General features: G+C 45.9%; 1 protein-coding gene across 11 annotated transcripts; it reads left to right on the top strand.

Annotated features, from left to right (window-relative positions):
• Positions 1-17,467: 17,467 nt before the first annotated feature.
• Positions 17,468-51,898, top strand: P4HA2 (prolyl 4-hydroxylase subunit alpha 2). 11 transcript variants are annotated; one of them, XM_059417525.1, is made up of 16 exons: positions 17,485-17,574; positions 18,126-18,259; positions 26,022-26,145; positions 26,768-26,864; positions 27,219-27,370; positions 30,200-30,337; positions 33,829-34,068; positions 35,339-35,532; positions 36,323-36,499; positions 40,249-40,319; positions 40,582-40,681; positions 46,518-46,571; positions 47,113-47,178; positions 48,951-49,019; positions 49,371-49,467; positions 51,420-51,898. In XM_059417525.1, the coding sequence occupies exons 3-16, from the start codon at positions 26,064-26,066 to the stop codon at positions 51,488-51,490; spliced, it is 1,608 nt and encodes a 535-aa protein (XP_059273508.1). In that variant the 5' UTR covers positions 17,485-17,574; positions 18,126-18,259; positions 26,022-26,063; the 3' UTR covers positions 51,491-51,898. The 11 variants fall into 11 exon arrangements, with proteins under 11 accessions (XP_059273505.1, XP_059273508.1, XP_059273506.1 ...); XM_059417530.1 differs by lacking the exon at positions 18,126-18,259 and adding an exon at positions 47,004-47,063 and having other exon boundaries at positions 17,487-17,574; XM_059417526.1 differs by having other exon boundaries at positions 17,492-17,574; positions 18,123-18,259.
• The last annotated feature ends 19,060 nt before the right edge of the window (positions 51,899-70,958 follow it).

Here is a 70,958-nt window from a genome sequence, read left to right as displayed (position 1 = left end):
GGGGGTGGGGGTGGGATGAAGCTAATGGAGCAGACCATGAGGATACCCTCCTGTGAGGTGCTGGAGGTTAGCTGGAGAGCTCAGACCTGGACCTGCCCCATCCTGGCCCAGTGGCCACAGGTCTCTGGGTGGAGCCTGCCCCATTCAGGCTCAACTCCTCAGGCCAATACCTCCCTTTCTGCAGGCTCAGCTTCCTTCCCCAGTCAATAGCCTGGATTCCAAGGGGATTTAAATCCTTGATGGGGCATCCCTTCTTCATGAGATACCCAGTCCACAGTACTGACTACTGCAGGGCCCCAGAGGACAGCCAAAGAAGAACTTGAGAAGCTCCCATTTTAGGATGGCCTGTTTGGCCTGGCTCCCAGTTCTGTAGCTTCTGGTCACCCAGGGGTCTGCTCTCCACAAGGCTTGCATGTCAAGGTTAGAAGTCTTGGAGTCTGCAGGATGGAAAGAACAGCAATCTGTGGCAAGCCTGGAGGAGGAGGGGCTGTGCGGGCCTTCTGTAGAGCTAGGACTTGGTCCCCCACTTATAGGGAGCCAAGGTGGGTCCTAGGCAGGGTTTGAGGGGATCTGAAAGGAACAGAGGCATCCAGGAGCATGGGCACCAGGCAATATCTAAAAGGAAACCTGGGGTCTTGTGGCCTATGGGGTGCGTGGAGGCTGATGCACCACACATCCTGGGTGGACAGGACTTCGTCAGAGAGGTAACAAAGCTGGCCTTTGAGATGTGTTTGTGCCACAGAACACACAGGGGAGGGCGTGCCTGTGACCAAGGGAGTTTCCCAGCTCCAGTTTTGTGCCATTCGATCCCTCAACAAACACGGAGTACCTGCTGTGTGTGTGTAGCCTAGACCTGATTAACAGGACTTGGAGGTGTGGTGGGGACTTCCCACCCTGCCGCATCTCCCCTGGGGCCCTGAGAGGCTAGGGGCTCCCAGGGTGGGGCAGGCGGGGGGTGGGCGGGCCATCTTTGTGGGCCCAAAGGGAGACGAAGCTGATTTTGACAATTGAAGCCTAGTTTCTGGCTCTGAGCCAGGTTCCAGGACAGGCGCAAAAGCAAAACCAGTTCCTGTCAGGAGGGTGTGTGACCGACCCAAGCTCATCTATCTTCTAAGCAATTGATGTGGGGCTTTGACCCTCCCATGGTGGCTTTAGGCCATGCCCCTTGCAGCAGGGACGGGACATGTCTTTGTTAGACCTGCAGCCCCCAGCAGCTCCCCTGTCAGATGTGCTTTGTGTCCACTTTCACGGAGAAAACCTGTCTGCTCTGGGTCCCAACAAAGGGGCTGCCAGGCAGCAGGGTGGGGGCGGTTTACCCAGCTGGGCCCAGGGAGGCCTGGGCCCTGAGGCTTGGGAGTGGAGGGTGTTGGGAGGAGTGCCCTCTCACACAAGGGGGAGGCAGTAGACAATGGGAGAGCCAGAGGTAGCTCCACTAGCTCAGGCAAGGAAGTGACAGAAGAGGCTGGCAGCAGTGGTGGTGGTGAGATTGAGTAGGACTGAGTGTTGTGCCCCTGGGGCCTCACGAAGACAGCTTCTAAAGGCACCATGGTCTTGCCCAGTCACAAGGATTCTCCCGTCCTTACCTTCCATCCTACTTCTTATTCAGGCCAGAAGGTGCAGGCAGATTGCCCTAGATCACCCAGCCTTCCATGGCACCAGATGTCTCAATTCTACCTGTATCCTCCAAATAGAAGCCCAACCCAGGGGTTTTCAGGTTTCCAGCTTCCCCTGACAGGTGGGGGCTGCTATCAGTCAGCCAGTCTGGGCCTTGTGCTGGAAGGTACCTCCTTGTATAAATCAGCTCCTCTGGGTGGAGCAGCAGAAGAATCGGGGAGCAACTGGACTCTGTGCTCATTCTGCTCCTTGGACACTCTTGCCCTTGGCCTGATCATCACCATGCTTTGGCACAAGCAGGGGTGCAGGACCCTTCTCCTCCTCAGCCTAGGGAGGGAGACATGGCTCTCAGATGGGGGTAAGTTTCCACCAAAAGCAAAGGAACAACCAAGAGGAAACAAGCATGGGCCTCATGGAATCCAGTTACCGAGGGTCCTCATGCACACACTGCTCATCCATCAGCCTGGGACTCACTGCCTGGGCCTGGACTGCAGCCCTGTCCCGGTCTGCCCATCCACAGACACATTCAGCAGGGCTGGGCTAGGGCACTCTTGTCTCTTGGATGAGGACCCTCCTCCCCTTCCTTACTTCTAGAGCTAAGATCCAGGGCCCCTCAGAGAGCTAGAGAGGTGCAGGCCACTTCCATAGTTCTAGGCTCCCAGAAAAATAAAAATGGAAATAATGTAAAAATAATGTTCTTTTTTTTTTTTTAAGATTTTGTTTATTTGTCAGAGAGAGAGAAAACAAGCAGGGGGAGAGGTAGGACTCCCCATTGAGTCCTGAGCAGGGAACTCAGTGCGGGACTCAATCCCAGGACCCTGGGATCATGACCAGAGCCGAAGGCAGATGCTTAACTGACTGAGCCACCCAGGCAGCCCATAAAAATTGTGTTTTAAGGATTATGTTGTTTATGCTTTGCTCATTTATTCCACAAAGCATTATATTCAGTTTTACTCCATAAAATATTCAAATAGCTTTGAGAGTCTTTTGTGTGTCAGGCACTGTTTTAGTGTCTCAACAATTAAGTGTCTGTAACCCACATATATAATGTAGAACATCATTTGGAGATAATTTCAAAGATTTAAATTCTAGGTTTCCTGGCTCTTCCTTTCTCAGGCTGGACCTCCACAGTCCCCCCCCCATCCCCCCGCCCCATGATTTTCCTTTTTTCTTTCTTTACTTAAGGAATCTCTACACCCAACATGGGGCTCAAAGTCATGATCCCAAGTTCAAGAGTCACAGGCTGTATCAACTAAGGCAGGCAGACACTCCCCATGATTTTCTCATTGGTATGGGTTAGGCTCTGTCCCCTAATCCAAGGGGTCCTGTGGCTCACAGGGAGATTCGTGGAGGCAGTGGAGGCTTCACTGGGAGTCCAGCCACCCTAGACCTACCTCTAGTCTGTCTTCCCAGCCATGTCCTTTCTATACCTTCTGCCTTCTCCTATGCAGCACCAGCTCCTTTAGTCACTGATTGGTCTTGGTGAAGGGTCCTGCCCAGTGGTGCACAGCACTGCCAAATGGTGCCCATGGTTCCCCTCATGGCTGAGTCACAGGCTGGAATGTTCAGACTGACCTCACCTCCAGGCCTGGCTTTGGGACACCCCAGCTGTGGCCACCTGGTATGAGCCTGGCTGCCTGTGTTGCTGGGGGAGTGGGGCAGAGCTGTGCCACCAGCATGCAGCAGCTGCTGGCTGGCCCTGGAGTCTGGGAATCCAGGTGCAGGAAGCCACGGGGATTAGAGCAAGAAGAGCCAGATCTGGGCCAGCAAGGGTGAAACTGGGCTGAGGCTGCTTTAGGCCCATGGTGAGAATGGACTGGAATAGGACCCATGAAGCAGTCTCATGTTCTGGGTGGCTGTTTTCTTGGCTCCCAAGAATCTTCAAAATCCTTTTCCACTTATTTTCCCTTCCAAGTTTAGGTGGATAGCTGTGCAGAGCCAGGCTCAGCAGTGGGGAATGAGTGGTGGAGCCCGCAGGGCTGGGGGCCACACTCACACCCCACATCTCTCATACCAACCCACAAGGGTAGAAGCAAACATCTGACTGGCGCCCCCACTAAGAGGACTCCTGATCAGGTTGTTTGCTGCCTGTGAGATCAGCGAATCTGTGGGAATGCAGACTTGCCTAAGCATCAGGGAGGGGACATGCCTCTCCCACGTGAGAAGCCAGAATAGTTTCAAAAGAATGTGTAATGACAACTTCTATGGGCTGAGAATTAAACAAGAGCTGTCTCATCTCAGGGAAGAGAAAGAGAAAATGGCAGGTCTGGACTAGGGATGCACTGAGTGTTGGAATGGGTGCTGCCCAGAACCCTGGAACCAGTAGGTCCTGAGAAGTAGCTGTGTCCAGGATTAAGACCAGCTGGCCACAAAGAGTTGTGACATTGGGCATTCAAGCATGAAGCATTTTTGGCCCAGAGATGGAGCACAAACATTCTCCCTCACAGAACCGCAATGTTCTAGAGCCAGGGACAGTTGAAGAGCTTCCATAATCCTTGTGAGATCTATTTATTATTCTAACACCAAGATCGCCCCTGCAAGAAAATGACAGATCCATCAAGTTTGTGAATATAACAAATTCACTTCCATAGTATGTTAAAATAGTTACCAACTTGGAGATTTTCTTGGATTACAAGGTTAATTTAATATTAGGAAATCCACTGACTAATAGGAAATGAAAAAAAGAAACCCTGTGATTATCTCGAAAAGCATTTGATAAAATTTACCAGTCATTCACAGTAAAAAGTTGGAAGACCCTGAAGAGAAAGAAATGTTCTTGGCAGTTTATTATTTTTTTTTTAAAGAATTTTTTCTCCTATTTATTTAAGAGAGTGCATGGGCAGGGAGGAGGGCAGGGGCAGGGCAAAAGGAGAAGCAGACTCCCTGCTGAGCAGCCAGAGAACCTGGCTTGAACTACAGAACACTCAAGAAAGATATTGAAGAAGAAACAAAAAGAGGGACGATCATTCCACGCTCTTGGATCGGAAGAATAAACAATGTTAAAATGTCTATACTGCCTAGAGCAATCTATACTTTTAATGCCATTCCGATCAAAATTCTACCAGTATTTTTCAAAGAGCTGGAGCAAATAATCCTAAAATTTGTTTGGAATCAGAAGAGATCCCAAATTGCTTAGGAAATGTTGAAAAACAAAAATAAAACTGGCGGCATCACGTTACCTGATTTCAAGCTTTACTACAAAGCTGTGATCACCAAGACAGCATGGTACTGGCATAAAAACAGACACATAGACCAGTGGAACAGAGTAGAGAGCCCGGATATGGACCCTCAACTCTATGGTCAAATAATCTTCGACAAAACAGGAAAAAATATACAGTGGAAAAAAGACAGCCTCTTCAATAAATGGTGCTGGGAAAACTGGACAGCTATATGTAGAAGAATGAAACCCAACCATTCTCTTACACCATACACAGAGATAAACTCAAAATGGATAAAAGACCTCAATGTGAGACAGGAATCCATCAGAATCCTAGAGGAGAACATAGGCAGTAACCTCTTTGATATCAGCCACAGCAACTTCTTTCAAGGTATGTCTCCAAAGGCAGAGGAAACAAAAGCGAACATGAACTTTTGGGACTTCATCAAGATCAAAAGCTTCTGCACAGCAAAGAAAACAGTCAACAAAACAAAGAGGCAACCCATGGAATGGGAGAAGATATTTGCAAATGACAGTACAGACAAAAGGTTGATACCCAGGATCTATAAAGAACTCCTCAAACTCAACACACACAGAACAGATAATCATATAAAAAAAATTGGCAGAAGATATGAACAGACACTTCTCCAATGAAGACATACAAATGGCTATCAGACACATGAAAAAATGTTCATCATTACTAGCCATCAGGGAGATTCAAATTAAAACCACACTGAGATACCACCTTATACCAGTTAGAATGGCCAAAATTAGCTTGACAGGAAACAACAGTGTGTTGGAGAGGATGTGGAGAAAGGGGAACCCTCTTACACTGTTGGTGGGAATGCAAGATGGTGCAGCCACTTTGGAGAACAGTGTGGAGATTCCTCAACAAATTAAAAATAGAGCTTCCTTATGACCCTGCAATTGCACTACTGGATATTTACCCCAAAGATACAGATGTAGTAAAAAGAAGGGCCATCTGTATCCCAATGTTTATAGCAGCAATGGCCGCGGTCGCCAAACTGTGGAAAGAACCAAGATGCCCTTCAACGGACGAATGGATAAGGAAGCTGTGGTCCATATACACTATGGAGTATTATGCCTCTATCAGAAAGGATGAATACCCAACTTTTGTAGCAACATGGACGGGACTGGAGGAGATTATGCTGAGTGAAATAAGTCAAGCAGAGAGAGTCAATTATCATATGGTTTCACTTATTTGTGGAGCATAACAAATAACATGGAGCACATGGGGAGATGGAGAGGAGAAGGGAGTTGAGGGAAATTGGAAGGGGAGGTGAACCATGAGAGACTATGGATTCTGAAAAACAACCTGAGGGTCTTTAAGGGGTTGGGGGTGGGAGGTTGGGGGAACAAGGTGGTCGGTATTAGGGAAGGCACTATTGCATGGAGCACTGGGTGTGGTGCAAAAACAATGAATACTGTTATGCTGAAAAGAAAAAAAAAAAAACAAACCTTGAAATTTCCCGCGATCTGGCAGTAAGCATGTCTTTTGTTATGTTAATGAAGGCGACTTTTGGTCTTCACCCAAGGATTGAGGGGAGGGCAGGCTGCCTGGGCGACCAGCCAGGTGATTAGAAAATTGGAACCTTACATCCCACCTCCTCTCCTCCAGCTTTGGTAGCAGGGAATGACAGGTTTAAGTTGCCAATGTTCAGTGACTTATTTAATCATGACTATGCAATGAAGCCTCCATAAAAAGCCAAAAGGATGTGTGGTTCTGAGAGCTTCTGGGTTGGTAGGGAACACAGGGAGGTGGGGGACTGCAGAGGGCCCGAAGGCTCTGAGCGCTTTCCCATACCTTGCCCTATTTATCTCTGCATCTGGCTGCCAATTCATATCATTTATCATATCCTTTAATAAACTGATACATGTTAAGTAAGTGTTTCCCTGAGTTCTATGAACTCCTCTAGGAAATTAAAAGCACTGAAGGAGGATGTTGATAGAACTGCCACAATCTATAGCCAGTAGGTCAGAAACACAGGTAACAGTCTGGGCTCACGACTCGGTATCTGAAGTATGGGGTGGAGGGCCTGAAGTAGGACCGAGCCCTTAACCTGTGGAATCTCATGCAATCTCTGAGTAGGTAATGTCAGAATCAAGTTAAATTCTTGGACACCCTGCTGGTGTCTGAGAATCACTTGGTGGTGTGTTGGGGGATCCTTCCACATTGGAATTGGGTTTGGCAACACAAAAGATGAAAAACCAGAAATTGGGTAAAAAGACTGATAAGGTAAGATTTGCCCTTATAGGCATCCAGCGTGTGATAAAGCTAAAGTAAAGTAATTGAAGAATGTGGTGGCTCCATAGCAGGGGGAAAAATACATCAGTGGAGCAAAAGAGAGTTCACAGTAAATGATATAGGAAGCATCTTAATTTAGAGGATAAAGAGTAGTTTATTAAATCAGGTTGAGGCCATTTATTATCTACACACACATAAAACAGTTAAAATCCTACATACTATGTACTGCTCCACACTATAAAATGAATCACAAATTGGTTCACTGTGGGTGCCTAGGTGGCTCAGTTGGTTAAGTGTCTGCCTTTGGCTCAGGTCATGATCCCAGAGTCTTGGATGGAGACCCACATTGGGCTCTCTGCTCAGCAGGGAGTCTGCGTCTCTGCCCCTCCCCTGGCTGGTCCTTTCTCTCTCTCTTTTGCTTGCTCACTCTGGGTCTCTCTCAAATAAACAAATAACATCTTTAAAAATTTTTTGATTCACCATCTTTCCAATGTGTATATTTTCATAAACTATTTATATACTTAAACACAAGGGCTGGTAAAAAATACAGATAAATATTTTTATAATGAATGTCTTTTTCATCAAGGTTAACATTTTTCTTTTTTTGTTTTTAAAAAAGATTTTCTTTATTCATTTGAGATAGAGCAAGTCAGGGTGGGGTGGGGAAAGGAAGAAGCAGACTCCCCACTGAGCAGGGAGCCCACTCCCACAACCTCAGGATCATGACTTGAGCTGAAGGCAGATGCTTAACCAACTGAGCCACCCAGGAGCCCCAAGGTAAACATTTTAAATGTTTTTCTATTACATAGAGATAAAAAGTATTAGAAATACAGTGTACACTACTGATAGTTGTTATTGTTGACAATAGCACTTTGGGACATTTACCATTTTCTAAGTTACATATTAGACTAGTTTTAATTTAACAGAAATTTGTTATAGTTTTAACTAGAAAAACGATAACAACTTGAAAAATAAAGGCAAAGAATAAAGGATAGATACTGCTTCTTATATAATGTAAGAATCTTGCCGTAACATACTTGCTTTTACTCCCTCTATGTTAGCATCCTTGTACATTTACTTCTACAAATGTCATCAACTAGTGCATCGTACATAGTTACTATTTTCGCTTTCAACAGTCAGTTGTCTTAAATAATTTAAGAAACAAGAAAACATTTTATATTTACTTATTATATTTACTGACAGTCTTTGTTCTTTTTATAGAGCCAAATTTCTATCAGGTATCGCTTCTTTTCAGGCTTAAAATTTTCCTTTCATGTTTCTGGTAGTGCAGGTCCAGTGGGGATGAATTCTCTTAGCTTTTATTTATTTTTTAAAATTAATCCCAAAATATCTTTATTTCTCATCCCCTTTTAAAAGATAATTCCTCTGGATATAGAATTCTATGGTTTTTTTTTTCTTCATAGTGTATGTAATATATAATTCTATGTTTCCATGTTTTTCGGCTTGCTTAACTTCTGACGAGAGGTAAATAGTAATTCTTATCATTGTTCCTCTTAATGTCATCGATTTGTGTTTTTTCATTGTTTTTAAGGTGTTATCTTTGGTTTTAAGATATTTGACTATGATGCACCTAGGTGTGGTTTCCTCTGCTTTTATCCCACTTTATCCTACACTTCTGACAGTAGTAAGTTAATAATTTTTACAACCATATTTAGGAATTTAGCCACTTCTTTTTTCTTTTAGTTTTTGCTTCAATCTCTTTCTCCTTTCTTTTTCTGGGACTCCAATTTTATGTACATTAGATGGCTTGATACTGTCATTTCACTGAGGTTCTGTTCTTTTTTGTTTTTGTTTCATTTCTTTTTCTTTCTATTGTACATGTTTCTATGTTTTCATTTAGATCATTTCTATTGGCTTGATGTCAGGTTCACTGGACTGGTTTTCTTCAGTGTCCCCTCTCCTCTTAAGCCTACCTAGTAAAATTTAATTTTGATACTATATTTTCCAATTCTACAATTTCCATTTAGTTCCTTTTTAGTTTCCTTTTTTCTGCTGAGATGACTCATCTGTTTATTATATCCATCTTACCATTTAAAATTCTTGGATATATTACAATAGCTGTTGTAAAGTCTTTATCTGCTAATTCCAATATCTCTATTATCTCTGGATCTATTTTTATTCATTATTTTTTTCCCCTGGTTATGGAATTATATTGCCCTACTTCTTCATGTGCCTGGTAATATTTGATCCCATGCTGGGAACTGTAGATGGTGCATTGTTGAGAGTCTGGATTATGCTGTTTTCTTTACAGAGTGCTAAGTTTGTTATGGTAGGCAGTAAATTTACCTGAGGCTCGATATGATCCTGTTGAGGCTTGATTTTAGACTTGATTGTTTGGCTGAGTACAAAGCAGTGCATACAAAATAGCTAGAGTAGTTCCTATTCCTAAGGCATGGACTTTCTGTGATTTTAATTAAATGCTCAGCATGTCCAGCAAGGTCTTTCCACTCTGGTTGGCCAGAACAGTTCTCAGCACTGTGTAACCTCTGGAATCCCCATTTAGTTTGCAGACCCAGAAGTTGTGGTTTTGTTTTGATTTGTTTTGTTTAAGTAGTCTCCATACCCAACATCAGGCTGGAACTCAGGACCCCAAGATCAAGAGTAGCATGGTCCACTGACAGCCATGCACCCCACAGAGCCAGAGTTTTTAAACCACCAGTCCTCATAGGTCCTTTCTGTGCTCACATGCAACTTAGATGAAATCTCAAGACAACCTCTGTGCATAGTTCTAGAGCTCCTTGTACATGTGGTTCCCTCTTCTTTGATGCCCTGCTCCTCAAATTCAGCCAACTCTTCATCTTTTTTTTTTTTAAATTTTGTTTATTTATTTGACAGACAGAGATCACAAGTAGGCAGAGAGGCAGTCAGAGAGAGGAGGAAGCAGGCTCCCCGCTGAGCAGAGAGCCCGATGCGGGGCTCAATCCCAGGAACCTGGAACCACGACCTGAGCCGAAGGCAGAGGCTTTAACCCACTGAGCCACCCAGGTGCCCCCAACTCTTCATCTTTTATCTCTGATATCTGTATCTTCACGAAATGAGACCATTGCACCATTTGGGTTCCCCTTCCCTCTGTCGTGGTTTGGAAAATGCCCCGGGGAAAACTTTGGTGAATGTGGAATTCACCTTTTGTTTCCCTTCTTGAAGATAAAAGCCAAGCCGTTTGATGTCCAATGCCTGTAATCAGTTGCTATAAATGTTTTATCTAGTTTTATAGTTGTTTACAGTAGGGAAGTAAGTTTATTACCAATTACTCAGTCATGTTTGGAATCCAATAAAAGTTTAAAAGAAGAAAGGAAAGAAAAGGAAAATAGGGAGCCCTAATTCAGGATGTGGATGTGATGTCACACATGTCTAGGAATCGGATTTAGCTGAAAGCAGCTGGGCTAGTAGGGGCTACTCATCTCAGTTCTCTCTAATCTGGCATCAGAATGGTGCTGAATAACACCTCATTTCTGGCGATGATGGTAAGTTGTATCAGACTAATCCCCCTACCAAGAAAAACCCTATAAAAATTGAATAAGATATATAAAAGAACAATTTGAGGACATTGGAGCACAACCAATACAGGTAAGAACTGAAGGATTGTGGTCCTTGAGAAAATGAAATAATATGTGCTGAGTTCCACATTTACCCTGGCTTTTTCCCTGGGGGCATTTCCTACATTGTTGCATGAGAGGGAGGAGGGAGAGACCCAGCAGAAAGCATTAGACTTACCAGACAGGGGATGGGGTGGTGGATGGGTTTGGAGTTCAGGAATGCCAAAGAGGCTAGAACTTAGGGACAGAGACTGTGGAAAGGAGGAATTATCAGAGAAGGAGCCCAGTGAACAAATTTCTCTGAATTTATGGGTGAGTGAGGGTGTAGTGGGCTTCTGAGGCCTCAGGCTGAGTGACCTAGTGTGGAAGCCCTTCTAGAACAGATGAGTCTGGCTGTTCCTTAGCATGGCCAGGGCATCTCAAAGACAATCCTGAGGCAACACAGGTCACTGAGCCAGGCCCACAAGTGCAGGTTGCAGGCAACCTCCCCCAAATCCATTTCCTCCCTCTGACTGATGTTTCTTTGTTATTCCCCATTGGTTGGACGCAATTAGACGTCACAGAGCGGGAGAACTGGGTTGATGTCATCCACACAGGTCAGCATCCGGGGGCACAGAGCAGGGGCAAAGGTGGGAGAGGAGGACAGATCTAAAGAGACTAGCAGAGATTGTCCAAGTCCATCAAGTGTTATTTACACCTGGTACAGGGAAAGTGCTCCATATGTTAACTGCCCAATCACAGAAACAGCTTAGAGTATTGGAAGAACGCACATAAGGACTGCTTGTTCCTGCTCCTTTGGCCCCTCTCTTCCAGGGGCTCATTTCAACAGGAGCCAGAATATTCTAGATATGTCCAGAATCCTGTCAGTTGCCTCCCATATCTCCTTCCCTAACTTCAGTGTGCTACTAGCCTTTGTTTTTTTTTCCGTAGGCCTACTGGCTCCTATGCCCTGAGCCTCCTGTAAAGCTGTAAGTTAGCTTAACTGGCTGTGAAAGACCCTGGTCACCCATGGCTGAGTAAGGGTTTTGGGATCCTCCCCACATCTTCCCTGTCTTCCCCGCCACTAGAGGTCGCAGCATTGATCATTGTCTATGAAAACATCTCTATCGGCCCCAGTTGCTCAAGCTTAGGTAGCTCTCAGCAAGGGTTCTGACTAAACATTGTCAGGTGGTAAAGGCAGGGCATTGGATCAGGCCCCCCGGGGGGGGGGGGCTTTTTGAAGGAGACAGGGACTGCTTCTTTAACTGGGTGTCCCATGGTGGGCTCCAGGCACCCTCTGCTGGCCGTCCTAATTTTTGCAGATGCAGCTCTCTAGGCAGGACCAGAATTTCCACCAAGGGTTCTCAGGCCCCCTGTATCTTTGCCTGGGGACACAGATAACTGCTGGTGTCCCGGGATGGAGCAAGAGAAAATCCCAGGTCTTGCTGAGGGTAGGGGAACATCCTGGCCTGGAGCTTTTGGGGTGGGAGAGCATGGCTTGCCTCTAAGACTACTGAAACTCCAGAGTGTCTCATGGCCCAGCCGTTGTGGGAAAGCTGTCTCTCCACCTTCACCGGCTGTATTACTTACTCTTCAGCAGGGAGAATCCTTGTCCTAGGCATTCCTACTCGCCGTTGGGCTCTGATTTTTGTAGAAGATGGAGGTGGACATCTTCCTGATCCCAAGTCTTATCTGGCTGGCTCAGGATCAGGGATCAATCAGGTCAGATTCTGGTTAAGTCAACATCAAGTTCTGAGTATGAGTCAAGTTTAAGGGCAGAGCCAGAGTACAGAGCAGAGGGCTTCTTCCTCCTCATGGGGGAGGCCAAGTTCCACAAGCATGTGCATGCTTGGACCTTCCTCTGTGCATGTTTGTGTGTGCCTGTATGTCTAGTGCTAAAGAACCCTTCCACCAAAAGCTGGGGCCAAGTTGTTGTGTCTTTCAGGCGCCAGAGGCACAGGGATCATCAGCCATCTCATAGGTTCACACAGGTGCTGGGGATAGGAAAAAAATGCACAAAACTATGAAAAGAAAGTATAAATACTAAATGCTCGCAAATGTAGCATTATGTCATGGAAACTAGTCCCTCCTGGCTCAGCCATGTTCTTGTTGGACAAGGATAAAATGTACTTCTGTGGGATATTGGTGCATTAGAATATGTTTGATGTGGTGTCAGGTGGTCAGGGCCTCTAGAGGAGTGAGTGCTCTGGCCTTCCTGTGGTGGGTATGTTGGAGTCCCAGGCAGTGTCCCACAGGGGCAGAGGACAGGGCTCACCAGGTTTGGATGACAGTGTCTACACCAGGGACTGGGGAAGAGTCCAAGCCACAACCAGACCAGATACAGGCCGGAAAGTGGAGTGCAGTAGAGAGCCCACAGGAGAGGTTGAAGTCTTTGAGGCAGGTGTAAGCGGGCCTCAGTCACATGGGTGACACAGGCTCCTTGGACGTGGATCTACATAAGCATATGGTGATTTTGTACCAATTAGTAGAGGATACCCACTTTTCAACTCACTTTCTTTTTGATCTGCTGGAAAGCTGTTGTAATGAATATGTAAATCCATAATATCTGTGATACAAATGGAGCTTCCCCAATTACACAGTACAGAATTTGCACAAATTAGACTGGGCTAGGGGGACTCACAGATGGCCTGACACCCATCTCACTCCAAAAGGGATATAAGGTACCTTACAAACCGGTATCACCATAGCAAAATGAAATGTATTCACTGAAAAATAGGAGGGGATATGAGGCACAAGGAGAGGAAGGGTAACATTAGTGAGTTAGTGTTGAAACCATCATTAAATGGGTGGTTACCTCCTGGAGGAAGGAGTCTGGTGATTAAGGAGATCAGACATTGTGATTAAGATTCCTTGTCAGTCTGAAACCTCGAAGGCTGCTGGTGTGTTCTCTGTGCGTAGTCAACTGGCTCCTCATTCTTGTGCTGTACGGGGGCTGCCACTGATTCCCTTCAGCAGGACCTACTCTGGGAGCAGAGCAGAGGGAGCCAAGGGTAAAAAACCCTCATTGTGGATGAGAAGTAGGTTCTCATCCCTGAAAATGAGCTCAGAATAGGGCAAAGGAACATTTAATAAATGTTTGTGGTATCTTTTTGGTAAGATTTTATTTATTCACTTATTTGAGAGAGAGAGAGAATGAGAGGGAGAGGGAGACAGAATCTGAAGTAGACTGCACTAAGTGTAAAGCCTGGCGTGGGGCTCAGTCCCATGAAATCCAGAGTTGGGCGTTCAACTGACTGAGTCATCCAGACGCCCCTACGTGTTTGTTGAATAAACCAATGAGTGAATGAACACAGCCCTTCCTATTTTAATTCTTTGTGATTTTCAAGTCTATCCACTTTTCCTTCTATGCATTGCCATTTCTCAGTTCGGGTCACCATCATCTGTCATGTAGACTCTGTACCAGTTCCCTCCCTATCACCTCCAGGCTCTGCTCCTCCTCCTCCTCTCTCCTTGGGGTGCTTTTACTAAACTCCCATGTCATCTGCCCCTGGGACCTCTGCAGCCTTACCTCTCATTTCTCCCCTACCTTCTTCTCTGTTGGCTGCCTGATGTTTTGACAAGGCCTAAAAACAAAACAAAACAAAACAAAAACCCAAAAATAGTAAAGTCACTGCACTTTCAGCCATTTAGAAAGTAGCTAAGTCAGATGTCCAATAGCTATCCCAACTCTCCCCTCATTCTTGCTCATACATAATCCCCACCTAATCTTAATTTGGGCACAAGGATCTGGGAGAATGAATGAAGGGCTTCTGTGTTAGGATAATAATGACTTTTAAAACTGTGATTTATCTGTATATATCAAAATATCAGGATTTGTAAGCATCATACCCAGCTAACTTCTGGTCCTCTGGGCATTTGCACCAGCTGATGCTTCTTGCCACGGATGGAAGGGAGTCGTGAGCAGTGAGGAGGGAAGCTAAAATCTAAGCCCACTATCTTTATCACGAGGGCTTGCCCTGGACCTGCTGGGTAATTACAGCTCCAAGGCCCTGGGACTCCTCTCTCCACCCTTTAATGACAGCCCAGCTTGTGGTGATTCCGCTGTTTTGGGCTGCAGAGGTCCAGCGGGGAGGCAGCTGGGAAGGGACATTCCATGGGGCCTGTCTTATTTTTTGTATGAGCCACATGGGCTCGGGATTTGGGGTGCACTTTCTGGGTACCTACTTGTCTCTGTCCAGGGCTGGCCCCAGAGATCTGGAAATTCTGCCAGATTCTCTTTCCTTTCTCCAGGGTCACGCACCAAGCTGGTCCTGGACCAGAGTACCTGGGAGGCCCTATTTCTGAATCAGTAGGGCCACCACTAGGTGGCCCTACTCCAACTGCACCTCGCTACCCTCTGTTGCCAGCCTGGCCCTCAATTAAAGGGCAAGTATCCTTATGAGACAGAAGATTCAGTCACTAAAGAATGACTGCGGTACAGGACTCTGAGGGCCTGTGGAAGACTTAGCCATGCCTTTGAATACTGGTGTGTGGTGGAGTAAGGGATTAAAGAGAAACCCATCCCTTCATGTAGTCAGCAAGTATTTATTGAGCCCAGTTCTGTGATCAGAGCAGCAGATATGATCATGGGCAAAAATATACAGTTAATGTACTCTTGGAGGTCCCAGGCAGGTGGAGGAGGCAGACATTAATCAAATAATCATTCAACTCTATCAACTGTGGCAAGTGTTACAAAGCACATAGGCTCTGAGAGGCTGTTAAAGAAGGTTTTGACCCGCCCGGGGACATAAGAAAAATCCCTCTAAGGGGACATGAAGGATTTAATTGGGGAAGAGGGAAGATTTTCTAGGCAAAAAGAAAAGGATGTGCGGGGCGCCTGGGTGGCTCAGTTGGTTGAGCGACTGCCTTCGGCTCAGGTCATGATCCCAGACTTCTAGGATCGAGTCCCGCATCGGGCTCCCGGCTCTTTGGGGAGTCTGCTTCTCCCTCTGACCTTCTCCTCTCTCATGCTCTCTCTCACTCATTCTCTCATGAATAAATAAATAAATAAAGCTTTAAAAAAAAAAAAAAAGAAAAGGATGTGCAAGGGGAGGGAGAATCGTCCGTTAGAGGGATGGGAAGAAGGTCAAGCATGACCAAAGAAGTGAGCAGGGCCCAAATTATGTGGGGCCTTACAGATCACCTTTAGGATTTTTTCCAAGAACAGTGCTGTTTACTAAGCTTGGAGTGTTGGGTTCAGACTTGAACTTTGAGAAGAGGACTGAACTTTACTGCATAAGGAGGAGAAGGGGAGGGGAGGATGTACTGGGAGGGAAGAAGCTGGGGCAAGTGGTGAGAGGGCGATGGAAACCAAGGAAAATGAGAGTTCTAGGGTGAAAATGCTGTTTGGGGCCTTCAGCAGAGGAGAACTGAAGAGAGGCTATTGGGTTTTTGAGGCTCCGAAGTTATAGAGAGTTAACAGAGCTTATTTCGTGTTGTGAGTACACCAGAAAGCTCCCTTAGGAGCCTGAGGGGTGGGAGAAGTGAGGACAAGGATTGACAGACTGTTCTGTCTTGGGCTTTTGCTGGGGTGGAAAAGAGACATTGCAGTAGTGTTGGTGGAGTTAATGAGGGTTTTGTTTCCACACTAGAGGCTTAAATATATTTCTAGATCAAGGGAAGGATCCACTTGAGAACGGCAGGTTGAAACTTCAGGAGAGAGAAGGTTTGATCCACAGGGCAAGCTCCTGAGATGGGGGAGAGGACAGGGAAATCTGGGCAGGCAGAGGGAGGCTCCTGTGTCCCAACAGGATATAGCAGATGCAGGAAGGTTTCTGTTTGGTTTTAGTGGAGCTCTGGCTGGTGGCTGACGCAGGCCAGAACAGTGACTTGTTCCTTATTTTATGTGTGCAGTTGTAGTTCTATGTGTGTGCTCCTGCCTTCTCAACGGCTGGGCCGCCAGCCTGGACAGAGTGCCACAGGGAATATCCCCACAGAGCCCAGTGGAGGCAGGGCACCTCCCACTCTGGGCTAGCTCCCTGATGAGATTCTCAGACCATGTTTCCCCTCATTCATGACCAGGAAGGTTCACAGAGCAGGCGTGGGAAACTGCTTGGCCGCCAGGGCCTCCTCCAAATCGGGCTGAGATTTTTGTTACCTCCCAGCCTTCACTCCCTCACATACCGGCCTAGGCAAATGAGGTGTCCACTGTTTTTGGCTCCTGTTGAATGAAAAGGTTTGGGCAAACCAAGAGTTGGCCCCAATATGCCACCTTCCTGCTCAGTCTTTGATTGGTCCCCTTCTCATCAACCCATCACCCACACATTCGTCACCAGGCCGAGTGCCTGACACAGGAGCTGGGGACAGGCAGAATTCCTTCGGGAGCTTGGTCCTGTGGCTGGACCCCGGGTCTCTCGTTGCTTTCAAGGTCTTCTCCACTGGTTTACCCACTTCACTGATACTCGGGCCCCTGGCCCGGATGCCCCCCCCCTCCGCGCCCCTGTAATCCAGAGGTGGTGATGATGCTGAGGGTCAGTAGGAGCGCGTGTGCCCAGCAGGACCCCTGAAGAGATGGGCAGGAGCGGAAGCCAGGGGAGTCCACACGCGGACAGGGGCGCTCCCCACCGCACCCGCGCCAGGATCGGGTGGCGGGCCCTTTAGCAGCAGCCCGGCTTGCTGAGAAGGAGGGAGGGCCGAGCCCCGCAGGTGGAGCAGGGCGAGGGGAGGCGAGCGCGGCGTACGTGCGGCGAGCAGCCGGCGGCATGAAGGGCGTGGATAGCGGCCCCCGCCCGCTCCCGGCGCCCGGCGCCGGGCTCCGGCGCGCATTGCACCCGGGACATTCCCTGGGGTCGCAGGCGGGGACGACCCCCGGCCGAGGCTGTCAGGGCGCGGAGCCAAGGCGAGGGCCGGCCGGCAGGGGGGCAGGAGGTGGGGACGTGGCGACGGCTCAAGCGGGCGGGGCCCGGCCGCGGCGGGAGGCGGAGCCGCCCGGGGAGGAGGCGCAGAGCGGGCAGGGCGCCGCCGCGGGAGGTTCTGGAAAGCCGGGAGCCGCGCGTGTTCAGGTGAGCGCCCCGCCCGCTCGGCGGTCGGGGTCGCCGCTGGGCTCGTGCATGGGCCTGGGGCTGCGGGCCGCGCCTGCTGCTCGCGCGGACCCGGGAGTTGGGAGAGGGGGTCGCGCAGTCCCGGCCGCGGCGCCAAGCCCTCCGCCCTGTTTCTCCTCGCGTCTGGGTTCCTGTCCCGCCGCTTGCGTGCCCTCCCCGAGCTCGGGCTGGTGAGGTCAGCGGCGCCCTTCCTGCCGGTCCCTAGGCGTCCGCTCCCGGCCGAGCGGGGCGGGGAACTTGGCCGCCCAGCCTCGTCAGGCTCCGCGGGAACGGGAACGGGCGGCCTGGCCCTGAGGACGGCCAGAGGTTAGAGGCGGAGGCGGGGCGGTCGGCCGGGTCCCCAGGGGCCACTTAATGTTAGCAAGGTCCGCCTTCCTTCCTCCAAAAGGCTGGGAGTCTCTGGCCTTGGCCCGGCGGGGTCCTGCTTGGTGCTTGTGAAACGGGCTATTGGTTGAGAAAGTTTTTACCCCCTCTAGACATCTCTTTCCAACGTGCTTGTTTTTCCTCAGCAGCTGCGCAGACCTGTGGTAAATAGTTAACTAATTCACCAGACGGACCCTTCTCTGTGTCAGAAACTGCAAGGAGTTGCTAGCCCAGTGAGGCAGACGGATTGAAGATTGGGAAAGTCCAGGTCCAGAACAGTGTGGTGAGTGCTGTGCTCAGAGGGAGTACCAGGCTGTGGCTCCTTGGTAGGAGACACAGGAGACACTTGGTAGGACAGGATGTTTCAGGCCAGAGGGCTTCCTGGAGGAGGTGATCTGTGAACTGGAATGGTCAGAGGAAAGCTGAGTAAGACAGAGGAACAGTGCGTGTGAGTGGGAGCAGACCTGGGCGCTCCAGTTGAGGCAAGGTGATGAGAAAGGAACATTTAATGGGATAGCTGCCCATGGACCCAATCCACAAGTTTCAAGTGAGAGGGCAGTGCCTCGTACTGTGTCCAGCATGTGGATGCTGCTCAGCCTGAGCATGGATCAGGGCACTTACTACTACATCAGGACACTTGGGCCCTTGGCCTTTTATTCTAATGTGACATCTTTAGGATGGTGTAGAATTTTCGTGTGCCTCCCAAGTCTGAGGCTGGTGTCTTCTGCTGTGGAGGAACACCTAAGGCTTGTGCTTCTTTATGTGAACTGTCTGAGGCCTGACAGCCTCAGCCCCCTTGCAACAGATCCTGGTTCTGAGAACAAGGGTTGGGGGACATGATTTTGTAGCAGAGGGCATTCTCACACGTCCCAGATTTTGCCAAGATCTGCTGTCCACCTAAAAATTTGTAGAATGTTTTTGCAAGCTGCTGCTGCTGCTTCTCACCCTATATCACATCTGGAACAACAGGTTCTGTGATTTAGTTCTCTGTTAAATGAACTGAGATTTCCTTTGGCTTGTGCTTAAATTTCCCCTGAAGTGTCTAGGGTACAGTCTCTCACTGTGGTTCAGGGGCTCAGAGCCCAGGTTCTTCTGTTCACTTCAACACACTCACGGGAGTGTCCTTTGAATCCTTTTTTTCTAGGACTTTCTTATTCTCAGATGGCCAAGTATGTCCATGTGCGGCCCAGCCAAGGAGGCCACGTAGCAAGGATGGAGTGAGTTGGCTGGGGGCCTCATCCCAGGGAGGCTGTCATGTTGGGCCACCCTCATTCTCTGAGAGCTCAGCAGTCAGACATGATGACAACTAGGCATTGCCTGGGACTTGTGATAGGCACTTTTATTTAGAAGGAGGGAGGAGGAAGGAGGCTCTGAAACAGGGTGCCTGGGAGAGTATTACTTAGCCACTGCTATAGCTTATGCATAGCTGATCTCTGATCATTCCCTGAGTACCTCCCTGGTGCCTGCCTTCTGCTTGGAGTGTGCCTCAGGGTGGAATTAGGAGGGAGAGAAAGAGGGGAAGGAGGGGGTGGTGACACCCTCCTTGCCCATAGGTATCTCCCCAAGATTGCTGCTTCAGCCTGGCAGCTGGCCGTATGGCAGAGGAGAAGCTCAGAGTGTGACTGCTCCTCAGAAAGAGATGGTGTGGGTGCAGCCCTGAGGAATGACTTCGGTGAGGGAATCTGGGTAGTACTCATTTCCTGACAGAGCCTCACTTTTTACTCTGCCCTCCCACGTCCATGGGAGGTTCTGAGGCTGGATGCAAGACCTTGGCTGATTTGTGGCCACGCTGGCTGATAGTGTACATTGGGCTGGTGGGTGTGTCCCTGGCTCTTGGTATCTGTCAAGAGTTTAATTTTATGCAGATGGTCATTGGCAGGAAATGCTCTGATGTAGGCACGTGCAAGCCTAGACAGAATGCTAGAGCGAGAGTTAAACCGAGATTGCTTGAATCTAGCAGTTTGGATGTGCCCCAAAGTGGAACATCAGCCTGTTTTAGAGTGAAAGGGCTAGTGGCTCCTGTGGTCTCTGGGGTTTTTGCTGGGGATGTGGACTGAAGGATATGGTTTTTATTCTCAGAAGGGGTGGAGGAGAATGAAAAGTATGGACTAGACTTCTTAGACCCCAGAAGAGAGTTTTTGTTCAAGTGGTGTCGTTGCCAGGCAGAGGATTAACTATTTGGGTAGTGAGTTCTCCACTCAGATTGGATCTCTCTGAGCCTGTTCACAGACCAGTACGTGTTCTAGACCTTTCAGGAAGAGCTTGCTAAGAGTATTGCCCGCTTTGTACCTGGTACTCCCAAGGACCCGTTGTGTGGCCACTATCCTGAGACTTGGTACTTGTGGAAGCTCAGAACCAGTAGGTCAGAGGTAAGGAAATACAAGATATCTGAGAGTATTAGTCCAGTCCCATGCCTTTTGTCAGAGAGCTCTCTTTCCTTGATGAGCTTTAGAGCTACTGTTTGACCTGTTCGAGGATTATTCCCTGATGGTCAGTGTGCTGCATTACTTCTGATTCTGCTCTCTCAAGTATGTTTCATTTCTTTTGGCCCTTGTGGGATGTGGAGATTGCCTGGTATCTGCTTTGTTTTCATCTTGTCTGTCCCTTAGACTGGACTCTTCTTTGCCAGGCGTTAGCTAGGCAGCTGGCCTCTTAAGGTCTACTGATGTTCTTCCAATACCATGGGTGCTGATGTCTGGTATACGCTGTGCTGGATAGTTGGCTGCCCACTGATAATCGCCATCTCCTTCAGTCTTCGCAACAACCCTGTGAGATACAGGTCCTCATCACCATGATATAGATGGGAAACAGGTTCAGAGAGATCTGGAACTCGTGTGAAGTCACAAAGCCAGGTAGTGATGGTGGAGTTGAGATTGAAGTTGGGGTTTTCTGACTCCTGACTAGACGGTGCTGCCTTGCCTGGAGCTGGGTGGTCATTGCTGAGTGCCATGATGTCTGAGGCGGGAGTGACTGCTCACCTGAACTTGAGGCCCCATGGTGCTGTCCACCTTTTGGTGGAATCCAGCCTGTAATGTCATGCCGCTGATTGGTGAACCTTGATAAAGTCCTTCACCTGGGCAGGCCTGCTGTGCTAGGTCAGAGTGCCTCCTCCGGGCTGTAAGGCAGTAGATGTTACTGAGTGGGACTGAATGGTTGCAGTATCTGATGGAAAGTGTGCTCTGGGTTTGAGTCTCAGCTCTGCCCCTGATGTGTGGTAGCAGGTTAGGTATGCGGGAAACTCTTGCTCAGCCTCACTTTTCTAGCTTCTGTATCTGAAATGGAGATGATTGTTTAGTTTACATGTTTTGGTGAGGATTAGATGGTAGAAATGAGAGATTTTTGGAGATACAAATCATGGTTCCCAAAAAAGCAGAGCCTGAGGCAGTGCTTCTGCCTTATTGGAAGGTGCAGAGCAGCAAAGGTAAGGGGAAAGAAACCTGAGAGAGAGAAGGCTGGAAGGCACAGGGTAGTGCTTTAGTCAGCTGGCCAGTAGCTGCCATGCAGGATATCTCTGGGGGAGCTCTGCAGAAACTCCATGCCTGCAGAACAGTTTGTCAGCGGAGGCCTTGTGAGGGAATTTATCTGCTGACCTCCTCCTGTCTTCTGTCTTCATTGGTCAGAGTTGCCTCATGGGAGTTAGCTCCCTCTTGCTCCTTGGTTGCATTATCCGAGTTCCCCAGCAGCCACAGAGGAGTCCAGTACAGTATTTCTCTGGAGTTTGGAAGTACAGGAAGAGCCAGAGATCGGGGACCTGCACATATTTCCCCACTGACTCTGAGGCCTGGCAAGAGACCCAGGGCCCGGGAGACTGGTGAGGCCAAGAGGCTGTGAAGTGGGACATCGGAGGCATCCTATATATTGCTTTGTGGATTGTGTTCTCATTTGTAGTCTCTTCTTAAGAGTTGGTCACACTTAGATTGCCAAGCTTCTGCCAAGCCCCTGACTGAAAGTCCAGTTTGGACTTTGCATGTTGATTTTTACAGCCTTCTCTGCTCCTTCATTGCCTAGCTACTGAAGCAGGAGATGCTGTGGTTTTGATGGTGCCCAAGTGGGAGGTACAAATCAACATGTTCGTATACCTGATAGAGAAGTATAAGGATGGATGCAGGTGAACATCAAGGTTTCAGTGAAGAAAGCCCTCAGTGAAGAATATTTTTCCCTGTGAGGTAGCATCCGAAGCTGGAAACCTAGAGTCATGAGATGGGGCTGAGGAGGGCCATTGGGCCATGTCATGCAGAGTCAAAAAGGCCCCTGGAGCTAAGGAGTTTGGACTTGATCCCGAGGACAGTGGAGAGAGAGACCAAATGAGGAGCTGCGGTAAGCCATGCTGGCTGCTTTGTAGAGTAGAGGTGGGGGGGGGGCGCCAGATGAGAGGAGAGACTGGTGGGGGAAGGGGCCAGCATGGCTGTTGGAGGGAATTGGGGGTGGCTCAGACCAGGTTGATGATTGAGGCCTAATGTCAGGTAAGGAGAGTAGGGTGCCTTCCGTCCTTACCGGGGCCCAGCTTCTGGGCCTGAATGGACCTCCATGTGCCTAAGTTCTGGGACCTTCTCTCCACAACTCACAGGTCCTCATGGCTTTGGTGTTCCAGAGTTGACCACACTGGGAATCAGGGCCACTGGGGAGCGCCCTTTTCAGACAGGTTTTTGCTCCTTCACAGAAGGCAGGCCGCTTCTTGATTAGTGCCAGGCAAGACCTGCTTGTACTCTGCAAGTCCATGTTCAGTCTCTAGGCTGTTAAATACATTGTTAAAATTCAAGCTGTTGCATTTGGGTTGCAGCTGGGAGCTTGGCAGAGGTTCGTGCCTGATGAGGTAAGGGGAGAAGCTAAGGACGCTGCTGGTTTGCAGCTGGAAACCTCTTTTCATGGCCATTTGGCCAGATTGTAAATGTCCTTTCCAAAGAGCAGGCTTGTTGGGGCCTCTGATTGTATGTCTTGGAATTTGCCTGTGCTTAGAAACAGTGCTGGTCACCTGGTGAGTGAATCATTGTCACTGGGGTGTTCCTGGTCTTTGGAGAACCTCCCTGTGGGTGTCCAAACTTGGGACTTACTATGCATACAGTGTCCATTCTTAACAATGCATAACAGTCCATTATGTGGAAAAAATGTAACATTTTCTGTTGTTGTTTCTAACTTGAACAAGTCTGTGGTGAAGCCTTATTTGTTGGATGCCTGATATGGGTCAGACATTGTTCTAAACTTGAGATGCAGAGCAGATGAAATTCAGTATTGGTTTTCTTCTTGGGCTCGATGCCACTTTGTGTTTTGTTTTTCATAAAAAGAGGTTTGATGTTGCCTATTTCCAGGTCTATTCAACATGGATTTATGAGGGTTCCTGGAAGGGCTTTTGGCAGCACTGGACACTTGGGGTAGGGGAGGGGTACCGGGCGTGCATACACATTCCCACCTACTCTGTCCTAAGCAAGGTATGAGATAGGATTGGGGCCAAGGCAAGTAGGGGCTTGGCCTTTCCCACACTGTGAGACAGTTGCTCTTGGATGCTATCTCTTCCCAACCGGGCCCTAATTAGAAAATTTTTCATACAAAGCCTGTAGCATTCAGGGTCAAGATCCAGAGAAATGCTGGAACTCTAGGGCATCCCTGCCTGAGGTGACAAGTCTCAGGGCTGCTTGGGGGTACTTCGCTCTCTGACCATTGGAGTAATCTTCCCCTCCTCCATCAGAGCAGGACTTCACAGGCTCTTGGCAAGCCATTTCCCAGAACCCCATCTGTGATTCTTTGGGGCTCTGCCTCTGGGCTGGTATTCATGGATGGGCTTAGTCTAAGCCAGAGAGTACATTCCAGAGAAATGACAGCTGGTATTCATGTAATGAAGGAACCTGGCTGCTTTTCCCTGATTGCTTTACAGCATGAACCCTGGACATTATCACCAGGAGGATTTGAGAGGAACACAAAGATGTCTCCCTCCTTTGAACTTGCCACCCTATCTCTGGAGAGGTATGCCACTGCATCTGGAGACACAGCAGGGGAGAAATGCTGGGCCCCCTCCTTCCAGCCATGTCTGTCTGGTCTCTTTCTGGGGCCCTGCTCTCCTACCATCCCAGACAGGCAGTTGGCTGGTCCCTCACTGTCCACAGATCCAACCTCTTGGCTCCGGACTTTACTGTTCCTTCTTTTTAAAAAATTTTTTTTTTAATTTGTATTTTTTAAAAGATTTTATTTATTTATTTGATAGAGAGAGAGAGCAAGAAAGGGAACACAAGCAGGGGGAGTGGGAGAGGGAGAAGCAGGCTTCCTGCTGAGAAGGGAGCCTGATGTGCAACTCAATCCAAGGACCCTGGCATCTGCTTAACAACTGAGCCACCCAGGCACCCTTTACCATTCCTTCTTTTTACCTATAGAAGGTGCTTTCCTGAGTTAGTTAAGCCTCTTGAGGTAAAAGTGACATATTGTACTCTAGTATATAACGTATAGTACCCCAGTAAAGGGGCTTCTGTAAGCACAACACGAGGCTTTCAGGAATCCTGGGCTGGAGATACAGAGGATGTGAAACCTCGGAGCAGAACTGTGGCTGGAACACGGAGGACCTGCCCTCCACCTCGGGGCTGATGGCCTGCTCACCTTCTCTCAGTGACTTGCTTTTCTCTGCTGCCCTAACTATATAATCCATTGCTTAGTCTGATACTCTGTGCCCTGCAGCAGGTTCTGGCCCAAAAGACCTGGCTCTGTGCATCTCGGCCCCCAACACCTAGGCCACTGACGGGCCATGCTGATGGCTCTGCAGACATCTGGCAGGGACATGAACAAATGCAGCCATTCGTTCATCCTCTCCTCTTTCTGATAGAGGAACCCGTTTGGGGTTGGGCCTTGTGCTTGGGCTGAGCCTAACCTGGAACCACAGTGGATTGGAATTTCTTCTGAGGCGAGAAGTGGTAGGCGTGACTGTGTGTCTCTTAACCAGAGCAGGCAAAAAATGAACTGGCATTAGCTCAGACTTGGAATTCTGTCAGGTAAGGCTTCCATTTTGGGGAAAAGCATTTGTATTTTCTTCATTTTTCCCTGTTTTCTCTTAGTATTACTATTTCCATGGGGCTTGGCTGACGTTGAGCAGGAAGAGAAGGGACTGGTAGAGGTGGGGCTCAGGTGTGTGCGGGGTTGCTTGGCTGAGCTGGGAGACCATGTTCAAAGCTTCTATTATGTACTCAGGTCCCCTGCCAGTGGAGCTTGCCCCAGGTTGTGCCTGCTGCCCTCACAGCTGAGTCTGGCTATTTCTAGGCTAATGAGAAACCAGAAGCTTTTCTTGCATCCATGTCAGCAGTCCAGCCCATCCCAGGGTTTTGGCCTTGCATGGCTGATTGCTTTTTATATCCCAGGTGCCTAACTCAGTATTTAGCCCATGTGGATCTTCAGCAAATATTTGTGAGTGGTGACTTGCTAGCAAGGACAGTGTCTGGTGAGGTGGCAGACAGGAAGAGTAATGTCTGCCCAGAGTGCCTGCCCCCCACGCTGCCTTTTCTGTGGCCGGGTGCAGACTGGCAAGGGACGGTTTTATTCCCCTCTGGCCAGCCATCTGATGTACACCTCATTTTGGGTGTGGGTTCTCTGGAGCCTATTGTGGCATATTCTCTTTCTGTCATTGTTTCTCCTGTCCTTTCAGTCTCCTCACATGCAGAAGCTACATGTTACCGGTGGGTCCCCAGCACCTGGCACTGTCCTGACACATGTGTTGGAAAGAAAGACCGAAATAAGACAAGCAATCTGTGAAATGAGAAGGGGTGGACTAGAATCTTGGACTAACTATTGGAAGCAGAGGGGACTGTCTCCCACACCATTCAGCCTTTCCATGTTGCTGGCAGTTACCGGGAATCGGGTGCACAGCTCTCCCAAGGGGACATGGCCTCCCAGAGCAGGGGCCAGAATTGAGCACACATCACTGGTTGCACACCCGGGCCTCTTTCTACTGCTGGTGCAGAATATCCTTAGTTTCTGTGTCCTAGGTCAGGATTTTAGCACGTTTGGTGTATCTATGTGCACATGCATATGTATGTATTTACCTATGTTGCTTTTTTCACCTGTTGATCCAGTGGCTGTCACTGAATGCCTTTCAGACACTGCTCTCTGTGACCATGAAACGCTGGGTGCCCACATTGCTGGTGGCCTGGTTTGGTGTCCTGGGCTGTGTGCAGGCTGAATTCTTCACTTCTATTGGTATGTTCCAACAAGACTGTCTTCTTGAGCCATCCTTGGCTCAAGTGCCAGGGAATGTCACCACCTGAAGCCTGTTCTCACTCAAGGTGGGATGGCTCACCCACTGGTTTTGACAAGTTGTGGGGAAAGTAGGGTTTGGGGAGCTGCCGTTTCCCCTTCTGAGGCCCTGATGACCTGAATATCTTTGCTGGGAGCCAGCTATCTCAACTCATCTCCTCCCTGAGAAGCACAGGCTGCTCCTGGGCTCCCTGGCCTTCTGACTGTCTTTGTCTAGGCCAGAGAGTGGTTCTGAGCGAAGAAGCCCTTAGGATGTCCATGCCCTGGTGACATGACCAAGCCAGGTGCCAGTAGGAGAATGAGATTTAGGGCTTCTTCCTTAAGGCTCTCCCAGTGTGCTCATCTAACCCTCCCCTGGGAGCCTCCACCCCTGTCTTACTGAAGCTGGGGGCCAAGACCATGTCAGTGCCTCACCCCGCTTTAACTCCCAAGTCCCTTTGATCCCAAGAGAGTTGCTATGCCAGTGATCCAGAGGACTTGCCTCTGTGCTGGTGTTCTGTGCCTCAGGAAGGGGGATGGATATCCCTGATCTGTTTCTTACTGGCCCTTTTCTCTTTCCTTGCAGGGCATATGACCGACTTAATTTATGCAGAGAAGGACCTGGTACAGTCTCTGAAGCAGTATATCCTTGTGGAGGAAGCCAAGCTCTCCAAGATTAAGAGGTATCTGATGTCCTAAGCACCCCCTGCCCCAGAACCCATCCAGGGTGCTCATAAGAGGAAGCGCTTGAGAGAGCCATGAGGGGCTGGTCTGGAGTTTACTTCATGCCAGTTCTCCAGAATGGCTCAGTGTACCAGCTAAGGACTCCCTATTTTTCCCTATTTAAGAGCCTTTTTGCATACATGAAGATTCCCACCTCTTCTGTAGATTAAGGGGCTACAAATGTCAGTGGGGAGTTGCTATATTCATTTTATATTGCCTCTCAATAGAAAAAGGGGTTTCACCAGGGAAATTACCATAGGTCAAGACCTGTGTGAGTGGGCATGTTAAGTTTTCCTTTTCCTCTCTTTCCACAGCTGGGCCAACAAAATGGAAGCCTTGACCAGCAAGTCAGCTGCTGACCCTGAAGGTTACCTGGCCCACCCCGTGAATGCCTATAAACTGGTGAAGCGCCTGAACACAGACTGGCCTGCACTGGAAGACCTTGTCCTGCAGGACTTGGCTGCAGGTGAGGAATGGTGAGCAGGTGCTTGGGGGGCCAGTGGTCTGTGTGCCCATGTATGGGGAGTGTTGGTCTGAGCCTGTCCTGGCTCTGCCGTTGTTGGTGGGCATGTGCATTGTGTCGATATGTACCCTGCCCTGCCTGTGGCCATCTCCCTTTTCTGTGGGCACCTAGCAGTTGGCTGTCCTTGTTTTTAATATGTAGCAATAATCAGTTCTTGCCTTGTCCTAGTATGTTCATTCCCCCCCCCCTTTTTTTTTAATATGTGCTTTACTAGTGTGTTTTTGTAGAAAAGTTAGGAAATAAAATGATGTAAGTGAATTAGAGTTCTTAACCCAGTTGTCTAGTGATAAGTACTATTAAAATTCCTGTCTTCCTACACTTGGCATTTACATTAAAAGAAGAAATGGACCCATTCATATAGTCCAGGGAATGCAAACTCACTTGCTTTGCGGGACGAAATGAATTAACAAAAGTGAGTCAAGTGGGCTGGGTGATGGGGCAGGCATAAACTGGGGATTATGGGCTTCATCTAAATTCATTCCCATTCATACCTTTTAGAAATAAAACATATCTATAGGCAGATTTGTACCATAAGCATACAGTGATTTCCTGAATTTTCCAGCTTCTTTAAATGTCTATTAAATGTTATAGGGCATGGTTTTAATGGCTACATAGTAATAACTCAAACCAATATAGTGTGAAATTTGTCAAGTTAGTGGATGTGGGATTGTATCCAAATTATCAGCAATTATGCATATACATTTTTGTGCCTACCTCTGATTATTTTCTTCTATTAAATTCTTTTTAAAATTTATTTATTTATTTTTTTTAAGATTTTATTTATTTGAGATTGAGAGAGAGGGACTGAATGCACAATGAGGGGTGGGGAGGGCAGAGGGAGAGTGCAGAAGCAGGCTGCCGACTGGATCCCAGGACCCCGGTATCATGATCTGAGTGGAAGGCCAATGCTTAATTGACTGAGCCACCCAGGCACCCTCTCTGATTATTTTCTTAGTTTAAATTCCTAGAAGTGGTATTTAGGTCAAAGTATGAACTTTTTAAACTTTAAAGCTTTGACCGTGCTTGGTGTCTTTTACTGTGCTGGTATTTTTTATGCTCTAACATTTTCCTCTCAGCAGGAGGTGGACGCTCCTGACTCCAGCCACCCCTGGGCTCAGCCTCCTGGACTGAGTGCCTCTGCTCCCCCAGTCGGGAGTGCTGATTAACTTCAGGCTGGTTGTCTCTGGCTGAGCAGTTCAGCCCATGAGACCAGACTGGGCTGGGCTTGGCTGGGGGCAGGGTGGCCTCTGGGGAGGGTTGGTGAGTTGAGCCTGGCTGGAGCTGTGCCCAGTGAGCTCACTGCCTCCAGAAGTGGTGGCTGCCTTTCCCAGCCCTTCTTCCATCCTGGGGCTGTAGCTCAGAATTGGCTGTTCTGCCGGGACTCCACAGCCCCACGAGTAGAATAAGTCTGCCTGGATGACCTTCCACTCCCTAGTCTTGCTCTCCACACCCAACCCCACCGTCAACATCTGGTTCTTGTAGAAAACCTTATAATTACCAGAAGGCAGACAGGACAGGCCCTGAGAGCAATAGGTTGTTTTCACCTCTGACTTGAGAGTTCTTGCCTCTGAAATGAGTAGGACCTGCTGACAGTGTGGCTTTTTCTGGGGGCATGTTTTCTTTTCTCTGAATTCCAGACTCTTAGAACCCTGACTGGGCAGCCACCAAGAAAGGCAGGATTACAACTTCTTGATCCCTGGGTCCCCAGGCATGGTTAGAAGTGGGTGTTGGAACCTGAGGTCCTGAGAGTACGTGACCGTGGGTACTGCTGCCCTGAGGAAGAGGCCAGGGAAGAAAGGACCTTGGGGTTCCCCTCCCAATTCTTAGCTCATAGGTAGCATTGAAACTCCTGAATTAGCTTGGGAAGGCCTGGCCTCCACCTGGAGTCCTGAGATACAAAGGTTCATATCCTGCTTAAGAGCTAAGGCTTGGAGTCCCAGAACAGCATCCTGGGGCACGTCTCTGGCAGGGGCTGGCCTAGGTTCCAAACTGTGGCCTTTTGCACTGTATCCGGGGAGCTCATGCCTTTGAGCTCATGGCAGGTCTGAGTTGTGGGAGTCCTCGAGAGAGCAATAGGAAGAGCCAGGGTGGTCTCTCAGTGTACTACACTGGGCTTGGGCAGGCCCACCTCAATGCTTATTCTGGCTAGATGGTCCCCCAGTCCCTAATCTGGAGGATGGAGACAGCACTAAATCCCTCCAAGACTGTCATCATCACCTTTCTGGATGATAAGGGCCAGTGGTCAGTAATCAGTGGCCGGCTAGGTTCCCTGAGTTGACTACCTCTGTCCCTTAGACTCCTTGACCTGGAATGTGGAGGTCTGTTTATCTGGTCCCCCCAGTGATTCTGGATCGAGGTTTTCCATGTGATTCATTTTCCATTAAGTGATCAATAAGTCCTCCATGAGTCTTCTCCTGTGTCCTTCTCAATTACTGTTTCTGTCCTCTGTCCCTTCTGTCTCCACCAGATTTGACTAAGTGCTTTGGAGCCAAGACTCTCAGACTCCCACATGTTAACCAGTTTGTGGGCCATCTTTGTTCAATTCCAAATGAGCAGTACAGGCAGTCCATACAGTGAGGAGGAAGAAAAGAGAGATCTTCATGGACTGGCACCATCAGGGAGGGCTTCCTGGAGGAAGGGGAAACCGCCATTGAGGGAGGGGGCAGGGAGGTTGCACTAGCCAGAAACCCTCCACTGGGTACCTTTCTGGTCCCAGGTGGAATTGCGCCCCTGGATCAAGGGTAACCTCTCGTTCTCACTCTCATTTCGAAGGTTTTATTGCCAACCTCTCTGTGCAGCGGCAGTTCTTCCCCACTGATGAGGATGAAATGGGAGCTGCCAAGGCCCTGATGAGACTTCAGGACACATACAAGCTGGACCCAGACACGATTTCCAAAGGACAACTTCCAGGTACCTTACCACTCTAGGCTTTGCCCCTGCACTGGGTGTGTGTCTACTGGGGCCTCTGGACAGAGTTGGAGCCACCACCATCTTGTGGTCTTTACCCTCAAGCACACAGTCAACTGCTGGTGGTGATGCTCTCTTGGGTTTCCAGTTGGTGCCAGTCCCCACGCATTCCTATGGCAGCCGCCTCCCCTCAGCTCTTTCCCTTCCCGCCCTCTCCTCTCTCTTCTCTCCACTCAGAGAGAGCCAAGGCTGCTGCTCAGAAACCCTCGGCCTCTACCCCCTGAACACTGCTCAAATCTTCTTCCAGACCTGCTTCTGTCTCCACACCCTCTGATTTCTTTTTGACAAAGACTGATCTCTGGACTCACTGTCCAGTGTCCTGTGTGTCCTCAGTTATATTCTCTGCCTTGTTCCTTCTTGGCCCACCCCACTTGGCTCTTCCCCTTGAGCTCACACACTGTGGGTTCTTACTAATGTTACAAACCCCTCCCTCAGGATCCAAGGCCTTTTGAGTCTCTGGTGTTGATGGATCTGTTGGCTAGCCTAACGTGGCTAGGCTGCTGGACAGTCATCCACATGCTCTGTATTTCTTTGCTTCCCAGGTCCTCCTGAACATGCAATCTGGCCTCTTTGTTCAGCATCCACTGATCCTGTCCCTGCCAGGTCTCCAGTGGCCACTCAGCTGGTCTGGAGTTTCAGGCAGAACGTCCTTGAATTTTTCAGCAGTGTTTGGCATGTTGATTGTCTCAGTCTTCTTGATACTCTCTGAATTCTAGGATACTGATCTCTACTGCTTCTCTTTTTGGCTTTCTGCTCTCTCTCTTTCTCTCTCTCTTTTTTTTTTTTTTTTAAACATGCCCCTTTCTCCTGATTGTCTCAGTATGATTAGAAGAAGGTATATTTGGTTTGGGGGACTGTTAGAGGCCAATAAACCATGGGGTTCTGTTAGACCCCATTATACTTTGGATGTCACTCACCCTTGAGGACCTGGGAGGAGGCACAAGCCCAGGGAATCACAGTATGTAGGACAAAGAGACACTCTGTTGGTGGCTGGTTAAGGTCCAGAGTTGTAGCACTGAGTCTGGTGAGCCAGTGTGACAGAGTGTAGACTTCTTATTCCTGCCTCTGTCAAATCTTAGATCAAGCCAGGCCACGAAGCCAGTGAGAGAAGTCCCCTCAGGGCACCTGCAAGATGTGTTCCCAGTGTAGCTATGAGAATGGTTGATTGGTAGGAGGAGAGAGCCACACCCAAGCATTGACCTTGTACATTCATTTAACAGATACTTGCTTGTTCTAGAGGGCAGGGAAGGTGGATTCCTTTAGGTAGAGTTTTCTCTGAGCACCTTCTGCAGGTGAGCCTAGCCATTTCCATCAAATGTACATAGATGACATCCACATCTGTGTTTCCTATCAAGGCTTATCACCTAAGATTCCAACTATTGAAGACAAATGCCTTTGGGGCATCTCCACTTGGGTGTTCCAAAGCGAAATCCTCATTGCCTTGTGAAACGTTTACCTTCCTCTCTTGCTCTTTGCCTGAGCAAACAGCAGCTCTGGCCACTGGCAGCCCAAGTCAGAATCCTAAGGCCCATGGATTCTGCCTCTCTTGTGTCGTCTTTACTTGGAGACCCTGACTCCAGCCTCATCACTTATTTCTCTACTGGATTATTGAAATAACTTTCTGACTTTTTTTTCTATCTCCAGCTCACTCCTTAAAATCATTCTCCATGTGGTCTTAAGTACATCTCTGTTTTTATCAGTTCCTGATCACAAAGCTTAACTTTAAGTGCTAAACCCAAATTCCTCCTGTGTGTGGTTTTTGAGGTCTTGTATGGTCCTCTTTCCTGGGCCTACTTGCCTATCTATATTAAGTTTGTACTAAACTACCCACCACCTAGCTTCCTTGCCTATCCCACCCGATCAGCTGGATCTCATGTCTGATTGCTCTTTGGCATTCAATTCTCTGAATGAAGAGCACTCTCTAGGGAGTGCTCTCCAAAGGCATAGACTTTTGATGGGCCTCTGGGGAGGATGCTGAATATCTGGGAGCTCTTCTTTTTTTTTTTTCTGGGAGCTATTCTTTACCTTCTTGGCCTTTGTAGGATATGTGGATCATAGCTACTGATTATTAGCATCCTGGAGATCATAAAAGACATCTTTATGTGTCATCTCATTGACTTCTTGCCACCAGTTCTCTAAAATTGATGGTATTAACTCTAGACCTAAGAGGACCGAGAGTTAGAGAGGCTCAGTAATTTATCCATTGTGACACAGCTGGTGGGAGCCCTAGCGAGGCCCACACAGAGCCAGCTTTGTGCAGCTGGCTCAGCTGCTGTGTTATATTGCCTCATTGTGTGTTCTGGAAAACTTCATAGCTAAAGGAGATCTCTAGAGGCCCAAGGATAATGACCAGAGGCTCAAGGAACCCCTTGATTACTAGCCCGTCTACTAACTCCGTCTCGTGTTTACTCTCTTCATCTTCCTATCCCACATTGCCTAATGCTGAGCCATCATGGTGAGCAGACCTCCGTCTTTGAAGTAGCCAACCCATTGCAGTAGGGGTTTCATTGTGGACAGAGCCCCACCTTGGACATTAGGCATAAAGAAGCCCCTCTAAGGCAGCTCTTCCATGTCACCCATGTCTAGGTGTCTGTTAATGGGGTTAACGGAGACTCCCCTGCCTTCCAGGGAGGGTCACAGCCCTTCTTTCCTCTGCATGGGGCCTGCTTTTTTTGTTGTTCCCTGAGGATTACACTCATGTCCCTCCCACTTACCCCTACCCTACATCCTACATTTTCCCATAGTTAGCATACTATATCTCTTCCTTCTCGACCTGAGACTATTTTCACAGTCCAGTATGGAGCCCATAGCAAATAACCTGTGGTGTCAGGACCTGCAGTGTTGATGCTCACCAAGTTCTTCGCCACCTAACGGTCAAAGCTGGCACTGCAGTCTTGGCTCTGACCTCCCTTGGCGTCTGTCCCATTGCTCCTGCTCTGTTCCTGCTACCTCTCTGGTCCTGCTCAGTGTCATTCATTGTCCTTTCTCTGTAGGGTTCTGGCCTTAGCCACTTCCTCTACTCTCTTCTTACTGTCTTGCTGGAAGTGATTTTCCCCACCCATGGCTTTAGCTGCCATCAAAGTTCTGTTTTTTATATTAACTAATTTTTCTACCTTCCAGACTCATAAGGCCAGCTGCCCAGTAGATATCTCCTCTGTGGCTCACAGGATCATCATACTCTCCTGAATACTGCTTCTTGGGCTTCTTCACAAGAGAGGCCCCTTCCCACATGGCAGAACGGGAGTCTGTGGCCAGGAGATTGGCTGTGAATCCTGGTCCCAGGCAGGCCCAGCCTGCTTGCGCTTACTTAGAAGTCTGGGTGGGACTCTGCTGGGATGATGCCCTCCTTCCACTGGCCCAGGCTTCCTTTTGGGACTCTCTCTCCCCAGCCCAGCGGCTCTTTAGAGCCTGATTGTTTGCATTTCCTGATGCAGGAACCAAGTACCAGGCCATGCTGAGTGTGGATGACTGCTTTGGGATGGGCCGCTCGGCCTACAATGAAGGCGACTATTACCACACAGTCCTGTGGATGGAACAGGTGCTGAAGCAGCTCGATGCTGGCGAGGAGGCCACCACAGCCAAGGCCGAGGTGCTGGACTACCTGAGCTATGCTGTCTTCCAGCTGGGTGACCTGCACCGTGCCCTGGAGCTCACCCGCCGCCTGCTTTCTCTTGGTGAGGAAGTTCTAGGGGAAGGTCAGAGCCGAGAGGGTGCTGGCAGGAGAACTGGTTACTCCATCAGCCACTACCTGACCCCTCTCTTGGGACTGAGCCACTTTGACATGTTGCCTCGACTCGAGGCAGTACTCGGCCAGTGACTCGAGCCGTACTGCTTTCAGGCCCATTCTGGCTGCTGGTTAGCTCTTTACCCACCTCATTTCTGGCCTTAGCCCTTGCCTGGTTGCTTATGGATATAGTCAGACCCGTGGCTCTATACAGTTCCTTTGAAAATAGGAATCCCATGGTGCAGTGCAATGGCTGATCTACAGGGTGAGCCTTCATGAAGTCAGGAGTGGCTGGGGAGGCAAGCCATGCTTCACAATTGCTGCAGTGATTGTGGCCTGACCCGTTCATTCAGGTCTGAGGTCTTTCTTACTGGTGGGACTTGCTATGGCATTGGTGTTTTAAGTGTCTCGAGGTGTTGGACTGAAGGAAGTTAAAAGCACTGTGTTTTTAAATCCTTTAGGTTCCACCTCTTACTGATAGATGGGATAATCATAGTCTGGAATTCCACAGATCAGCAAAGACTTCTTTTGCTGCTGCTTTTCATGGGCCTTGAGTCTGATGCCAGCTACCATATGAGTGTTCTGCAAGACTGATGTGGGAAGAGAGCTTTGTAGATGCTATCATATTAGTAAGAGCCTTGGCCAGGGAGTCAGGATACCTGGTTTCCTGTTCAGGCTAACCTTTGCCTAAATCTATTAGTATCTTTGGGCCTTGGTTTCCTCATCTATTGAGTGACACAGTAATCTTGCCAAGCTTGCTCCTTTGTGTTGTGAGGCCCACAAGATGAGGCTATGGCATTGTCACGTGGCTGTTCTTTTTGCCAGGATTTCAGCCTGCCTTCTCTCTGTGGCCAGCATGTGATCTGGTCACCAGTAATGGATGTAAGTGACTCACAGCCAAGTTGGGAGGAGGTGGCAGGAGTCTGGAGTGCTTCTCTAGATCTGTGCTGTTGGGCCCTCTAGGGCGGCCTGAGAGGAGAGCCCCCATGTGGCTAGCTAAGTGGCCTCCTTAGTGTCTCCTTTCCCATCTCTGGCCAAGCTGGAGAGCCCATGTTGGCTTTTCTGCTCTGACCAGTGAGCCCTGGTAAGATGCTGTGGAAAGCAGAATGCTGCGTGCAGATGAGCTGCTGGGAGAGAAAACTGCTTACAGAATAATTTCTCTAAATGACCTAACAGATGTTTGTGGTTTCCTTTTCCTTCTTGTTCTTTGCTCTTTCTAGACCCGAGCCATGAACGAGCTGGAGGAAATCTGCGGTACTTTGAACGGTTGTTGGAGGAAGAAAGAGAAAAAATGTTATTGAATCAGACAGAAGCTGGGCTAGCCACGCAGGAAAGCATCTATGAGAGGCCTGTGGACTACCTGCCTGAGAGGGACGTCTATGAGAGCCTCTGTCGTGGGGAGGGTGTCAAATTGGTGAGATGCATGGCTAGGTCCCACATGTGGACCTAGACTTTGGCTCTGGATGGGGAGATTTGGGAATGATGTTCCTCTGTGTGTAGGCTCTTTCCTCAGTATCTTGCCCCATTCTTTGTAGCATCTGCTGAGGCTGATGGGTGGGTGTTCTCTGAGGTATAGGACAGGAGACTATCTCCCACAATGTCCCTGGCAGAGTTTGAATCTTCGCAGTTATTGCTCAGCTCCCTTCCCTACCCCAGCATGCCCAGCTTCTGCTTGACTCACGCTGTGAGGAAAACCATGGGTGTGGATGTGCCCCATAGGAAGCTGTGGTCTCTGTAGCAAAGCCGTGGCCATAGCTAACAGCTCAGCCTCCAGTGTCACTGATTTTTGAGAGCCCTGGGATCCCAGTGCTTCCTCAGTAGGCTCAGGTATGAGGTGGTCTCTGGGCCTTGTCCATGTCTATATCTTCGTGCCTCCCACTGGTTTTTTTCACCTAGAATGGCCTCTCCCCTGCCTCAGTCCTTCTGACTTACTCATATCTCTGTGAGAAGGCTCAGGGATTAACCTTGTGCCACAGGACCTGTAGACATGAGGAATTTTTGCAAGAGAGGAAACATTGCATGATTTGTGGGGGTATCATTTCTCTCAGTCAAGCTGTGGGACTTTTGTTTCTTCTGTGGTTGGGGAGGAGGGAGCAGCTGCTGGACACGGTATGAGACCCACGTCTGCAGCCAGCCAGTCTGGGGCCGGGGCCGAGGATTAGAACTCATCATGCCCAGAGCCTTTTGCTTTGTATGCTCCCTAGACTCCCCGGAGGCAGAAGAGGCTTTTCTGTAGGTACCACCATGGCAACCGGACACCACAGCTCCTCATTGCCCCCTTCAAAGAGGAGGATGAGTGGGACAGTCCACATATCGTCAGGTACTACGATGTCATGTCTGATGAGGAAATTGAGAGGATCAAGGAGATCGCAAAACCCAAAGTACGTGTGTCTGCAGTTCCTTCCTGGGCACCTTATCCCTGTTATCGTGGGGTGGTTTGTTTGCTTACTCCACTGGCCTTTGCCAGTGTTTAGCGTAAGTCTGCTGTCCGGATCCTGAGGTACTAAAGACTCAGTTTGATCTTGTGGGTTCACAGTCCAATGGCAAAGAAAACTGAAGGAAGCAATGTGGACAGCCAAGTGCTATGACAGAAGGACTCCCGGGGAGCAGGGCAGGTCCATAGTGGAAAGTGTTAGCTCACCTGCTGGGGGCTGGTGTGTGGGTGAGTTTTGGGGAACTGCCATAGGGTGCTGCCATTCTGGGTCGTGTGGAGCTCCCAGTTAGTGCTGTGAAGAATTGATTAACATGGACAGTGAACATCTTGACAGGGTTCAGTCTTCTCATCCACACTCTGGTCTGTTTATTCATATCTTATAAAATTTATTCATATATGCTCAGTACATTTCTTGTTAGGTTTATTCCTAGGTAGATTTTTTTGGTTTTGTTTTTGTTTTTAACATATTTTTACTGCTTACATCATTTTATTAGTTTACTATTTTATATGCTGAAGTATGATTATAAAAATACATTTCATAGTAACAGCAAATGTTTACTGACTTCTTTTTTGGAAATTTATTTATTTGAGAGAGAGGGAGCAGTGTGAGAGAGAACACGGGTGGGGCGGGGGAGAGGGGCTGAGGAAGAGGAAGTAGCAAGCTCCCTGCTAACATGAGGCTTGATCCCAGGACCCTGGGCTCATGCCTGAGCCGAAGGCAGATGCTTAATCAACTAAGCCATTCAGGTGCCCCTGAGGAGGTTATTTGTTTGTTTTTAAGATTTATTTGAGTGAGTGTGAGCAGGGCAGGTGGGCAGAGGGAAAGGATCTCAAGCAGACTGCCACTGAGCCTGGTGCCTTCTCAGGGCTCGATCTCACAACACTGAGATCGTAACCCTAGCTGAAATCAAGAGTTGGGTTCTTAACCAGCTGAGCCATCCAAGTGCCCCTGTTTTCTGTGTTCTTAAGTGTGATATAGGCCCTGTTTTAAGTGCTTAAACATACATTAACTATCGCGTCTGGTAAGCGCACTGTCACTGTCTTCATTTTACCCACAGGGAAACAGACCTGTGCAGAGTGCAGCTAGTTATTCAACTTATTACTCTTGATTTTTAGCTGATTCTCTTGCATTGTTCAGATACTGTCATCAGCTGCAAATAAAGATTGTTTTCTCTTTCCTAATAATTATATTTCCTTTGTTTTTATCATCTCATTGAACTGCCCAGAATTCCTTGAGCATTGTTAACATTTGGCATCCTGGTCTTTCTCCTGAATTTCCTGGAGATCCCTCTGGTATTTCGGTGCTAAGTATGCATCTGGCCATTGGTTTTGTACATGCGTCATTAGGCTGTAAAATTATTCTTGTATTTCTGGTTCATACAAGATTTGTTCCCATTTGACGTCATTCAGAGAACCACTTCCTACCATGTCCCCACCCTTTTCCTATCACTGGTGATTACAAGGGGAGCATTTAGCTGGAGCCTCTGCTGCTTTGTGCCTGATAGACTTGTAGTGGCCAAGAGGCCCTACACTTGTGGAGAGACGGAAAATAGGTTCCCATCCTGGCCCCCCTGCACCTCATCTTGAAGCGACCTTGGCTTGAGGTACAAGGACATCTAGCGCCCAGAATCGGCCATTGAGGTTGCTGAGGGATGGTCTAGCAAGTGTGTGTGGAGAATGGGGACCAGTACCCACCCTTTCTACTCCCTGGGTCAGCTGCAAAGTCCTCCAAGGAAGAGAACTGTTTCCCTGGTTGCCAGGTGAGAGAGGCTTTGTTATGCTAGGACCTCCTGAGATTCCTCAGTTGTCCCTCAGGTGAAGGCACTAAAACATTTCTGTGTGTGTTTTCATGCTGGGTGTGTATGTGCACGTGTGTGGCAGGGGCGGTGTGGGGGGAGTGTTGGGAAAACTTGTCTTTGAATAGAAGCCATGACATGGGCTGTCAAAAGTTGACCTCTCCTTTCTGGAGCCTGTGAGGGACAGATGCTATTCTGACTTTGAAGTAGAGCCCATGAGTTTAACTTGGCCTGTGGAGAATGCCTGGCAGCTGCTTTTTGGGGTCCCTGGCCTGCTTTCAAAATAGCCTTGCCTATCTCTGAGAGGAGAACACAGCTGCTCACAGCCTCCTTGTGGATGTCAGGCCAGTGATGAGGCTTAGATGTTTGGATGGGGCTTAGCTGCAGCTGCACTTGTCATCGGGAGGAATTATATATAGGAGCTCAGGGAAGCCGTCTGTCCTGGGTGCACTGCCACATTGCCAGAACTGGGTGCAGCAGTACAGTGTCCTGGCAAGGTGGTCTCCTGGCCAGTCTTCTGGTCCATCCACACCTCTCTATCCCTTCTGCCATCGACTCTTGCCTTGCCCTCTGCCTGGAGCTCCTCTCTGGGCACCTTGTTACCACCCCAGCCCTTCATTAGTCAGCTCTCCCCGAGGTGTCCACATTGTGATTGTGAGTGTCTGTTACCTGCCTTCCCTGTTTCTTGTTCACCACAGACTTGCTTCCAGGCCTGGTCTCCAGTTGCCTCTTTGGCCTCTTCTCATCTTAACCTCTAACGTCTAATCCACGGTAATGGTGTCACACCCATTTTTGCGCCTGAACCTCTGCATTGCTGTTCTGTAGTGCTCCCCTACCTGGCTAACTCCTGCTTACCCATTAAGTCTCAGCTAGGTGGTCTTCCCTGACCATTCTTGACTGTATAGACTGAGCTTCCACAGACATGAAGCTTACCTGCTCCCAGCTCCTCCCGTATTGTGCTGCGGGGTTAGGCAGCTAGTTTTCTGCCTTTCCCACAGACTGAGCTGTGTGAGGGCACGGGCCATGTTTCGGTCACCCAGTGTAGCACCAGCCACATAGCAGGTGCTCATTAAGTATTTATTGAAATAAATACTTTTCTCACAAGGGTCCCACCCATGTGAGATCATTAGGACCATGCACAGCTGAAGCATGGTGAGCTGCCTTTGGGCAGCATGTGCTTCCTGGGAGCACCACTGTAACTATCTGTGGAGAGCGAGAGAATATGAGATATGTCAGGGTTGTTTGTGGATGTGTGTGTGTGTTAGCATATATATGGAGAGGTAGGTGGCTTTCAGGCAGCAGATCACATATTTCAACTTGTACAGTCCTTTCCAGATGCTGTCATCTGACCTTGTAAGGCTCCTAAGTGAGTAGAAGGTGTGCCTCCTATCTTTGCTCTTCACAGCAGTGGGAGCCCAGTGTGAGCTGCTGCAGCAGAGGGGCATTTGAGTAGGTTTCTTGGCAGAGGAGGCTGCTGTGGTTGAGAAGGACCAGGTCAAGAGGAGCATACAAGGTTGAGGCTCAGGGACAGAGACACAGTCTGAGTGTGGTGGGAGTAGCCATGCACAGGTGGCACTCAGGCAGGGGTGGTATGTGTGCCTGGTGAGAATGGGTGAGTGAGATGGGTGAATGGTCAAAGGGGACTCCAGAGGCACAGTTCTGCAGACAGCACAGACCTGGGTGAGAGCAGGGCAGTGGCCCAGGGGTGACCGCCAAGCAGGAGTGTGGGGGCCTTAGACTCCTGCCCTCCCGTGGCATGCAGGATCACAGTGCCTTGTCTAGGGCCAACCGCCTGAAAAACTTTCCCCCACTGGTCTGAATGGCAGATCTGGTCCCAGTCTCTCTAGGAAAACACTCAAGACAAAGAAGGATAAGTCTGCCCTCTCTTCCTGCCTTCCAGCTTGCACGAGCCACTGTACGTGATCCTAAGACAGGCGTCCTCACTGTTGCCAGCTACAGGGTTTCCAAAAGGTTAGCAGAGGTGGTGGTGGCGGGGGTGGGGGTGGTGATGGTGGGGGTGACTGCTCCAGCCCTATCTCCAGCCTATCTCCAGGGCTTGCTAGTTTATACTCCAGGGAGCTTGGCGTGGCTTGTCCTTCCTGCCAGCACCTTCGCTACTTAGAACACTCACCCTGTACTGCCTGTTAGTAGTGGCCCTGACTCTGGGGAGAGCATGAGACCTCCTGTAAGCTGCCTTCCCCACCTTCCTTTCTCTCCCTCCTTTTTGGCTTAGCTCATGGCTGGAGGAGGACGACGACCCTGTCGTGGCTCGAGTGAATCTCCGGATGCAGCACATCACAGGGCTCACCGTAAAGACTGCAGAACTGCTGCAGGTATGGCCGGACCCCGGGATGCTGGGGTTGGGAAGTGGCTGTTTCTGGCTAGAAGGTCTTGCAGGGTGCCCAGAGCCAGGCTCCTGGAGGCTTGCCCAGTGAACCGTGTGTCTGCACAGTGCTTTGGGTGTGGAGTGACCTCGCACAGGGAAGCCAGAAGTAAGCATGCCTCCTGTCATTCTGACAGTTCATCATGCAACAGGTAGTGATCATCTTCTATATGCCCAAGTATCATATGAGGAGCTAGGGACTGGTGGTGGGCGTGGCAGACCCATTTTTATTTCTTGACTGTGGAAGCTGAAATCCTGCATTGTGTTAGGAACACTTCTAAGAGAAATGTATCTTCAGTGGTCATAGTTCAGATCACGTGGTTCACATACAACTGGAGGTAAGGTATTTTGTGATGTGTTGGTCAGAAAAGGGAGAGGTCGAGAGATGCTGATGAGAATGGAGACCTTTTTTCAAAGCAGCCCCTGTGAAACCTTGGCTTTCTGCCTTTATTTCGAAGGTGATTGTGAAGACACATGGCAATTGGGTAGGGCTCCTAATAATATATTCTCTGTTGTATATTGAGTTCAAATCTGTTTTGTCCACGCTCCATTCTGAACATTGGAATTTATGGGTTCTTTTGTGAAGTAATGACCTGAGACACAGCCAGAGAAGTTTTGCTGGCATTTTTAAAAAAGATTGTTTTATTTATTGAGAGAGAGTGAGCACGTGCATACACACTAGCAGGGGGAGGGGCAGGGGCAGAGGGAGAAAGAGAATCTCAAGCTGACTGTATGCTGAGCACAGAGCCTTACTTGGGGCTTGATCCCATGACCCTGGGATTATGATCTGAGCTGAAATTAAGAGTCAGATGCTTAATCGACTGAGCCAGCCACTACCCCTCACTGGCATTTTTTAAGAGTCTCTTGGGTGTGTCTGGCCAGAGTTTCTGTATATTTAAGGATTGCACCTTTGATCTTGAGGCTTGGCAACCATAGATTTCATTAGAATATTGAACTGAAGAGCATTTAAAAGATTTTCTAATCAAGCAAATGACTGAGGGTTTTTTTTTTTTTTTTTCTGTAGCTCTGTCAGCAATCAGAAAACCAATTTTGAAGATCCTCTTTGTGGATTTGTGTAAAATCCACCAGTTTTTAAATACGTGCTAATTACTATTTAGTGTTGTGAAAATTTTATATAATCTTCAGTTCAATCCAACTTAATGTTGAACTTAATCATTTTGGAGATTTTATTTATTTGAGGTAGTGCATGTGTACATGAGCTGGGGAGACAGGCAGAGGGAGAGGGAGAAGCAGATTCCACACTGAGCGGGGAGCCTGACACAGGGCTTGATCCCAGGACCCTGGGATCATGACTTGAGCCAAAGGCAGCCACTTAATGACTGAGCCACCCAGTAGCCCAATTTAATTTTTTTTTAAGATTTTATTTATTGGGGTACCTGGGTGGCTCAGTCATTAAGCATCTGCCTTTGGCTCAGGTCATGATCCCAGGGTCCTGCAGTCTAGTCCCACCCTTCAGGCTCCCTGGCGGGGGGTCTGCTTCTCCCTCTTCCACTCCCCCTGCTTCTGTTCTCTCTCTCTCTGCTCTCTCTCTCTCTGTGTCAAATAAATAAGTGAAATCTTAAAAAAAAAAGATTTTATTTATTTGAGAGTGTGTGTGAGCAGGGGGAGGGGCAAAGAGAGAGAGGGAGAGAGAGAATGTCAAGCAGAGTCCATGCCGAGGTTCGATCTCACCAGCCTGAGATCATGACCTGAGTGGAAATCAAGAGTCAGATGTTTAATCAACTGATTCACACATGCACCCCAAGCTTAATTTAATTTTAAGGTAGTTCCATAAACAAGCACATTGATAGAGGACTTCTGCCACATCTCCCACTTCCACCTTTTCAGGAGCAGTAGGGACTCTCAGTGCACTAGGTGTGTCTTTTTTTTTTTTTTTTAAAGATTTATTTATTTATTTGACAGAGAGAGATTACAAGTAGGCAGAGAGGCAGGCAGAGAGAGAGGAGGAAGCAGGCTCCCTGCTGAGCAGAGAGCCCGATGCGAGACTCGATCCCAGGACCCTGAGATCATGACCTGAGCCGAAGGCAGCGGCTTAACCCACTGAGCCACCCAGGCGCCCCACTAGGTGTGTCTTTATTGGCATTGTTGGGTTTCCTGTCTCTGTGGAGCCGTTCTGTTGTTAAAAACATCTGTCGTGGTCAGAGCCAGTGTTAGGACTCTCATGGCCCCCATCGAGGACAGCATTCTGTTTGGCTGATCCCATACTCTGGAACAGTGGGCTGAGGAGACTGGATGGGATCTGTGCCACTGTTGGCCTCCTGGCTGACTCCCTGGCTACACGCTCTGTATGCTATCTCACATGCAGCTGAGAAGGCAGCAGCTTCATACTTGGACTGGCTTCTCTGCCATAGCCCTGGCTCCATCAAGTTTGGCCTTTTGTAGGTCAGTAATGAGTGGGATCCAAATGCCCAGACTCCGTGTGGAGGGGCTCTTACAGTCAAGGCTCTTCTGGAAGATCCAGACCACAGCTGCCTAGGCACTGAGGCCCCATTTTTGTTTGTCTTCTAGGAACTATATCGGCATTAACTTTGCCTGCCGGCAGTGTTGAAAGCCTTGACCCTTTGTGGTCTGGGGGACAGGGAGCTGGGTTTCAGCACCTCCCTCGAGGTGCTCATTCAGCATGGACTGTTTGTGGTATAACCAGTGCCTAGGTACCAGAAAGAGCCTGTACCCCTTGGCCCCTCAAAATGTTACAGGCTTCTGGAAAGGAGCCGGTTCTTCTACTCCCTGTTGACACTCTTTCACCTGTGGCCGATGTGTTTGCAATTGATCATTTGGAAGAAAAAGCAATTGAGGCTTTCTTATGAATTGGATGAAGGCTTGTCTGATAGTGGAGGAGATGCTACACTGACAGAATTCTTTAAGATTGAACGCACTTCTGACTTGATGTCTCAGCTTTACTAAAAAAGTAATTTCTGACCAATTTTTTTTGTCTTCACTTTGACTTCAGTATAATAAATACTCATGGTTTTCAAATGATTGGCTCTTCTGTTTATGTAACAACACATCTAATGAGTCAAATGAATGCTATCACAGGAATCAGGATGTTTTTTGGCTGGGGGGGCGGTATTTATTTATTTTTAAATTTAAATTCAATTAATTAACATAGTGTATTATTAGTTTCAGAGGCAGAGTTCAGTGATTCATCAGTTGCATATAACACCTAGGACTCATTATGTCACATGCCCTCCTAATGCCCATTATCCATTATCCCATCCACCCCCCAGCAACCCTTGTTTCCTGTGATTAAGAGTCTTTTATGGGGGCACCTGGGTGGCTCAGTGGGTTAAGCCGCTGCCTTCAGCTCAGGTCATGATCTCAGGGTCCTGGGATCGAGCCCCACATCGGGCTCTCTGCTCGGCGGAGAGCCTGCTTCCTCCTCTCTCTCTGCCTGCCTCTCTGCCTGCTTGTCATCTCTCTCTGTCGAATAAATAAATAAAATCTTAAAAAAAAAAAGAGTCTTTTATGATTTGTCTCCCTTTCCAGTTTCATCTTATTTTATTTTTCCCTCCCTTCACATATGTTCCTCTGTTTTTCTTCTTAAATTCCATGTATGATTAAAATCACATGATGAATGTCTTTCTCTGATTGAGTTATCTTGTTTAGCGTTATATACTCTAGTTCCATCTGTGTTGTTGCAAATGGCAAGATTCCATTTTTGATGGCTGAGTAATATTCCATTGCATGTATATATACACCACATCTTCTTTATCCATTCATCTGTTGATGGACATCTAGATCCTTTCTATAATTTGGCTATTGTGGACATTGCTGCTATAAACATTGGTGTACACGTGCCCCTTTGGGTCACTACACTTGTATCTTTAGGGTAAATACCCGGTAGTGTGATTGCTGGGTTGTAGGGTAGCTCTATTTTCAACTTTCTGAGGAACCTCCATGCTGTTTTCCAGAGTGGCTGCACCAGCTTGGCATTCCTACCAACAGTGTAGGAGGGTTCCCCTTTCTCTGCATCCTTGCCAACATATATCATTTCCTGACTTGTTAATTTTAGCCAAGGAACCAGTTTTGATGTATAGTTGCTTGTTATTAAAGTTGTGAGTCTGGGCTTGGAGTTGCCCACATCCACAACTGCACATCTACAAGCTCCGACGACACTTGCAGTCTTTGGGGACAGTGTTAAATAGTGTAGACACAATAGCATCGGTGCATGATCCAGTGGGACTCCCAAAACTTAAAAGATGAGCTTGCTGTGGTGATGTGACTTCTTTCATTCCATGACATCTGCAAGTTTAAGCATCCCATCCTGCAAATGGGAGTATTGGAAAATATAGTCATTTTCTGCAGTTCCCGCAACAGGTGGTGATCAAATTTTGCAGAATGCATTGGCACCCTAATCCCAGTCATGTTGAAAATTTTCTTCCAAGTTCCCAACAAGTGGACCCAACGAAAGTGTTTGTAGTGTGACTTTATCAATGGCTGTAGCACTTCCCTTCTTAGATGCACCTCCAGGCTTAGGGTTATCTGCTGAATCTGGCCTCCTCGCCCTGTTGACAGGATTTCCAGGTATTTCTGGTGCAGGCATCCTCAAGGCTGAAGTAGCTTGTGATAGCATATTTTCCTTCATATCTAAATTTTTAATTTTGCAGACACTGAAAATCATGCTGTCCCAATTCACTACATCACATTTGATAGATCTTGCTTTCTTTTCCAATAAGAGGATTTCTTTTTTTTTTTTTTTTTTGTAAAGTATCCCCCCTCCTACTCTCTCCCTCATGTCTATAGGTCTTCATTATTGCCAGTTTTGCAGACTCTCACATCTGACTGTTGGAATCGCCAAAAAGGATATGCAAAAAATACCAACTTCCTGAATACCGATAGCTGAGCCCCAGAGGTTTTTAGGGTTTCAGTATGATACAGTAGCCAAGTGTTCCCAGGTGGACATTGGTGGTACCACCTGATCCATCATCTTCCTTATCAGACGCTACACTTTGTCTTGAACTTTGTCTCTCATTCTGTCCTGTCGCTAGAATAACCGTGTTTGACTTAAGACTTACGTTGTGCTGGTAAACTGTTCAGTCAGGCATTTACAGCTTATAGTCCAATTAATGATTTTTGGTAGTGTGGAAGCTAGGATGGCTCAGGTCCTACTCCAGGCACAGGCTCCTTCTGGGGACACTGAGAGCGCAGCAGTCATCAGCTGCCTGGGGCTTGCTGTTTCACTTGGATGCACAGCTACTCCCTGCAGGGAAGCACTGTGAGAAGGAGCAGGGTATGTTCTCCCAGCTCCCTTTGACCTGGGACAGCAACCAGGGTGAAGTGACCTGGGGTAGGGGCAGTGTCAGGTCCTCAGGAGCTACTGAACTAGCATAAAAGCAAAGTTCCTGTCTTGAGTTTTTCATTGGATTTCCTTGGATTATCTTTCTATTATCCTGCAAACAAATAGGGCCCCAGCCAGAGCCTGTCTCAAGGGAAGCACTCCCTTCTGCCCTCTGAGAGTCCCTGAAGGGCTGGAGCTTCTCCACAGGGGCTGCCTGCAGGTTGCCCATTTTGCTGTGTTTGGGAAACCCCATTTTTGCTGCGGCCTGACTCTGCGACAGAGCCATGGATACATTTGATGCATGTGGGCTTCCCGTGCTGGCAGGGCATACTTACCATCTACTTTCGAGAGGATGCACTTGGGGGTTCTGGTTATTAAGGATGCAGGTTATTTTGGTTCATGTGGGGACACAGTGTCCCTGCGGAGATGGGCTGCTTCAGGACTATTCATGCTGCTGACAAGGTCTGTTGCTGTTCTTTCCCACCAGGTTGCTAATTATGGAATGGGAGGACAATACGAGCCACATTTTGACTTCTCTAGGGTAAGGTCCAAACCATGGGTGTTGTAGAGGGCCCTATTCCTTCTGACTTGAGAAAGCTGAAGCTCCTTGGAACATTTCAGCCTTGACATCAATGCCCTCTAACCCCCACCCCATGCCTTACCAGGACCAAGTCTTTGTTCCTGGAAAAGTCCAAATGAGGAACATGGGGCCTTTGGAGCCCAGTGCAGCCAAGCTGTTTCACTGTGCCATGACTATAAAGCATGGGCCCAGACTAGGTCTTTGTGAAAGCTGTTCCTGCCCCCGTCCCCCCATGCCCTGACCAGGGTTTTCTTTGCTGAAAGGAAAAACCATGGTCCAGGCTGATGTATGGAACACATGCTTAGTATTGTCCCTTGACCCTTTTGGCCCCAGTCCTGTAAGTGGGGGGTGGAATCATCTGCAAACGTGGGTGAAAGTTGTTGTTTGTTGCAGCGACCTTTTGACAGCGGCCTCAAAACGGAGGGGAATAGGTTAGCCACGTTTCTTAACTATGTAAGTATTGGGGCCAGGTCCACCTGTTCATTCTCACTTAATTTTATAGAAAAATGAGCAAGATGCTTTCAAGCGTTTAGGGACGGGGAATCGTGTGGCCACGTTCTTAAACTACGTGAGTATGATGCATGCAGCAAATGGGCCCTTGGGGAATCTGGGTCCAGAGTGCTATCTCATATCCACTCTTGTCAGGGCTGATAGCACCAGCTGTCGCTCAGTGACTGGGCCCTTTTGGCCCTCAGCACTCTTCTTGGCTGGAGGAGAGATTTGGCCTGTGTTCCCATCTGTGTGCTCACCCACATCCCTGATGTTCATATCCCTGGCTCTTTTTTTGATGGGCCCAGTGCTAGTCAGGACTTTTGGGGTGAGTGCTCTGGAGAGTTCCATCCTTAGCAGCAGAGTGAGGAAGCTGCCATGAGGCCCTCCGAAATGAAAGCTGCCTTTGTTTCTCCAGAGCTCAGTGGCCTGCCTCCCATCTCTTGCTTTTGCTCCAGCCACAGGCCGTCAGGTTTACCTCTCACACGAGGAGCAGTTTGTTTTTCCCTCTGCTTAGAGAGCCTGCTCTAAAGAGGCATACAGACTGTCAAGTAACTTAGAGATGGAATCCTGTGGCCATCTTTTCCTTTGATGTCTCATTTATGTTTTTGTGTGTAGTTATTATGTTCTAGGGCTGGCCATGAACATGCTAGTGAGCAGGACAAGTGGAGTCTCTTGTGGGCTTTACGGTCTAACATGAGAGACTTGCTTTAACCATAGGAGAGGTAATTTATTTAGTTACCATGGGGACAAGTACCTTGAAAAAGTGGCTCAGGGTTGAGGTTCAGAGAAGGCCTCCCTGTGGAGTAATGTGTCAGTGGAGACTTGCAGTTGAGTGGAAATTAGTTGGTGGAACATGGTTTCTGGCAGAGGGGAGAATGTGTGGAGACCTGGAAAAGGGAAGGAGCTGGGGATGGTGGAAAAGGGGAAGAAGACTGGTGTGACTCAGAGGCAGCGCTTGAGGCGAGAGCGGCTGGAGCGAGAGAATGGCTGCTGAGACGGACAGGGCCTTTGGGTTCTAGAAAAGAGCCTGGATTTGATCCCTAAGCCTGTGGGAAGCCATCAAAAGTTTTCATCTTACTCATTTACCATATGTCTGTTGAGTGCTTTTTAGTCTGTCTGGCATGCATCCTGTGGAAATATTTTTTAAAACTCCATGTTTTATTACATCGTAGACAAAAAAAACTTGAAGTGAGACAGCCAGATGAGAGTGAAGTGGTGCCTTGGGCAGGAGTTGAGGCCCGTTTTGTGGTCCTAAGTGTAGCCTCCCTACTGTGGTGCTTGTGTTCCACGTAGTTGGAGGCCTCTTTGGGAGAAAGCAGGGCCTGTGGAACCATACCCTGTGTGCTCACCGCGCTGGCCCTGGGGGAGGGCTGCCATTCTGGGAAGGTGAGGGTGGTGCTAGAACTGAGAAACAGAACCCGCACGGGGGATTACAGATGGTGTTGGGGGCAGCAGGGAGCTTTGAGTTAGGGCAGTTCCCAGGGCACAGTGTCCAAGGTGTGGCCCAGGCTGGAAGGTGATGTGAGAGCGGGGATCCGTCAGGCATTTTCCATGTACAGACTCAGATTGTTCCGAGGACAGCCAGGGTTTAGGTCTCCTGCAGGGCTACCGCTCTCAAGTTCCCCTGGCATAGGACTATCCTGATGAACCACACAGATGAAGCTGGGTTTAGGGAGGGGTAGTGCATGGGATGAGCTTCTCTTGGTGGAAGGGCTGGCTGTGGAGCAGAGCCTTCAAGCAGTGCCACTCTGGCTCAGGAAAGGTAATCTGAATACTAGTGTCCTTGGTGGCTCAGTTGTTGTGAGAGCTTTGAGTACAGGGGCCAAGCTCTATGCTTTGTATTCCCAGATGAGTGATGTAGAAGCTGGTGGTGCCACTGTTTTTCCCGATCTGGGGGCTGCGATTTGGCCGAAGAAGGTAAGTTCTAGTTTTTGTGGGTCACAGGTTGAAGCCCCCAGTTCCCATTCCCTGGCTGCTTGACTCTTACTGTGAGAGGCCTTAGCCTCTCCCTGCCTGAACTCTGACATTATAGCCTCAGCTTCTATCTGGGGAGATAGACTGGGAAGGGAAGTCCCTTTGGGGGAATGTGGGTTATTAAACACCTGCCCCACCATGAAGGGTGAATACTTCTATATTGCTGGAATGCCAGAGCCCTGTCCCTTTGTACACAGGAAGGTGAGGGTTTTTCTGCCTAGGGAGGTGTTTAGGGTCAAGTCCTTGAGACCTGTATCTAAGAGTGTTGTCTAATGGGGTGTCTCTTTTTTCTAGGGCACAGCTGTATTCTGGTACAATCTCCTGCGGAGTGGGGAAGGTGACTACCGTACGAGACATGCTGCCTGTCCTGTGCTTGTGGGCTGCAAGTGGGGTGAGTGGCCTTAGCCTGGGCTCTGTGGTCAGCCTTAGACTCTGAGTTGGGAGGTGCCTGCTGCCCTATTTTCACAGTGCCAAGACTGTTTTCCTTTTTGAGTTTTTCCTTTCCCCCCTGCTAACTCATCTCATCCAGCCATGTAGCTATCCTCAAAGCCAATTATGAGCCAGGACAGCTGGTTGGGAACATGCTCAGGGAGGCCCACAGAGCTGAGGGAGCTCTAAGGAAGAATAGTTACACAAGCACTGTAGGTCCAGGATGGCTCCCAGAGGAGTGGCCTCAGGCAGGGGTTTTGAGGGAGCAGTGGGAGAGAATTGGAATCAGAATGGGGAAGGGGTGACCCAGGAAAGCAAGGCTCACATGGAACAAGGCCCACACTAAAACTAGCATCATGGGTGTGGGGTCCAGCTGTTTTTGTCCCTTGAATAAGGGGAGGCCTATGGCACAGGGACTAGAACATGAGGCTCAAGTCTGGGACCAAATTACAGAGACTGAAGCCAGAGCTTTGAGCTTTGTTCTGGAAGCACTATGGTGAACCAGAGAGAGGCTTGGGTGAGGATGATAGGAAGTGATTGCAAACAGAGGTGTTTATACCTCTTGGAGAGTTTTGGGGGTAAGAGTGGTAGGTTCATAGAAAGTTAAGCAATTAGAAACAAAATGAACAATTGCTGACTTCAGGGAAAAGAAAATATCGTATGAGAAATGTCAGCATACACTGCTGGGTGGCTCAGGTATGAGCAGCATTTATGTGACATGATAATGAAAGCACTGTATGTTGATTTAATTAAAATTTGTGATTTAGGGGCGCCTGGGTAGCTCAGTGGGTTAAAGCCTCTGCCTTCGGCTCAGATCATGATCCCAGGGTCCTGGGATCAAGCCCCACATCCGGCTCTCTGCTCAGCGGGGAGCCTGCTTCCTCCTCTCTCTCTCTGCCTGCCTCTCTGCATACTTGTGATCTGTCTCTCTGTCAAATAAATAAATAAAATCTTTAAAAAAAAAAAAAAAATTGTGATTTAACACTATTGGGAAGATAGGATGTGATAAGTATGTGTTTTAGAGATAGAATAAAAGAATTAAACAATTAAAAGTCAAGAGATAGCAGTATAAGCATGTTATTTAGAAATATGTGGTTAAATAGAAGAAACAATGAAAGATATTGAGTGTCCTCTTGAAGTGGGGTTTGGTAGTGGAAGGGTTGGGTAGAAAATGGCTGTTTATTCATTTTAAGCTTTATAGACAATTTTTTTCAACTAAGTGCATTTCTACTTTAAAAGCTCTATGGCTTTAGTAGTGCATTGGGATAAATTTGTTTTATCATTCTAAGAGTCTTTGTTAAGGAATGAACTGGTGTGTCACATGGATTGGGGGCACAGCTTCAGGTGACAGACAGTGCTAGCACCAGCTTTGCTCCTCTGCTGCCCAAAGTATACACACTGGGTCAGCTGGCCCCCAGGTCTTGACGTTGATGTCCAGGCCCTCCACAGTCCTGACAGGCTTCCTCGCTCTTGGCTTCTATATCTCATTTCCTTCCCAGTAATATCAAGCTGCTTGGGGTCCCTCATACATGCCAGAGTGGTTCATGCCTTGATGTCTTTCTCATCCTGTTCCCACTTCTTGGACCACCTTGATAAAGGAGTCATCTGGTATATCCATCTTCTTCCCTGGATAACTCCTGTTCAGTATCATGTCCCAGCCTGGAGTCTCCTCTTCATGGTTAGATGCTCTTTGGTTCAGTTTCCATGGCAATGTACACGTATGTATCTTTTATCACCTTTGAACAGTTATCTATACAGAGCTCTTCCTTACCAGCTCATGAGCAACTTGAGGTATGAGACCATATCTTACTCATGTTTGAGTTCCAAGGCCCAGTGTGGGGTTCATCATGAAGGAGTCATTCTAGCTGCTAAACTAACCAACAGGATTGTAACATACTTTCCTTTTGTTCACAGTCTCCAATAAGTGGTTCCATGAACGAGGACAGGAGTTCTTGAGGCCATGTGGATCAACAGAAGTTGACTGACTTCGTTTTCTGCACCTCCCTTTCCTGGCCCTACAGCCCATGTCATCCTCAAGTTCAACATGACAGACACCTTTGTATGTTCCAGGCCCTATCACTTGGGACTTTGTTGGAATAAGTGTTTGTCTGGAGCAAAGGGAGAACCGACTGGGGAGGGTCCTGGGTGACCTGGGTCCTGACCTCTCTGGTCAGCCTGTGCCACCTCTGGCCACAAAAGTTGGGTCAGGGTGGCTGCAGCAGAATCAGGCTATCTAGCACCTAGCAAGGTGCCTTTGTACCTCAGATGTTTTAGGTGTGAGGTGTTTTCAGTGAACCAAAGTTCTGATACCTTGTTTACATGTTTGTTTTTATGGCATTTCAATCAATGTGGCTTTAACCAAAAAATAAAGTGTCCCTGCCAGAAGCCTTAAAGAGCCTTATACAGAATCTTTTTTAAGATGGGGGAGCTTATACCACATTCATAATTTCTTTCCTATGCATCTCCTCTTTGCTGGGAGAATCTGGGTAATGAATACTTGATTGGCGAAACCTTGACCTTGGGTTCTAGATCTGGTTTCAACACTTACAGTTCTGTACTTCGGTATCCTTTCTGGAAAGTGAGGGAAACGGTCTCTTCTTGCTTTCCAGAGAACATAGTGATCATGTATGTTCATAACTGTTTTGTTGTTAAAATCTGAAAATTTTTTTTGAAGTTTCTTATTTAAAAATTTGGAGATACATTGAACTGTGAAACCTAGATGTACAATTTAAAGAATATGAAGGTGAACACGAGCACTCATGTGACCACCATCCAGGTTAGAGAAGGGATCATTTTCAAATTTGCTCCTCAGGAGTCCCTTGTAACGCTCTTCTGGATCCTATCTCTTGTCCTGCTTCCAGTACCTTAGTGGTAACCATTGTCTAGTGATTTGTGGTAATTACTTCTTTGTGCTTTGTAATTTTACTACCTGTCTACTTCCCTAAATAAGTAGTTATTTTGTTTTCCCTGATTTTGAATGTTTTGTAGATGGAATCGTGTATTTTTTTTTTTAAGATTTTATTTATTTATTTGACAGAGAGAAATCACAAGTAGACGGAGAGGCAGGCAGAGAGAGAGAGAGGGAAGCAGGCTCCCTGCCGAGCAGAGAGCCCGATGCGGGACTCGATCCCAGGACCCTGAGATCATGACCTGAGCTGAAGGCAGCGGCTTAACCCACTGAGCCACCCAGGCGCCTGTGAATGAGAATTCTTGTTATTCCAACCTTCTCTAGTATCTGGTATTGTCAAACTTCTGCATTTTAGCTAGCATTTTTTAAAAAAGATTTTATTTATTTATTTTGAGAGACAGAGAATGAGCAAGTGAGGGAGAGAAAGTACAGGCTGGAGGAGGGACAGAGGGAGAGGAAGAAACAGGGTCCCCACTGAGCAGAGAGCCCAATAAGGGGCTCAGTCCCAGGGCCCTAGGGATCATGACCTGAGCCAAAGGCAGATGCTTAACTGACTGAGCCACCCAGGCGCCAGGCACCACAGCTAGCTTATTATATGCATATTATTATCTATTTTAACATCATTATTGATGACATTGAATACCTTTTTATTAGTCCCTAGGTTTTGTCTTTAACTGTCTTTTCAAGTCTTTATCTTACTGATTGACTAGAACTTTTAGCATATTATAGACATAAGCTCTTTGATGGCTATGGGTTTTCAAGTATCTTCCCCTTTTTTGCAAGTATCTTCCTTTTTCTAGTTTGTCTTTTCAGTCTAAGTTTTGTCTTCTGATGAACAGAAGTTCTTAATTTTTATGTCAGATTAATCAAACTTTCCCTTTTTGATTTAATGCTTTTTATATTTTGTTTAAGAAATTGTTCTATTCTCCAAAATGATGAAGGTATTTCCTATATTCTTTGCCAAAAGCATTATGGTCTTGTCTTTTACGTTAATGTCTTTCACATACCTGGGTTTTATTTTTCTTGGTGCAAGGGCCTACTTAAAATCTTCTTGTGTATTTTGTTAGGATAGAATAGGATTATGCTATAGTAGTAATCAAACCTCTAATTCTCAGTGGCTTTTAATATATAAAATGAGAACTCTTCTAAAAAGAATTGCTGGGATTGGGCACCTGTCACTTATCTAATGCCATGTAATCTTCTAGACCTTCTATTGGCAGATCCTAAAAGATGTCAGCTGGTGAAGGAATATGGGAAACACAATTTACAGAGTTGCAACTCCAGTATAGCAGCAAGAGTACGGAAAGATTTGCTTAGTACTGAGAAACAATGGAAAAATTATTGGCATGCTACGTGGGTCATCTCCACTCCCGCCATTTGACAGTCTTCAAGCTTCGCAACGGTATATAGTAGTCTCTTTAATCAGTTTTGGAAAACTATTAAGCCATTTTCTCTCTCTCTCTTTTTTTTAAGGATTTATTTATTTATTTGACAGAGAGATAGCAAAAGTAGGCAGAGCAGCAGGTAGAGGGAGGTGGAGAAGCAGGCTCTCCACCGAGCAGGGAGCCCAATGCGGGGCTCAACCCTGGGATCATGACCCAAGCCAAAGGCAGCTGCTTAGGTGACTGAGCTATCCAGGCATCCCCATTTTCTCTTTTAATATTTTCTATGTTCCTTCTGGAACTCTGATTATATGTAAATTAGACTATATCATACTATTCTTAACTCTTAACCTGCTTTCATTTTTTTTTATAACTATACTATATTTTGGGTAATTTTTACAATTGTTTTCTAGTTTATTCTCATCTTTTTTTTTTTTTTAAAGATTTTTAAATTTCTTTATTTGACAGAGAGATCACAAGTAGGCAGAGAGGCAGGCAGAGAGGGAGGAGGAAGCAGGCTCCCTGCTGAACAGAGAGCCCTGTGCAGGGCTTGATCCTAGGACCCTGAGATCATGACCTGAGTGGAAGGCAGAGGCTAAACCCACCCAGGGCCCAGTTTATTCTCTTTTCTATTAAATTCTTCTACATGTTTTTCTTTAGCCAGCTTAAAGATGAAATTCCACCATTTCTAGGCTTACACCATTCCTGTTGAAAATTCAGCTCTTTTGTCCTTTTGTTACTCCTTTGAAAATAATTCCCACCCTACATCCCTTCCCTGTTGTCTGCTTTTTAAGACTTTTGTTATGGTTTTTGGTGGTTTTACTATGATGTGCTGATGGTGGGTTTCTTGTTATTTTCTGCTTGAGGTGTACAGGGTTTCTGAATTTGTAGGTTGTCTTTAATCAGTTTTGGAAATTTCTCAGACATTATTCAAATATTATTATGGTCGCATTTTTTCGTGTCTCCTCTGAGACTCCAATAATCTGAAATGTTAGACATTTTCAGTTTCAGGTTTGATACTCTTCTCTTGTTTCTCAACCTTTTTTCCCCACTTGTGTTTTACTAAATATTTCCTACTCATCTGTCTTCCAGTTAATTTATCACTTCTCCTAAACCCATCTACTGAGTTCCTAATTTCAGTTCTTACATTTTTCAGTTCTAGAATATCTACCCATTCAATTTCTAATAGATTCTAATTACCCAGGAAACTAATCTTTGTGTTTTATCCATGTTTTTCTCCAAGTAATGAATCAGCTATTTAAAAGCTCTTGTCTAGGTGCCTGGGTGGCTTAGTCAGTTAAGCATCTGCCTCTGGCTCAGGTCATGATCCTGGGGTGTTAGGATTGAGTCCTGCACTTGGCTTCCTGCTCAGCAGTGAGTCTACTTCTCCTTCTGACTTTCCCTCCCACTCCTGATCTCTCTTTTGCTCTCTCTCAAATAAGTAAAATCTTAAAAAAAAAAAAAAAAAAAAAAAAGTTCTTGTCTGATAACTCCATGATAAAAATTTTCTGTAGATCTTTTTTTTTTTTCCTCTCTCTTGGCTGCTGATCATTTAGTCCTTTCTATTGGTACGGCTGATAAATTTTGACTGGATGCTCGACATTGTGTATGACGAATTAGAGAGTCTCTGGATGGTGACAATGCCCTACACAATGGGTTCATCCTTTCCCTCTACTAGGCAGAGTGGGGACTGATCAACTTAATCTAATCAGAGTCTCAGCCAACTTAATTAAGGCTGGGTTTCAGTTTTCTTGACTCTAAGTCTGGTTTATCCTCATTCCCCACTCCCCTGCTTGAGAGAATTAGTCCTCTAGGGGTTTTCCAGTTGAGAGCCCAGAGTGCTAACTGGATCTGGCCCTCTGTCAGTTGTACAGCTCTAATCTTTGTATCCTTAGTATCTAGATACTGCCTGAAAAATGCATTTTCTTTTTAGGTTTTCCTCCTTAACTTTACATTCCGCATAGCTTCAGAATTCAGAAAATGTCTTAATGGGTGAACAGGCTGAGTGATTGACTAAGCTCTCCACCCTTCCCTTCTATTCAATATTCAACAAATTAGTCTAATTTTTGCCTTTTATTACCCCTTGAGACTGCCACTATGTCTGATGGTTTCTCTGCCTCTTAGCAACTGTCCATTTCTTGGATCCTTTATCTGCATTCTCATGCCTATAATCAGAACATGATCTAAGGATAAAAGAAACTAAGGACTTTTCGCTCACCAACTTGAGAATCATTCTTTCCTGGGATTTTGATGCTGAAGTCCTATTTGTTTTAGCAGTCCTTTGATGCCTTAAAACAGATTTTTAAAAGGTTTTATGCAGCTGTCATGATTCTGTTTGACCACAAGCAACTTGGTTCTGTTGGTCCACCAGAAACTACTCCTTCTTAGCTGTGAGTGGATGTCTCTTGTTCTTTTGAGTTTAAAATTCATTTCATGTGAAATAAAACAGAGATACAGAAAAACTTATCTTTGGTATCTTCCTTTGTTATATGGCCTAACAAGATGTTTCACATTAATTTTGAACATTTCCTGCTTTAAGCATGGAGTCAACCATTAAGGAATCTGTTATTTCTTGGTGCTTACCTACCAATCTCATTGTGGTCCTGGAAACAAAGGACAAAATTAGAGACAGGAAACTATTTTCAGTAATCTTTATTAACTTAGCTTAGCATTAACATGTTCAATATGGCACTAAAGAGTTGAGCATTTCACTATGCATTTGGGAATTTGCTAGGCAAATTCAGTTTAGAGTAACAGGTTTTTAGGCAAACCTTTAGAATAACAAGCTGGAGCTCAGAAAGGTTAGGTAATGTACCTGAGGTCACATGAGATTTCAATGCTGGTCAGTGAAAAGCCTGGGAGTCAAATCCTGATCTGGAAGCTGCCCAAAGCCTTTGCTCAAAATAATTTGTATTTTGGGGGCACCTGGGTGGCACAGTTGGCTGAGCATCTGATTCTTAGTTTCAGCTCAGGTTGTGATCTCAGGGTGGTGAGAGTGAGCCCCATGTTGGGCTCTGCACTCAGTATGGAATCTGCTTAGGACTCTCAGCCCCTTCCCGTGCACATACGCTCTCTCAAATAAGTAAATCTTTATTTTTATATTTCATCCATGTAACAGTTATAAAATGATATGGAAGCAAAGATAAAATACTGCTTTTACCTTTAAATAATTTGGAGTAATGTAAAAGATTCCTAAATAGATAAGTAAAATAGAAGTCTGACAACAGAGAACCAAGTGCTTGAGTAACAGGAAAGTATCTGATTTAACCAGGAAGTTGGCATTACAGTAGGCAACATTAGATCTGGGGCTTGAAGCTTATGTAAAAATTTGCTTTCTCTGCTATCCCAGTTAAAAATACATGCACATGACTTTGAAATTAAAGAACAAGAGCTAACCACGAATAATTTTCCCCACCCTCTTGCTCTCCTCTGCTACCTCTTTCCATTGTCTGTTTTCATTTTTCCAAATGTAAATCATATGCTTGCAAAGTGCTACCTCTTGATTTTAAAACTTTGGAAATTTGAGAGATGATCATCTAGCTATTTTCACTATCCTTCATTACATCTTACCCACCCTTTGCAACTTTTTGATAGTTCTACAATTTATAGTCTTCTCTTGGTTGCCTAGTAACATAAATGTCCTTTTTGTTCTCCGCGTAGGCTTAAGGTTGTTTTGTACAACAGTCTAATTTGTGAGATGAAGATCCAGACTACTGTTTGACCAAACAACTGGTCACAACAGTCTAGGCAAGTTGGCATATAAAATTCACCATTACATGTCCATTTACTTTATAACTTGTCAGTTTAGACATTGTTTTCATTTCCAGGATAAGTAGATTAGTACTAAAAGTTGAAAAACCAATTACTGTTTATTTAACTGAACTTGCTATAATATTGATATAGCTATCATAAAAAGGAATCTGTGCTGTATTTGTCTAATAAAATTCAAACAAATTTATAAATTTTATGTTTGCTAGGGCTGTCATAATAAAATAACACAGACAAAGTGGCTTAAGCAACAGACATTTATTTTCTCACAGTTCTGGAAGCCAGAAGTCCAAGATTAAGGTGTGGAAAGTTCGGTTATTTTTGAGGTCTCTCTCTAGCTTGCAGATGGCCACATGCTTACTAAGTCCTCGCTCTGGACACCCCTTGGTCTGTGTGTTGTGTATGATCTCAACTCCTCTTAAAAAGTTACCAGTCATATTATTTAGAGCCCAGCAATAATGACCTCATTTTATCTTAACTACCTCTTTAAGACCCTAGGTCCAAAAACAGTCATATTGCATTCCCAGGTACTGGGGGTTAGAACTTCAACATTATCAATTTTAGGAGAAACATACAATGCTATTTGAAAACTGTGTCAGATTGAAACACTACTGGGAATAAAGGAAGTAACATACTTTTCCTTATTCTTTGTAAACCAGATGTAGCCCACCTTGAACAAATGTGTCAGATTATTATGTGTGCAGGAAGACTGTCTTAAGGGATGAAAGTTTTACTGGTTTTATTGAAGAGATAGAAGGACAGGGGCTAGCTAACAAAATTTTTAAATTGGGGGCGCCTGGGTGGCTCCCTATGACCATATACAAAGTATGTTACCTACGTAATAGAAGGCCTATTTATTTCTTTGCTTTTAAGAAATGAGAGCAAGTACTCTGAAAGTATGTTTGATTAATGTAAAACATTAGCAAGAGATATGAATATATGTCTTGAACTTGAAAAGAGACTGGAAATGAACAGATCACTGATGAGTGTATCAACTATTATAGGAAATATGTTTACCAAATAGAAGTTAAAGAAGATTACAGATGTTCTAGAAATGGAGATGTCTTCAAATATTTTAAATTGGAGAACTTATTTTCTATGGAGAAAGGCTATTTTCTATGAATACATCTGATTAACAAAAAGCAAAGAGTAGCCTGATGGTTTAAATCCTGTGGAAATTCCATCTGAGGAGGTTTTAGGTAGCAAACAATTTTGTAATTATAAAACCAGCATTGTGCTTGGATCCCATAAAAGAGATTCGCAAATTTTTCTTAGTGGAATCCTATCCAAATATATAAGTGGTCTTGGGAAAAAAAATTTTTTTGGTGTGGGGGGGATTTTTTTTAAAACACTACCGATTTTCAGACCACAATGCTCTAAAGCTAGAACTCAACCACAAAAGGAAGTTTGGAAAGAACCCAAATACATGGAGACTAAACAGCATCCTTCTAAAGAATGAATGGGTCAACCAGGAAATTAAAGAAGAATTGAAAAAAATCATGGAAACAAATGATAATGAAAACACAATGGTTCAAAATCTGTGGGACACAACAAAGGCAGTCCTGAGAGGAAAATATATAGCGGTACAAGCCTTTCTCAAGAAACAGGAAAGGTCTCAGGTACACAACCTAACCCTACACCTAAAGGAGCTGGAGAAAGAACAAGAAAGAAACCCTAAGCCCAGCAGGAGAAGAGAAATCATAAAGATCAGAGCAGAAATCAATGAAATAGAAACCAAAAAAACAATAGAACAAATCAACGAAACTAGGAGCTGGTTCTTTGAAAGAATTAATAAAATTGATAAACCCCTGGCCCAACTTATCAAAAAGAAAAGAGAAAGGACCCAAATAAATAAAATCATGAATGAAAGAGGAGAGATCACAACTAACACCAAAGAAATACAAACTATTATAAGAACATACTATGAGCAACTCTACGGCAATAAATTTGACAATCTGGAAGAAATGGATGCATTCCTAGAAACATGTAAACTACCACAACTGAACCAGGAAGAAATAGAAAGCCTGAACAGACCCATAACCAGTAAGGAGATTGAAACAGTCATTAAAAATCTCCAAACAAACAAAAGCCCAGGGCCAGACGGCTTCCCGGGGGAATTCTACCAAACATTTAAAGAAGAACTAATTCCTATTCTCCTGAAACTGTTCCAAAAAATAGAAATGGAAGGAAAACTTCCAAACTCATTTTATGAGGCCAGCATCACCTTGATCCCAAAACCAGACAAGGATCCCACCAAAAAAGAGAGCTATAGACCGATATCCTTGATGAACACAGATGCGAAAATACTCAACAAAATACTAGCCAATAGGATTCAACAGTACATTAAAAAGATTATTCACCACGACCAAGTGGGATTTATTCCAGGGCTGCAAGGTTGGTTCAACATCCGCAAATCAGTCAATGTGATACAACACATCAATAAAAGTAAGAACAAGAACCATATGATACTCTCAATAGATGCTGAAAAAGCATTTGACAAAGTACAGCATCCCTTCCTGATCAAAACTCTTCAAAGTGTAGGGATAGAGGGCACATACCTCAATATCATCAAAGCCATCTATGAAAAACCCACCGCAAATATCATTCTCAATGGAGAAAAACTGAAAGCTTTTCCGCTAAGGTCAGGAACACGGCAGGGATGTCCATTATCACCACTGCTATTCAACATAGTACTAGAGGTCCTAGCCTCAGCAATCAGACAACAAAAGGAAATTAAAGGCATCCAAATCGGCAAAGAAGTCAAATTATCACTCTTTGCAGATGATATGATACTATATGTGGAAAACCCAAAAGACTCCACTCCAAAACTGCTAGAACTTATACAGGAATTCAGTAAAGTGTCAGGATATAAAATCAATGCACAGAAATCAGTTGCATTTCTCTACACCAACAGCAAGACAGAAGAAAGAGAAATTAAGGAATCAATCCCATTTCCAATTGCACCCAAAACCATAAGATACCTAGGAATAAACCTAACCAAAGAGACACAGAATCTATACTCAGAAAACTATAAAGTACTCATGAAAGAAATTGAGGAAGACACAAAGAAATGGAAAAATGTTCCATGCTCCTGGATTGGAAGAATAAATATTGTGAAAATGTCTATGCTACCTAAAGCAATCTACACATTTAATGCAATTCCTATCAAAGTACCATCCATCTTTTTCAAAGAAATGGAACAAATAATGCTAAAATTTATATGGAACCAGAAAAGACCTCGAATAGCCAAAGGGATATTGAAAAAGAAAGCCAACGTTGGTGGCATCACAATTCCGGACTTCAAGCTCTATTACAAAGCTGTCATCATCAAGACAGCATGGTACTGGCACAGAAACCGACACATAGATCAATGGAACAGAATAGAGAGCCCAGAAATAGACCCTCAACTCTATAGTCAACTAATCTTCGGCAAAGCAGGAAAGAATGTCCAATGGAAAAAAGACAGCCTCTTCAATAAATGGTGCTGGGAAAATTGGACAGCCACATGCAGAAAAATGAAATTGGACCATTTCCTTACACCACACACAAAAATAGACTCAAAATGGATGAAGGACCTCAATGTGCGAAAGGAATCCATCAAAATCCTTGAGGAGAACACAGGCAGCAACCTCTTCGACCTCAGCCGCAGCAACATCTTCCTAGGAACAACGCCAAAGGGAAGGGAAGCAAGGGAAAAAATGAACTATTGGGATTTCATCAAGATCAAAAGCTTTTGCACAGCAAAGGAAACAGTTAACAAAATCAAAAGACAACTGACAGAATGGGAGAAAATATTTGAAAACGACATATCAGATAAAGGACTAGTGTCCAGAATCTATAAAGAACTTAGCAAACTCAACACCCAAAGAACAAATAATCCAATCAAGAAATGGGCAGAGGACATGAACAGACATTTCTGCAAAGAAGACATCCAGATGGCCAACAGACACATGAAAAAGTGCTCCATATCACTCGGCATCAGGGAAATACAAATCAAAACCACAATGAGATTTTACCTCACAACAGTCAGAATAGCTAAAATCAACAAGTCAGGAAATGACAGATGCTGGCGAGGATGTGGAGAAAGGGGAACCCTCCTACACTGTTGGTGGGAATGCAAGCTGGTGCAGCCACTCTGGAAAACAGCATGGAGGTTCCTCAAATTGTTGAAAATAGAACTGCCCTATGACCCAGCAATTGCACTACTGGGTATTTACCCTAAAGATACAAACGTAGTGATCCAAAGGGGCACATGCACCCGAATGTTTATAGCAGCAATGTCCACAATAGCCAAACTATGGAAAGAACCTAGATGTCCATCAACAGATGAATGGATCAAGAAGATGTGGTATATATATACAATGGAATACTATGCAGCCATCAAAAGAAATGAAATCTTGCCATTTGCGACAACATGGATGGAACTAGAGCATATCATGCTTAGCGAAATAAGTCAAGCAGAGAAAGACAACTATCATATGATCTCCCTGATATGAGGAAGTGGTGATGCAACATGGGGGCTTAAGTGGGTAGGAGAAGAATCAATGAAACAAGATGGGATTGGGAGGGAGACAAACCATAAGTGACTCTTAATCTCACAAAACAAACTGAGGGTTGCTGGGGGGAGGGGGTTTGGGAGAAGGGGGTGGGATTATGGACATTGGGGAGGGTATGTGCTTTGGTGAGTGCTGTGAAGTGTGTAAACCTGGGGATAAAAATATATGTTTATAAAAAATAAAAAATTAATTAAAAAAAAAACAAAAAAACCCATAAATCTTAGCAAAATAAATAAAATATACAAACTTTTTGCAGTCTTCCAAGAATCCTTATACTGCCATTTCAATGGAATAATTCTCCTAGATAGGCCAGTTGATTTGCTCCAAATGTAGTTTATAGTCAATTTGTCTATAAATTGCTTATTATTAACTTTTCTATCAAAATCGATGGTGTTTTTATTGAAATTCTTCAAAACTTTTAGGGAAATTAGCATGTACTTTTTTCCCCCTATTTTTGAACATGATTATGTTCTGACATTTGTCTAAGACCACTACTACTGTACATTCCTTCAAGAATGTTTTATAGGTTTTGAGTTTTTGTATTTTGTCTTTTGCTGACTTACAGTTATTACTAAATATAAATTTAGTATTTAATTTTACTGTGTCATAAGTGGGTTATTTTCTTCCACTATGTTTGCTAAGTAGCTTTTAGATGTTCCTCATGTTCTGTTTTACTAGATCTCCTTATTGTTTGCCATGGACTTTCTAATTCTGTTGTTTTAATGGTACAATCATGTTCATTGGGACCATTTACAAATAAAATAAATTAACTTTACTCTTAAAAAAAAAAAAAAACACTACCAGTCACAGTGGAGGCATCCTACAAAAAAAATTTCAATAAACCAATGTTAATTAAAAATTACTTAGGATTAAAAAATTATTTAAGATTGTACTTGGTCAGGAGAAGTAAGTCTTGAAAAATTTGTGAGCTTCCGTTAAATCCAGGAAAATTAATTGATAGTATTTCTTTTTTGATCTAAATATTTAAATTTTAAAATAATGTGAATTTCAATTCACCAGCTTTTCAGTTTTTCACTATTTAAAACTATTTTGGGAACATTAACCACTAAACACACGAACACACACAAGAACATGTATGTAAGAGGCACATGTTTCTTTTGCCTCAGGCTCCAATAAGGCTTGGCACAGCACTGTTCCTGTTTCCAAACTTGGTGTCTGAACTCTAGCGTTATGGTTGCCAGATTTAGCAAATAAAAAATACAGGACACCCAGTTGAACTTCAATTTCAGGCAAAAAACGAGTTGCATAAGCTATACCAAAAAGTCGTTGCCTTTTGAAACTTCCAATTTAAGTGGGTATCCTGCATATTACCTGGCAACCCTAAACATAATTATGTTACATGGTTGAGAAAGCTGCCTCCTCCTTGGTCCAATTTTACTGTCACGCCAAAAACCGCTGGTTTTGCAGGGGTGACTCCGACTCACAAGAGGACAGTGTCCTGCTGACCGGCCTGTAGGCACCTCGGATCCCTACCAAGTGTGAGAGACTCGGAGTCAGCACACATCACCCTTCCTGCTGCCTCTGCCCCAGCTACACTAGCTTCCTCAGGGCCCTTATGCTTGCTGGTCCCTCTTCCCTGGAAAGTTGTTCTTCTAGATAGTCACTAAGTTAGCGCCCTCATTCCCTTTGGGCCGATAAAATACCATGTTACCAGGAAGGCATATCAGGTGACTAAGATGACTACTACGAAGGAACTGCGTCCTCATCCCCCCTCCCTGATTTGTTTTTCTTTATAGCACTTACCACCCCTCGTTAAATAATATATTTACTTGCACGTTAGCTTATGGTAGGTATCCCTCAATTGGAATAGAAGCTTCTTGAGGGAAGCAGCTTTGTGTTTCCACGCGTTTGTCATGCTACAACCGGCTTCCTGCTCGCTGGACTGTACCCGGATGAGGACTGGCGCTGGGTGGGAGAAGCGCCAGGAAGGGGCGGGGCTTGTGTGGTTGCCTCCGGAAGGAACCATGCCAAAGGTTTCTGGAAAAGTTTTGGGGCGATGGCGGCCTTCCAAGAGGTGAAGGTGAGAGATGGTATGGGGTAGTGAAACCTGGGTGATACAGTAACCTGCAGGTGCTCTGACTTGAGGATTGTGACCACTTATCCTTTCAGCGTGTCCAGGTGGAGCAGCAGGTCAGGACCCGCTTGGCGAGGCTGCGGAGGGCCCGTGTGAGCTCTGTTCCTGTGAGGGCCTTGCTCGACAGGGAGCAGTGTGTGAGCCCGGAGGAGGGGTGTATAGGTTCCCAGTGGTATCTTGGAAATCGTTTTTAAGACTGAGGCTACTTCGTGGAGGTTTTTGTTTTTAAAGATTTTATTTATTTATTTGACAGACAGAGATCACAAGCAGGCAGAGAGACAGAGAGAGAGAGGAGGAAACAGGCTCCCGGCTGAGCAGAGAGCCCAATGTGGGGCTCCATGCCAGGACCCTGGGATCACGACCTGAGCCGAAGGCAGAGGATTTAACTCACCCAGGCGCCCCTCCTTGAGGTTTATTTAGCTTTTATGCAGATTCATTATTCTTTTGAAGTGAGGGAAAATAAATTATTTTACGTATATATGTTTTTATTTTTTATTTATTTTTTTTTTTAAAGATTTTATTTATTTATTTATTTGACAGAGAGAGATTACAAGTAGGCAGAGAGGCAGGCAGAGAGAGAGAGAGGGGGAAGCAGGCTCTCCGCTGAGCAGAGAGCCCGATGCGGGACTCGATCCCAGGACCCTGAGATCATGACCTGAGCCGAAGGCAGCGGCTTAACCCACTGAGCCACCCAGGCGCCCCCGTATATATGTTTTTAAGTAAGCTTCCGGCCCAACGTGGGGCTTGAACTCAGGACCTTAAGATCAAGCTCTGAGCTGAGGTCAAGAGTTGTATGTTCAATTGACTGAGCCACCCAGCACCCCAAAGATAACTTTTTTGGTAAATCGTTTGAGAGTAAAGAGAAGTATGCGGTTGGAAAAAGCCATAGGCATTAGACAAAGCCAAAATCTTGTGTTTCGAGGGACTCTCTTAGTGCCTTTCTGAAAGTGCTTTTGTAATACGGAAGATCAGTGGCCTCCTCCCACCCCCACCACAGAGGTCTACCTTGTCTGATGTTACTGTTGCCTCTGAAAAATCTTTTCTTACCTCGTGAATTTGCTGTACCTCTACCACCCTAAAGTAATAACCAAATCCTCCTTTGTACATTACGGGCTCTTGGTTGTTACCTTTTCAATCTACTTGATTTAATTGTCAAGCTGCTTCAAACTATATTACTGTGTTTATTGCCCTCTCACTTCCCGGTCTTCATTTTCTGACACAGTAAGTCTAATCCAGCTAATTTCCTGAAATTTTCTGGTCAGGTTGTCAGGGTCCTCCTAGTGGACAAATTCAGTAGGTATTTTTGACTTTTTTTTTTTCTTCTGGTTAGTTGAAGCACACTGAGTCATTCTTGGTTCTCCCTTTTTCTCCAGCCTCCCTTCCTGGCTCTTCTTCATCAGCTCACCTTTCATACACAAGAATGGAATGTTTGGGTCATTGGAATTTACTAGATTATGGCACTTTGTTAAAACAGTAGTATCTTCTGTCTGACCAGCCATGTGTGAGAGTTTCCATTGTACTGTTTCCCTTACCATATCTTTGTGTTTGTCACACTTGAATTTTAGACTTTCTACTGGTGTGTGATTTTATCTTGTAGTTTTGTTTTGCATTTCTCTGATTATGAATGATATTGAACACATTTCATATATATATATTGGCCATTTGGATATTATTTTATGAGTTATTTTTGGTCTAGTGCATTTTTCTATAGTTTTTCTTAATCATTTGTACGGATACTTTACATATTCTGAATGCTAGCTTTATACTGTATTGTATGTTGCAAAGATATGCTCTTGCTTTAATGACTTGTCTTTTCTCTCTTGGTGATAATTCTTGTTTTGTTTTGTTTTGAAGAGAAATACCACGCTTTCTTCCTAAGGTCACTTAGCAAAAGCAGAATAACACTAGGACAATGCCCTGTTTAAGTTGGCTTAGTTCCTCATTTCCAATGTTCACAGTCACTTCAATATAATCTTAAAAAAAATTCTATAAATCATATAAAATTAATTAAGTTTTCTCTCATTTTTCACATTTCCAGTTTTGGAAATAGCCAGCAGTAAATCATTCTCAAATGTCTATACTTGGACATATCACTTAAATATTTAGAGCATTGGTTTCTTCCAAACAATAAGGAAATACTTGTTTTATCTACCTGTAAAGTTCATTGAACGTTGTATCAGAACTAGTTGGTACTAACTTTGGTTAATACCAGATAGAGTATTTTTTTAACCTCTAATTTTCTTTTTTTTTTTTTTTAAGATTTTATTTATTTATTTGACAGAGAGAGATCACAAGCAGGCAGAGAGGCAGGCAGAGAGAGAGGAAGGGAAGGAGGCTCCCTGCTGAGCAGAGAGCCCGATGCAGGACTCTATCCCAGAACCCTGAGATCATGACCTGAGCCGAAGGCAGTGGTTTAACACACTGAGCCACCCAGGCGCCCCTAACCTCTAATTTTCTGAGCAATTTCCATACTAGTTTTTATAGTAGTTACACAAGGTTGCATGCCCACCAAGAGGCAAGAATGTTTCCTGTCCTCTTCATTGTCATCAATACTTATTATTTCTTATGTTTTTGAGGTCAGCCATTCTGTCAGGTGTGAGGTGATAAACTCATGGTGGTTTTTATTTGCATTTCTCTTGATGGTGAGTGATATTGAGCATCTGTTCATGTGTCGTTGGCCACATGTATGTCTTATTTGGAGAAATATCTATTTAGGTCTCTTGCCCATTTTTTTACTTGGATTTTATTTTTTAAAGATTTTATTTATTTATTTGACAGAGACAGAGAGAGAGCACAAGCAGGGGAGTGGCAGGCAGGGGAAGAAGATCCTTATATTGTTCCTGATGTTAGCAGGGAGTCTCCTCCTCCCCCACCCACCCCAGGGCAGCGCTCAATTCCAGGACCCTAAGATTAGGACGTGAGCCAAAGGCAGACTCTTAACTGATTGAGCCTCCCAGACACCCCTGGATTATTTGTGTTTTTTTGTGTTGTATAAGTTCTTTACATATTTTGGATAATAACAGTTTATTGAATATGTCATTTGCAAATGATGTATCTCTCATTCATTAGGTTTTCTTTTTGTTTTTGATTGTTTCCCTCACTCTGCAGAAGCTTTTTATTTTGTTTTAGTCCCAGTAGTTTATTTTTTCTTTGTTTCCCTTTCCTCAGAAGACATATCCTGAAAAATATTGCTGTGGCTGATGTCTGAGAAATTACTGCTTGTGTTTTCTTCTAGGATTTTTATGGTTTCAGGTCTCACATTGAAGTCTCGATTGTATTCTTTTTGAAGCTGTTTTAAAGGGCTTGTGTTCTTAGTTTTATTTTTGTAATGTTCATTATTAGTATATATAAATACAATGGATTTTTGTGTATTGGTATTCTATGACCTTACTAAACTTTTTGATCAGTTCTAATAGTTTTCTTATGAATGTCTTGGATTTTCTGTTTGTAGTCTGTGCATCAGTTTTATGTTTTCCTTTCTACGTTTTAAAAATCATCTATTGCCTTGGCTACAATTTCCAGTATAGTGTTGAACGGAAGTGGCAAGAGTAGACATCCTTATATTGTTCCTGATGTTAGCAGGGAAGAATTCTGTCCTTCACCATTAAATATGATGCTAAATTATGAGATATTCATAATATTGTTAAAGAGAAAGTCATAGGCCCATGATAGAGTTATTTAAGTTAAGGTCCTGTGTCAACAAAACAAGATTTATATCCAACTTAACTAGTTTCAGGCTTCCAGGACTGTAACCTTTAATCACTCAACATGGACTATCCCAAGCACTACTAGGAAATTTACTGGTAGTCATTCCCTTTAGAAGGGTGACTTTGTGTAAACAATGCATTCCTTTCTCATGAATTCCTTTTTATATGCCCTGTCCTTGCCTCTAGAAACCTTCCTTTTGTTTAACTTCGGTGGAATTCCCCTCTACTTGCTAGATGGAATGCTCCCTGATTCATGAATCATTTAAAAAAGCCAGTTAGATCCTCACATTTCTTGGTTAAATTTTGGTTTTTAATAGATTCGGTGACAACATCAGGATCTCAAGTGAACTTTGATGGCATTTAGGGACAAGGAGAAACACAGCGGTAGCACCCCTTTTTAGTTCATAGTCTGTCTTGCCTTTTCCAAGTGCTGTTGGTAAGTCCCTCCTGAGTTTCAGCCCTGCTCCTTTTTGCATTTGAGCTATTGATCTAATTGGCTTTCTAGCCCAGGGTAACAGGTCATTCTAGCCTGACAGAGGAGGTGCTAGTGGTGCACTAATTCTTAGCTCTTGGTTTAGTCCTCAATTCCACATTGGAGTCCTTTCCCCATTTCCCATTTGCAGTCCTCATTTCCTGGGGTTTGCTGGGTTAGTCCATGCAAGGAATTGCTGGTGGTGCACATGGGGCCTTCTGTTGGCCAATCCACTTTGACATATTTTGGTTAGTCCTGATGTGCTGAAGTGCACATCTATTTGTCTTGTTTTGTGTAAATAAAGGCTATTGCTAGCTGGGATCTTGGACACCAAAAAGCCCTAAAAATTGATGGGCACAGGCCAATAGGTATTAGTTCAGCTCCAAGAGACCCAAAGGCTTAGTTAATGGGATCCTTAAATTCTAGAGTCAAGGGCACTATTTTCCAGCACACATGATTATTTTATGTCTAAAAACTGTGGTACTAGGACCTGTGAGTATCTTTGAAAATGGCAACATTTTACTAAAATGTTGAATTATAGTGGCCTTTATGGGGAACATTACAGTTAATACAAGATGGTTCATTTGAAAAGTGCACTTGAAAGTAAGGATTCCTAAATTAAATGAACAGAATGGGATACCTCTTTTAATTGGAATGTAGAAGCTTCCAGAAGGCTTTAGGATTCTAAAATATCTTCATGGAGAGATTTATTACAGAAGGTAATATTGATATGACTGCTACTGCTGTTCTCTATTTTTCATATTTACTTGAGTACTCATATTTAGTAATTCTTTTTCTGAACTTTCTACTTACTTTCTGAGAGACTGTTAAACAGTCTGTTAAACAGTTAAACAGTTAAGTTTTAAAATTAAGTTACCTGAAGGTGTATATAACCCCCCCAACCCCCAGTTATTGTGGAGGCCAAGAAAAACAAGGCTGTACCCACCTCGAGTCTAGCCCTGACATAAGTACAGCCATCTTGGCAAAGTGGAGGCTGGCACCTTGCACCCCTTCTCCACCCACTCCCCTCCCCTCCCCTCCCCTCAGTAGTACGTGTGACTTTCCTCAGCCACCCCTGGCTATCCTAAAAGAAAAACAAATAGTTAATTTGCAGAGATCACAGTCCTGCAAGATGGGAGTCTCCCTTGGTTTACCAATGTCCTAGAGATTTACAACAAAGAAGCTATCTTAACAATAGCACAATTTCCAGAGGCAAATAACTCAGTTCTTTAAGTCCTATTGTCGCCCTCCCCACCATAAAAGTGAAGGAGGCTGAGGCAGAAGGAAATGTAAATAAAGTTAAATTTCTTCTAAACCAAAATCTCACTAACAAGGACACTTGATAGGAGAAATGTGAAACTTTATCTCTAAACCTCCAAGATAGTGTCAGCGATCATTCATTCCCAAGCATATGACCCACTGATAGACATCTGAAGTGTCTGACAAGAAGATTTTTATTATTGGTAATGAATAACCCCCCCCCCCCCCCCCCCACAGCTAGCCTCTCAAGGTCCTGGAGACCTTGCTTCCAAAATTCCTTAGAGACTTACATCATCTATATCCCCCTTTGTCCTCACCCATCACTGATCCCACGGCTACTCTGCCTTTAAAAACTCTGACTGTAATCTGGCTCGGGGTCCAAGTCCCTACTTCCCTGCGTCAGGTATACTTGGGCCCAAGCTTAAACTTGTCAAGTAAACCCTCGTGTGATTGCATCGGTGCTTGGCTCCTTGGTGGTCTCTCAGATGTGAAAACTCTGGTATAACATTATCTTTCACCCATTGGTCAAATTTCTGAATCTCCAGAGGAAGCACAAAAGTGTTTTGGAGAATTTAGAGTCTTCACTGGGGCTTGTAGGAGTGCTGACTCAGTCTTTGGTCCTCCATCTTGTTTGTGACCTCTCTTGGGCCTTGTAAGTTGATATACATACCTTCAAAATGCCCACCAAGGCTGGGATATAGGGTGGCTTGTTTTGGCCTCCCATGGATTTGTTGAGGATAACATAGCCTTTCCCCTTTTTAATTGAGAGGTGGTGCCACAAGAGCTAATTCAAGGCTATCTGTCAGTTAGGTGTCTGCAAACTCTTTGAGGTGTGTGCAGACATTTTGATTTTATTACAGTGTTCCTCTGAGCATTCCCTTTCTCTGTAAAATCTGTGGACTAAGGTTAAAACACTGCTGCGAATAACTACACACATGGATTGTCATTCACCCAGCTCCCCCTGTCAGTAAGTTACCCTGTCTGAAACTCTGTGTAAACTGGAGTGGCCTGCTTTGTTTTCCAGTCTCAAAGGGCCATCTCACTTTGGGAGATACTTTGTTGTCCCTCCCTAACCTTCTAACAGGGCCTGTGACCCCGAGCTGGCAAATCCTTATTGTGTACATGATGGTCAAACCTGGGGAACCCCCAAAATGGATGCAAGAAGCAAGATAGCCAAATATGGAGGATAGTATTTGAGATCTCCACCAGAAAAGACTCACAGAATAGCAACTGAACTTTTATAAGCCATTCCCAGAGTTTTCCCTGTCCACACTGGTTGGTCCATTATTCAGGAATGCAAACAAA

Source organism: Mustela nigripes, chromosome 12 (genome assembly GCF_022355385.1).
Source record: "Mustela nigripes isolate SB6536 chromosome 12, MUSNIG.SB6536, whole genome shotgun sequence".
Lineage (NCBI taxonomy): Eukaryota > Metazoa > Chordata > Mammalia > Carnivora > Mustelidae > Mustela > Mustela nigripes.
Note: the sequence above shows the minus strand (reverse complement) of the source record. Positions and strands in the feature narration are given on the sequence as shown.

What these genes read in the sequence shown, in the direction of transcription:
- P4HA2 (XM_059417530.1), top strand. Translation starts at nt 26,064, where the DNA reads ATGAAACGCTGGGTGCCCACATTGCTGGTGGCCTGGTTTGGTGTCCTG. An exon ending in TGAATTCTTCACTTCTATTG is followed by an intron (nt 26,146 to 26,767) that starts GTATGTTCCAAC and finishes CTTTCCTTGCAG; the next exon opens with GGCATATGACCGACTTAATT. An exon ending in CCTGCAGGACTTGGCTGCAG is followed by an intron (nt 27,371 to 30,199) that starts GTGAGGAATGGT and finishes CTCATTTCGAAG; the next exon opens with GTTTTATTGCCAACCTCTCT.